General features: G+C 31.8%; 1 protein-coding gene across 1 annotated transcript; it reads right to left on the bottom strand.

The window, feature by feature from the left end:
• Nucleotides 1-4,742: 4,742 nt before the first annotated feature.
• LOC143066911 (CD109 antigen-like) lies at nucleotides 4,743-58,335 on the bottom strand. The gene is made up of 37 exons (XM_076239751.1): nucleotides 58,194-58,335; nucleotides 57,403-57,484; nucleotides 56,927-57,090; nucleotides 55,468-55,493; nucleotides 54,867-55,026; nucleotides 54,158-54,228; nucleotides 52,194-52,319; nucleotides 51,018-51,057; nucleotides 50,429-50,513; nucleotides 47,476-47,566; nucleotides 46,004-46,216; nucleotides 43,695-43,973; nucleotides 40,919-41,020; nucleotides 40,181-40,243; nucleotides 39,269-39,463; nucleotides 34,796-34,945; nucleotides 34,553-34,666; nucleotides 33,672-33,726; nucleotides 32,345-32,513; nucleotides 30,324-30,441; nucleotides 30,026-30,139; nucleotides 29,686-29,775; nucleotides 27,427-27,564; nucleotides 25,447-25,585; nucleotides 23,379-23,555; nucleotides 15,456-15,537; nucleotides 14,233-14,389; nucleotides 13,794-13,883; nucleotides 12,698-12,875; nucleotides 11,418-11,638; nucleotides 9,998-10,153; nucleotides 8,587-8,649; nucleotides 7,355-7,464; nucleotides 6,807-6,963; nucleotides 6,418-6,520; nucleotides 5,268-5,359; nucleotides 4,743-4,972 (listed from the first exon to the last, which is right to left on the bottom strand). The coding sequence occupies exons 2-37, from the start codon at nucleotides 57,459-57,461 to the stop codon at nucleotides 4,967-4,969; spliced, it is 4,353 nt and encodes a 1,450-aa protein (XP_076095866.1). The 5' UTR covers nucleotides 57,462-57,484; nucleotides 58,194-58,335; the 3' UTR covers nucleotides 4,743-4,966.
• Nucleotides 58,336-58,726: the final 391 nt, after the last annotated feature.

The raw sequence follows: 58,726 nt of genomic DNA, 5'->3' as shown, positions 1-58,726 counted from the left end.
TATGGAAACGTCTTCCCATTGGTACAATCTAAAATATATAATCATAGTAGATACACACAATCTGATGATACTTTACAAAAAACTTCGTTATGACTATATCGAGACTACACTTGTTAAAAATCAATGTTTAGATATGAAACATGTGACCGGGTTTAGTTCATTGAAAGTTTTGGAACAAATGTAATCTGATTTTTATCACTTTTGGGACAACTCAGGAAAGGAGCCATATATTGGCATCCGATTTAAATTCGATGGTCTCGTTGGCATTTTCTTGAGAACTCAACTTAAATGAGCAATACCATCATAGTTTATTCAAGTTGAGTTACTTTAATGTGCAAAAGCGTGTGAAACAATACTTTGATAATACTGAATTAAGTATTCTATCTTACAATTGCGAAATTCCAAGAGGCGATACTGTTACATGATATTTTAGATTTGTCAAAGATCAAATTGTTATTAATCATCCAGTGTCTCTTGTCAAATTTACTGGAAAGAATGTCGTTACGCAATTGGTGAAAAAAACGTTATACCAAAATTGATTTACACAAATATTTCAAGGGTATTATAATAATATAAAACAAATAAATCAATGTGGTAAAAAGTAAAATCACAAAAATACTGAACTCCGAGGAAATTTCAAAACGGAAAGTCCCTAATGAAATGGCAAAATCTTCAGCTCAAACACACTTAAGGAACGAATAACAACTAACATATTCCTGACTTGGTACAGACATTTTCTTATGTAAATATTTATTTCATAGAATTAAGAGATTCCATGTCTTCATACAAGCTTAACCGACCAGATAATAACGTAAAATTCAGAAGGAACCAATAGGTCCACTTATGTGATGTAGTTGTGTGTAAAGACCAGTTTTTGCAAATCATAATTCTTGGTCAGATTTGTTATAAGCTTTGCTGATTCAGATTGCATTATACAAGTAATTCATTGATGTAACACATTTTAATGAATCTATGGTAAACTCACCTGAAATTAACGTTTCACAGTTGGTACCTGCATAACCATCTAGACATATACATGTATTGTTTTGATCTAACCGCCCGCCATTTATACAGGTGCCCTCATCATCCTGTTCAAATCAAAGTAGCAACGTTTCATTCTTAACATATGTTTAATAAAAAAACTTTAAACAACATGTATATTTATTGTTCTCTTTCCATGAAATAACTTTATTGTTATTTATTGTGAACGGACAAGGTGGCTATTACATTATCGTTTGATTTTAATAGGCTTAATTAGTATACTTAAATAACAAATTTAACGAACGTATTGAAATAAATTATTTAAGTATACTTGTAATTAGCAGTTAAATGTGCAACTTTTAATATAAGTTTTAAATACAAATCAGACAAACTATTGTTACCTTAGAGTATAAAACTGCGCCGATTTCCTCTTCACAAATGATACAAAATGAATTCCATCCTCTGTAACAGAGTCTGCATTCTCCGTTAGAACCGTAACTAAAGCTCCAACACTTACTGTTAGATGTACATTTCTGAGCACATTGAATCTTAGAATCTGTGTTTAGAAGTAAAAACGTACTGTTAAGGTTAACAACCCTATTTGCCGTTGCGAAGTTGAATATTGTAATGGTAATTTCCTCAGCTAAAACAACAACGACAAAACTACACAGTAAATGTAAAGTTGTTACCATTTTCTTTCGTCTTCAAAAGTATAGTACATCTTAATCGGATCCACCATATACACACTACGATAGAAAGGTTATCGCAATGAGACTATTGATATATAAATTAATCAAATAGAATTATTCTATAAGATTTTAATGGTATTCAAAAGTAAGAAAGTATGCTGTTCAGATCGAAACAATCTTTAAAATCTAATCGAATTAAAGCAAAACTATGATCATTGTTTGTGAACAGATGCTGTCATTTAGCGTTTTCGTGTTTTTCCTGAATTTCTGTCTTTTCTATGTTAAACTCAATGCATTACTATTTTATTATTTAAACTGAAAAATGCTATGAAATGGAAATGATTATCATATTTTTGTTTGTTGATACTTAGTCAGTTATGATTAATTTTTAGTGGCCACAAGATCCATAAAGTGTGTGAAACTAATGTACATTACTTATTAATTGACACTATGAAATCAATGTATTGAAGTTACAGTTGTATTTTACTGTCTATTTTAAGTTACATATATCCAATGAGCCTTGGGAATATTATTCAACAAGGGGGAAGTCTCTTCAACCTGACAACACGAAATGTTCGACTATGTCAACTAACGGTACAAAGAGAAAGCAACTGCCATATTTTATAACACCATATTGACAATATTGCGAGCCACCAAATCAGACATAAATGGGATCCAACAGCCAACATTGTGCAAACTTAAACAATCCAAACAACGTACAATCAAATATAACAAAGATGCCAACTACTTAAAGGAAACACTGCAAAGTTCATGAGATGGTACAGAACGTCAACTCATATAATCTGTTACTCAAGATGATCATGTATTATTAGTAAAGTTTGACACTGAATATCTATTTATTAGGGCTCAGAATTTTGCAATGAATTTTTTTAGAACGTTGATGATTGACTGTTTTGCTCAGACACCGATGTGTTCGAATATCGTATGAGTTAAAAAATGTATACTCCATACGTATGTGAAGATTATTGCATATAACGAGCTTATCAGTCTCTGAAAGTATCAACATATTCCTATTTACTCGATATCCTAATCCTATTTGATAGAGTGAGTTTTGATGACAATAGATAAACATGATGCATTTTGTACTCACCTTTTGCATGAATACTTTAATATCATGAAATGTACTACAATGTGATGTATACGTTTAGAGTAAATATATATGTGTGGATCTCAGGACATGATACTTCAATATGAAACAGAAAGTTCAATATGCTTTATAAATTGCGAAGAGTTAGTGAACTTATTTGTAAAGGAAACCCCTTTGTCTATCAACATTTTCAGAAAAGTACTTCTGTTGAATTATTGTCTTAACTGCGAGTTTTCTTGTTATAATTTCGGCCACTGCACAGCGAAAGTACAATAGAAAAACACGATGAAAGAGAATAAATTGAGTTAAGCTAATAGCTACTGATTTTTAGAACTTGTTTTTATGTTGTGTTGTAATACCACTGTTCCAGGTTAAGGAAGGACTAAGCACTCATACTAGACATGTTTAACCACATCACATTATGTATATATGCGCCTGTCTAAATGGAAGAACCTGTAGTTCAGTGGTTGTTGTTGGTTCATGTCTATCATATATGTTTTTCGTAAAGTTTTCCTTGTACAGTAGGAGTTGTTAATTTTCCAGGAAGTGACTGCACTGTAGATTCGATACTTGCGTACTAGCGACAACTCAACATTGTTAAGCTGCAGATCAAATGTAAGTTTTTGAGTTTCATAGAAATCAATACCAGTTTGACGAAAAGTTTCGTTATGCAATGAGTGTTTTAAATTTCAAACTATAACAATTGATAAACTGGAAATGAGTAAAAATAGCAAAAGTACCGAACTTGAAAGAAAATTGAAAACGAAAACTCCTTTAAATGTCAAAATCAAGAGGTGAAACACTTAAAACGAATGTAAGTGCCTACACGGCTGATGTAAATACTGTTAACTTGCAACAAATTAATATTTTAAAGCTTCAGACTAAATATATAGTCGTTCACTTCCACTAAAGCTTAGATATTTGACGAAAGAGTTTTTTACCCAAAGTGTTTCGGACGGACAGATAGATAGGAGTGGTTTTTAAACTAGCAGATGAAAATACAAAAAAATTACAGAATGACTGGGTACTAATTGAAGAGTGTCCATTTTCGTCCTTTCTACCAAAATAAAAGTTAGATAACAAAAGAAAACAAATTTAAAGGAAAATTAAAATCGGAAGTCACATTATTTGGTTTGAAAATTAAATTGTGAATCAGCGACGATTTTTGAATATTTTTGTCAAATAAACTGAGGAAAGAATTGTTTCTGTCTTAAACATATTGAAGATAGAAAATTGAAAAATTAATACCCGAATTGAACACAACATACGATAACTAACAAATGAAGTAAATGTTTCAGTAAATTATATTTCGCATTGTAATCAAGGAAACAAATATTATTTATATACATAGGTCTATTTTTGTTGCCTTAAATCAAATTTGGTTGAAACTTGATATCGTCCGGGTTGACTCTTCAAACGAATGACTTGGTCCTCAGTGCTCTTCAACTTCGTACTTCATTTGGCCTTTTAAACATTTTTTGATTCGAGCGTCACTGATAAGTCTTTTGTAGACGAAACGCGCGTCTGGCGTAAGTGTAAAATTTTATTTCTGGTATCTATGATGAATCTATTTACAACCTCTGGGTCGATGTCACTGCTGGTGGAGATTTATATCCCCGAAGGTAACATCAGCCCAGTAGTCAGCACTTCTGTGTTGACTTGATTTTACATTGATATGTTCATAATAATAAATTAACTGTTAACAAAACTTTAAATGTTTGAAATACTAAGGCTTTTCTATCCCAGGAATAGATTACCTTAGCTGTATTTGGCAAAACTTTTTGGAAATTTTGGTCCTCAATGCCCTTCAACTTTTTACTTTATTTGACCTTTTAAACAATTTTTTGGTTCGAGCATCACTGATGAGTCTTTTGTAGACAAAACGCGCGTCTGGCGGAAGTTCTAATTTTTTTTCCTGGTATCTATGATGAGTTTATTTATCTTTCTCAAAGAAAATAACTCTGTTATTTTGCTTATGTTTATTGCAACAACGATATAAAGGCAAATATGTTATACATAGAAATATATTTTAAAAATATATAGTGCATTTAAAAAAAACCTCACTAAAAATACACATACAAGAAACGAAAAATACATTTTTTTATCGGTCTTCGGTATTTACATAAAGTATAAAAAAAAATATGGATACTAGGAGTTCCTCTTGAAACCAAGTCTTGTCAATTCATCATCACTTCTGAAAAACATAATTGTGAACAGAATCGTAATAATAATGTCAAATCCACTTTGTAAATCATATTGTTATAATAACGATTGAATTTAGTTCTTATGATTTAAACAAATTTAAAGCATTATAAGGTATAGATAAATCCCACAAAACATAATTTGAATATAACTACAAAATCTCTTCCGATCATTTGAGAAGTTGATTTTTCTATTTAATTTTGGTCTTTTTGATTAATTGATTGTTATCTTGGCTTGTACATACTTGTCAGGCCCACATACTTCTATGATGATGGCACTAGACTTACCTTGACTTGCACACAATTGTCAGGACCGCATACTTCTATGATGGTGGCGCCAGACAGTGCTTTGGATTCGTAAGTCTTTATGACCTCATTACCTAAATGCAAGTGTATGATTAGTGATATGTCCATGTCATTTCAAAAAACACTTACAAAGAGTCGTATGTCATTTTTGTCGTGTGAAGTTGAGCAAGCAATGCTCATCCATGATACACCATCTACAATTTCTGAGATAGTCAGATATGTTGCATCCCTCATTATTTCCACCTATCCGGCTAAAGAAAATATTCCGTTTAAACATTTTGCTTTTCTAACAAAACATGATGTTTGTAATAAAAAAGATAAGAAGATGTTGTAAGATGGTCAATAAGTCAGCTCTCCACAACAGACCAAACGACACAAAATTCATCAACTGATGGCTACCGTACGGTCTTCAACAATGGGTTAAACCGAAACCACAAAGTCAGCTATAAAAGTCCTTTTAATAAGAAAGAAAAACAATTCGAGCAAAGAAAATGCGGCTTACAATCATAGAATTTTTTTTGCTGTGCTTATCACATTGTTATGTGGTAAATCCTTTTTATAATTAATTAAAAGTAAAATGACCAGTATTTTACCCACTGCAAATTCATGTGCTTGTCCAAGTCTAAAAACGCTGTCAGTTTGTCATTGAATTATCTTTTTTTTTATTTTCGTTGTTTATTTTTATTGGTATTGATTACATATTTCAAATAAACTGACCAATTATATCACACTTTTCTGTACTCGAGGTGATGAAGAACATATAAAAGTAATGAATGCTCTATCATCTAGATGTTACAGGGGTTTGCTTTAGAAAGGGTCTTTCTTATTACCCATTCCCTAGTCCTTTTATTTGCATATATATAAATAGCTGCGGTCTGATTTTGTGTCTACATTAGTATTAAGATAACTTGATGGTTGAACACGTAATAGTTATAAAAGGAAGTGAAACCTACGTTGTTTGGCATACACAAAGGTCTTTATTGAAGATTTAGAGTATTTGAAGCAAATAAACTGAGATAGAAGTGTTTGAGAACGTAAGAAATCTTTAGTGATGCTTGCAATTTGAAAATTAAGATTTGTAGACACTGTACTGTTTGTTGTTATTCATGTTTGGTTTTTAGCTTGAACTTACTTGGTTCATTAACTTCCCACAGTTTGATAGGTACAGCTTTGTGTCGTGCAACTAAGGCAACTCTCTTGATATCTACAGCAATACACATTTGTGTGGACAGAATCTGTTGAAATGAAATTTATATATGATTTTTACTATTTAAAGTGTAACTAGAACAATCAAAATCATGTTGATATTATACATAAATGAGTTCTAGATATCTTTTGAGAAATAATTGAATAAATTATATATATATTGTGGCTACGCTAACGAATCGTCAATCCGTTCATTACCTACACATGTTTAAGGACCGTCTAGAAATTATGCATGAACATTTACGAATGGTTGGTAAACAGTTTGCAATTTAATAAGATTGAAACGAAAGTTTTTCATAAATGAAGACTTATTACCGTGTCAAAGTATAAGTTGATTGAACGAAAGCCTTTTTCCACTTTTTTATATTGTCCTCCGGTATTGGTAGTATCGATTGTTTCTAAGTCAGCTTCAGTCCCAGACGGCAAAGTTATTTCAAGTATTCCCATAGTACTCTGTCCTACCTTCAACCACCTGTGAACATTAATTATTTTTCTATTTGAGCAATATGAAAGTAATCAGTAATTCTATGTTGGCATATCATTGATATGGATAATATTATGAAATAGCTGTTCACAAAATTATGAATTTTCAAAATACTAAGGATTCTCTACCTCAGGAATAGAGTACCTTAACTTTATATGTTCATTACATTTTTCATTGAAACAATACTTAAAAGTTTGTTGAAGACGTAAAACGCGTCTGGCGTACAAAATCATGGTTTCTGTGGTAAATTCATATATATGTAGAGTAGTAAGTGATGTTTTACTTAAATAAGTAAGTATTTGAAAACGTTATCATAATAAACGTTTAACTTATGTTGGTAGGGAAACGACATTCATACAAAAGACAAAAAATGTATTACCTGAAGCAAGCTTTGAGTTTGAAGCCTTTTGTTGAATCATTAAGTATCGATGTTGTCAAGTAGAATGCAGGGTCTCTTAATTGTTCATTTACATTGAATGAAACTACAGCCTGCAGATATAAGAGATTATTTTGTAGGTTGCATTAACGAATAATTTTAGTTATATATAGGTTTCAACATCTACGAGTGAAAATAAAAGATATTGACATTATAATAACTAGCAGATATTGAGACGAAACACGAAATAATTAGCTATATGAGCAACAAGACGGGTGCCACAGTAGAGCACCTGAGATCACCCCTAGTTTTTGGTGGGGTTCGTGTTGCTTATTCTTTAGTTTTTCTATGTTGTGTTGTGTACTATTGTTTTTCTGTTTGTCTTTTTCATTTTTAGCCATGGCGTTGTCAATATAAAAAAGAAGATGAGGTATGATTGACAATGAGACACATATCCACAAGAGACCAAAATGACACAGACAACAATAAGAAAAACTAATACCGCATAGTCAGTTATAAAAGGCCCGAATATGACAATGTGAAACAATTCAAACGAGAAACTAACGTCCTTATTTATATAAAAAATGAACGAAAAACAAATATGTAACACATAAAGAAACGAGCACCACTGAATTACAGGCTCTTACATAAATAATGTTGCGGGGTACAACATAAGAAAAAACTATAAAGAATCAGTTGAAAAAGGCTTAACTCATCAGATGGACAAAAATACAAGTGTACATCCCGACAACAAAAAGACACTAGGAACAGATCTGAGAGTACTCGCAGTTATCTGACAGCTAGTTCAAAGCCACTAACAACTAATCAAATAATCATGCCTCTAAGACTAAACAGTTATTTCATTTTATTTTCGTTTTATGAGTTTGACTGTCCCTCTAGCTGGTATCTTTCGTCCCTCTTCTGTACAAATATAAAAGGCACATACTACATGCGATCTTACAAAACAATTTAAATTGAAGCATTTATCCCTTTACACACAATCTATCACAAACTATTAACATTAACTGGCATACTAACTCCTACCATACACAATACTTTAATATTATTATTTTTTAAAATTCATTTATGAATTATGAACACCAGTAACTATTTTTGCCTTTATTTACCTCCAACATACACAATCCCGTACAATTTACCTTTATCATACACAATCCTGTTCAATTTACCTCCATCATACACAATCCTGTACAATTGACCCAAACTAGCACACTTACCTCTACCATACACCATCCGCTGCCACTAGCAGTCACTGTTACACTTTTCACAGTGTTGGGAATCTGAAAAAGAAAAAGGAATAAGATAAACATAATTACCTAACTAATTAGACACTAACAGGGGTGGACAGCTAATACAGAATTGACCAGAGGAGGGTAAGCCATTTTATGCTTTTCATGCTTAGATACTTTCTCAATTTGTTCTTTGTTTCAAAAAGCACTGACCAAATTTTATATTATTTTGGGTTGCCTGTCCAATTTTGTCAATATTTAACTAAAACCAACTGATATACACGTGGGAGTTGTTGCCAGCTATAAAACAAAGTTTTACCTACTATTGTCGTCATAAATAAACTCATCATAGATACCAGGATTTAAATTTTATGCCAGACGCACGTTTTGTCTTCAAAAGGCTCAACAGTGAATCTCGAATCACAAAATATTGAAAGGATCAAATAAAGAACAAAGTTGAAGAGCATTGAGGACCAAAAAATTCTAAAACATTTTGCTAAATACAACTAAGGTGATCTATTCCAGAGTTAGAATAGCCATAGTATTTCAAATTGTTAACAGTTAATTTTTAATTATAAACATATCAATGATAACTCAAGTCAACCCAGAAGTGCTGACTACTGGGCTAGTGACACCCTCCGGGAATTATAACTCCACCAGCAGTGGCATCGAATCAGTGGTTGTAAATGAACTCATCATAGATACAAGGATTGCAATTTTATATTTACGCCAGACGCGCGTTACGTCTACAAAAGACTCATCAGTGACGAAATTAAGAATATGGTACTTGTTACCATTTGTTCTGTTAGTTGATAAATTAGATTCTAAGCCCGGTATGAGTTTACGTAGGGATTCATTGGTTTTTATAATTGTTTCTATATATGTTGCATTGTCGTTTGTTTTTTGTTGCACTTATTCTGTTGTTTTGTTGTTTTCCTATTATAGTTGATGTGTTTTCCTCTGTTTTAGTTTGTAACCCGGATATGTTTTCTATCAATCGATTTATGACTTTTGAACAGCGATATACTTCTGTTGCCTTTATTTTCCATCTGAGTACAATGCATAGAACAGGGAGCTCATACATCATCTTCTTATTTTTAATCAGATATCTAAGAATTTGTATGCGAATTTTTTTTTATTGAAATTACCATTTGATAATTTTTCACGGAATTAAAATTAAAAATTATGAATACCAACTAATTCAAGCAAAACTGACCATTGGCAGTTTGTCGGTTGCCTTAAAACCATATAATCCTTCAATCTGTTAAACTTTGCAGAAGTATGGCTTTGAAAACATTTGTATAAACACATGAATGAACATTATAAACACATGAATGAACATTCGTATAAACACATGAATGAATATTTGTACACAACAAAAAAATCCATTATAACTTACATCTTTATTCTGTAACACCAGAGCATTTTGGTTGTTCACATTGAACTTGGCACCTGCAGGCCAGGTCCCACCTTTTGTATTTACAGTCATTTGAAAATTAGGGGCGTAAAGCTTTCCTCCAAGTCCTGACAATGCCTGGACGGCTATCACTGTATCCTGTAAGACATACAGAATTATAATAATGCACCACTTTTGAACAAATGATATACACAAGTTTTTTTTGTAAACTGTTGTTTGTCTTCTCGTTTTTCTCTCGTTAATTTGCCATTTGGTTGTCAGTATGTTGTAAATTGACCAAAGGTAATGATAAATGGTATAATAAAATTATATATTACTTCAATAAATATTACGCTAAGTACATTTGTTATTCATTTTAAATCATGACAAGTCTAAAGAAAATGAGCATAAAAATGAAGAAACAAAAATAACAGCTACAATACCTTTTAGTTTAATTTAAACATATTTATTTATAGTGGATTGGGAAACATGTTTTGCAACTTATATTAATCCCTTTCCACTTTACGGGTGCGAGTGCTGCCTTGTAGCGGCATTAGCCTGCTCTTTTTTGAAATCTACAAGAGTGTCTTTAACGTGCAAGAGATGTGGCTCTCTCTTAACACGGGTAAGTCATTTATAGTCCCCTTCCGACGGACTATCATCGTTTCCTCAATACTATACTCGCAAATGGTAATTCCTTTTGCATCTGTAGGTGAATTACTAAGGCTTTTCTACCTCAGGCATAGATCACCTTAGCTGTATTTGGCAAAACTTTTAGGAATTTTGATTCTCAATGCTCTTCAATAAAAGAGGGAGGTTTGGCATGCCACCAAACCAGGTTCAACCTACCATTTTTTCCTTTAAAAATGTCCTGTACCAAGTCAGGAATATGGCCATTGTTATATTATAGTTCGTTTCTGTGTGTGTTACATTTTAACGTTGTGTTTCCGTTGTGTCGTTTGTTTTCTCTTATTTTTGAGTGTGAATTCACATACTAAAGACGTGTCACGGTTCTTATCTATCCCAAATTCGTGTATTTGGTTTCGATGTTATATTTGTTATTCTCAAAGGATTTTGTCTAATGCTTAGTCCGGTTCTGTGTTTGTGTATGTGTGTGTGTGTTACATTTTAATGTTGTGTCGTTGTTCTCTTATATTTAATGTGTTTCCCTCAGTTTTAGTTTGTTATCCCGATTTTGTTTTTTGTCCATGGATTTATGAGTTTTGAACAGCGGTATACTACTGTTGCCTTTATTCAACTTCGTACTTTATTTGGCCTTTTTAACTTTTTTGGATTCGAGCGTCACTGATGAGTCTTTTGTAAACGAAACGCGCGTCTGGCGTATATACTAAATTTAGTCCTGGTATCTATGATGAGTTTATTGATATATTTGCATAAGTATGATTATATCACAATAGATTACCTGTGTAGAAATAAATCCACCACTTGGATTTCTTTGTCTAGCCAACCATTTTAACACACGAATGCCATTAGTTGTATCATCCCTCAGGTTGTAACCTAACAGTACGTATGACGTAAGTTCTACATCTAAAGCTCTGACGTTATTACGTGGTGACCTCCATGATTTCCAAGGTTGTATCCTATCTGATTGGGTGTCAGGTAATATCCAATATTTTTCACCATCTTAAAATTAATAAATAATGTATAAATAATAAGGTAACTCCATTAATTATACATATGAAAGAATTATAAAAAATATAGACATATTCACAATATCTGACAAACTTGATACTCAACCTTTTACCTTTTCACTTTACTTGTTTTGTCGATTACTTCCAGCGATTAGAAATGTTCTGTTAAATCACTGTTGGTTTGGTATTTTACACCCTGTTCACCCAAAGTCAGAGTGACTTGTTATAAGTCTCTACAAATTGTATGTATACGGTGTCGAATACAATTTGAGTTTGGATAATACATATTCTACTAGGTTTGTAAAAGATAGATGAAACTTTGCAACATCTTTCGAAGATACCGCTGATGTAATTTTTAACGGCAAACGTTCTCTTTCTATCTGAAGTTATACTTTTCATGTGGCTTTTTGGCTATTCACTTCATCGACCGACTTTTCAAATCCTATATATTGGATTGATTTTAATTTGCTTTCTTTTCTGAAATTGATTGTAACGGTGACAATTTGACTTTAATCAAACAACAGTCAGCACAATCATAAACATAATTATATCTCAAAAAAGTATTTAGATACTTCAGTTATTTCAATTTGTCCTAAATGATGTGGCTTTAAGCAATTTTTTGGTCTTCAAACGGACTTAATAAAAGAGTTAAATCAATAACATTAGTCAGCTATTAAAGACACAAAATGAACAGATATAAAACTATTAAAACAAATAAAATTCAACGTCATAATTTATGACAAGACAATACACTTAGAACAAACACAAGAGACACCCATCAATGACAACCACAGAATTACAGAAGTTCACATTGTCATTATGTAATAAACAGAATTTGTTAAGAATGTGAAAGCAATATAAACAATATCTACATTGCTTAATTATTTTAAAAATAACATACACAAATAGAGGAATGAGAATGTTTCAAGTATTTGAACATTTATATCAACATCCTAATTTTCATGAAAATTTAAATACGTTTAAAAACCAACACATTAGGATATTGCAATGAATTACAGTTCATAAAACTGTACAATATAATACTCATTACCAGTGGTGTTTGATTTCTTCTCAATTTCTCTTAGAATGGCATCAGTTGAAGAATGCTTAACCAATGACAAGGCGTAAAATGATATAGCAAGTTCGTACAAGTTATCCATTGACACAGGTGCTCCCTTTGCAGTATAATCTGTTGCTTTCTGGATAGCAGTAGTAACTTGTTGCTTAATCTGAAATCCCAATGAATGATTAGTCGTATAAATTTATTAAAATATTTTTCTTTCTTTCTTTTTGTATATTTTCTTCTCCAACAACTTGAAATATCCTAGAAACAAATTAGTCATCTTTGGTCGAAATCAGATCACTTACCCTTATTTAAAATTATCCAATGTACTAGACAAACATACATAGAAGTACATCCTATAATATATATATATATATTTATTTATGATATTAAAATAACGAGGCCAAATGTGTTAGCCGGCAAGGGGTGAACACGACGAATGAAATAATTCACCTTTATTTATGATGAATATAGGACAATGGTGTTGATTAAATAAATACACTATTTCAGGCATCTTTGTTTTTCCCCATTATAAACATTACCAATAATAACTAATTTCCGGGTCGAATCCGATACCGATACGAATAGTATGTTGCCTGTTACATGTGTTACCTATTATATAATTTGTACCTTCCACATCTGTCAGGCGCACCACCAACCTGTGTATTTGAGATTAACTATAGCCACTGGTCATAATCACACCTAAATTTCCATATAATTGATATTACCAAAAATTAATAAGTAACAGGTCGACGGGTTCAAACAGAACAATTTTGAAAGCAGAAAAACACGTGCATCTTATAATCAGCATGACTTTATCAGATTACAACACAAATTCTAAAAATTCAGGGTAAAAATAGGGTTTATACATAATTAGATACTATAATTCAGTAACCGACCAGCTATGTCGCTGATATGTTCTAATTCATACATAAGACAATATATATAAAAAAGATAATAACGGACTCAATTCATCTCATTTACAAGCGCTTTCACTGCATTTATAGATCTTCAGGCAATCTGAGTCAAATTTAAGGGACTTTTACTGTATTGTGAATTTGGGTTATAATGAGGGGTAACTAACCTGTGGAGATACTTGATCATTAGCTCTTGCTTCGTGTAGTGCGATCAGTACAAATGCTGTAAGGCTTCTTTTACTGGAAACGGAACCTCCCTGAAATATCAACACACAAATAAATTCTGTGTGACGTAACATTCTATCAAACACGCGACTCTCCACTCGAGTTGATGTGAATATTTCATTTTTTTTTTATCGGTTACTTATTATAGGTTGCTGTTGACGATGTCGTCTTAATTGGTTGTTGCCACATTCGCCCTAAAATTAACGAATTATTTTTATGTAAAACCTATTCTTTTTCTAACGTCCCCTTTTGTAATTTAAGCATTTGGATGGAGAGTTGTCTCCTTGGCACTCATACCACATCTTCCTATATCTATTGTAATCAGTTTAATATTTTTCAAATATATGCTTTGACAATGAGCAAGTACAGAATGATACTGACCTGCATTTCCTTATGAATAACAATCCCCAGTTCATTGAATGCCCCTGATGGATCCTGTTGTCTTATAAGCCATTGGATAGCCTTTGTCATCACGTTAATGTCGATAAAAGTCAAGCCTGATGCTTGAGCAAAGGATTTGACTACAAATGCGGTTAACCTGGAAACAAAAGGACGTCAATTGTATTACAAAAATAAGCTGTAATTAAACTTCTGTTGTTGGTCGGTTTTACATGTGGCAAAATGACATGAAATCATCATGGCATAAGTTTAACTGTCAACATCACGAATGGGTTAAATACGATGTACGTGTTCCAAGACGATAGCTATGTGTTTCCGGGGTCTTAGAAAAAAAAACAAGACTATAATTGAGACTGAGTATGGATTTGAGATGCAAAACCAAAGACGACCACCCTAGTCATGTCCCATTTGGAGTTCCCCTTAGTTTTTTGTAAAAGGTTTGCTGTTTGCAAGGATGTCCTTTTTCCCTTAAATGGAACCTATCTAATTACACTTATCATTGGATTTGTACTTGCATGACTAACACGACGGATGTCACGTGTTGATCTGCTACGGAGAACTTTTGGTTTTGATGGGGTTCGTATAACTCAGTCTTTATTTTTTTCTGTTGTGTTTTTTATACTGTGTTTTTTTTTGGTCTTTTCCTTATTTGCCATGGCGTTGTCAGTTTATTTTTGATTTATGAACTCAAAGCTCCTTTTGTTATCTTTCGCTTTCCTTTATCATAACATTTTCTTTGTAATCGAATAATAGTTACATGTGGGTTGACCATTTCGAAAGTTCTTGATTTTATTTACAATTAATCTACAATTTTCATTTTCTCATTATGATTTTTATGACAAAAAACCTTAAATATCCTCTCATTTCAATATAACACGGAAATACAAATAGTTCGGAGATCTTTTTTAAAAGTCTTGATTGGAAAACTATATATCTTATCAGCTCATGGAGCAGCAGTTATATTGATGTATGTCTATGACGTTGAACTGTTTAACAATATTATGTCATATGACAAAACCATATAATATTGAGGAGTTGTGGAAAACGTTCGAGAGGAGAAACCTAATAAAACCAGAATCGAAGAGTCGTCCAAGAGTTTTCTGTGTCAAACCTATTATAAAACATAATGATATCGAGGAGTTATCATATTGTCTGAAAATACAACCCCCCCCCCAAAAGAAAAGAAAGATAAAATTAAACCTTACCAGGTAGATCCACTCTTATCGTTTGTTCCAAACGCACTGAAAGAACCATCGTTATGTACAAATGAAAGTTCCCTTTGATAACCTAAAAAAGTTCTTTATATTCAATTGAAATTGTAAATGATTAAATGAAATACATGGTTGATTCAAAGAGGCTGTATAGAATGTAAAATAATATTATTTGATTCGACCTATCATGATTTTTTTTTATGACACTTGTATGAAAACAACTCTTAATTTCCGAAGTGTCTAACCATCTGACTGAAAAACATATTTGGTAGTTAAAAATATTTTTGAGTAAAAGTTTGAAAATCAAACTCATCATACTTTTCACAAGTATTATAAACTGAGAATCGGTTCAATTTAGTTTCATAAATGAATGGCCAACGTAGATAAAAATATCTCGATTTTTATGATTATACCATATCTTGTAAAAACACCACTCGGATTTAAATCAAATAATTTCTGAACCTGACATTATCACTATGCTTGATTGACAATATAAATGTATTTGTTACGTTTGGCAGACTTGTTTGTTTTCTATCTCCATTGGAACTAATTGTTTTCCTTCTTCCTAACGTACTTGTTCTTTTACTCGTTTGAGACAGAGAGTGGCTGTCGTTCATTAATGGCTTTCATATGTGTTTCTCATTAATCGTTTTGTAACAAATAAGGCCGTTAGTTTTCTTGATTGAATTATTTCAGATTTTTTCAATTCTGGATCTTTTATTGCCGATAACTGTATTGTTGTTTCTCATTTTTGAAGGCAGTATTGTTGCCTATAACTACTAACAATCACTTCATTTGAACTTTGGTGAATAGTTGTCCCATTTTATTTTTGTTTTTATACAGGAGCTTCTTACGGAGAATGATAAGTTAGTACTATTTTTTGTCTTTACTCTAAGTAGATGAAGTATGATTCAAAGTTTGGTGACTATGTTGAACGCATCTGTTCTATCGAACTTGAAATCTAGGTAACCACATAAACAGTTAAGTCATCCCCTAATATAGGATTGTAGACATTTGTAATGGCAGTCGATTGAGAACTATATTTTACGACTAAAAGGTTGAGGTCAGCTTTCCAAATGAGGAAGTTTTATTTTCTCTGAAGCAACACTCCACCAGCACCAGCATAAGACACATATAGAAGTATATAGACTCAAGTTAAAACGTATGTTTCAATGATTATTTCCCTCCCTGATTGAAGGTATCTGCATACAAGGAAGATATAAAACCAAGAGATCCGAGTGGAAATTTTGTTTTGGATTTTCAAGTACTTTAGCCTCTTGTTATGGTATTGTAATTATTATGTTTATTTATGTTGGCCTAATTTGTGTTGTATGGCCTGATAGTTGTTTACCAAATAATCTTATAACTGTGCAGTTTAGGAATCACTGGAACAATCACAGAATGATTGGAACTTTCTAGAATGATCCTTATAAAAGATGCGTAATTTAAACTTCTACGTTATTCCAGAAACTTCCGTTGTAACTTTCCAGGATTTTCCACAATGTTCCATTATAGAGTGTTCCAGAATTTTCCATGACAACACTATATATACAGACACTAAAGTTAAACTCTAATAATTAAACTTGGACATAGACATTGATAGACATTAGTATTCACAGCATTTGGATTGACACTTTTATTCTACAAACAACATCATACTGGATTGTGACATTAGTAGTGAACGTAATATTCAAATTGGATTCCGAAAGATTTCTGGATACAGATAAAGATAACAGATTGGACTCATATTTTGACAGTTAAGTTAACAGTAATATTTGTGTAATACCTTTTGTAAACTTTTGTATATTAAATATTGTTAAATTTTACTATTGATTTGTGTCTTTTGTTGGCTACAATTTAAAGGCGATTTCTGGCCGTAACAGAAATTGGGGGCTCGTCCGGGAGACTGAATTGTCTTATTCAAAATTTGTTTAGTAATTTTTATTATAATTAGCCAACAAAATTCTACAAAATGGCATTTGATGCCGGTAAATTTTTGAAAACGCCAGACCTGGAGGGGTTTGATAATTTAAAGAAAGAGGAATTAGTGTTGCTTGCTAAACATCTGAAATTAATTTTAAAGTATCTATGAGAAAACAAATTATAAAAAATTTGGTTATAGACAAATTAGTTGACGCAGAAATTTTAGGTGAAGAGGCTCTTGAACTTAAGGTCGAAAATGTAGATGCCTTTAAATTAAAACAGCTTGAATTAGAACATGAACTTAAATTAAAAGAACTGGAAATGAAGGAGATGGAGAAAATAAAAGTAAAAGAACTTGAAATGAAGGAAAGATTGGAAATGGATAAAAAGGAAAAAGAAGATGAATTTAAATTAAAAGAACTTGAAATGAAGTTAAAAGAACTTGAAATGAAGGAAAGGCTAGAGATGGAGAAAATGAAAATTGAAATGGTCAAGGAAGAAAGCAACACTAAAGTCCAGTCGAAATCAGATTATTTTGATGCAGCAAAAAATATACGTTTGGTTCCGAAATTTTGTGAAAAAACAGTTGATAAATATTTTCCACAGTTTGAGAAAATTGCAAATAATTTGAAATGGCCGAAACCATATTGGACTACGATGCTGCAAAGTGTTTTTGAGGGTAAGGCAGCTGAAATATACTCCGCACTTCCATCAGAAAAAAGTTCTGATTATGATATGGTAAAACAGGAGGTTTTGAAAGCTTATGAACTAGTACCAGAAGCATATAGACAGAAATTTAGATCTTATAAAAAGTTTGATTCACAAACATATGTGGAATTTGCTCGGGAAAAAGAAGATCTATTTGATAAATGGCTTACTTCAAAGAAAACAGATAACAATTTTGATAACCTAAGACAATTGATTTTATTAGAAGAGTTCAAACAATGTGTTCATTTAGACTTAAAAACACATTTAGACGACAAAACTGTTGGGACAATACATGATGCAGCTGTAATTTCAGATAATTATACCCTTTCACATAAAAGAAGTTTCAAGGGTCAAAATGTTAATACTCCAAGTGGAAATTACAAAAACCAAAGCACTGAGCGTACTGATAGTAAGCCTGTTCCACAGAATAAGAGTCAGTCCAGTTATAATATGTCTAGTCCAAAATTTGATACTTTTGAGAAGAAGTCACTGACTTGTGCTTATTGCAAGAAGATTGGTCACCTGATGGCTGATTGTTTTAGACTCCAGAAGAAGAATGAACGAGATAATAAGCCGAAGACCAGTGCTTGTACGACACCTTATATTACCAGTACATTGGAATGCCCTGCGCGTCAGGCTTTTAAGTCCAGTTTTTGTGATTATATGGAGGAATATAAACCCTTTATGTCTGATGGGTTTGTTGCTATTGTTGATGATACCACTCTTCAGCCTATTAAGATTTTACGGGACACTGGAGCTTCTCAGTCTTTATTGTTAGAAGGTGTGTTGCCTTTGTCCGAGAAGACTTCTGTTGGTGCCTCCGTTTTGTTACAAGGTGTAGAGTTAGGTTGTATAGATGTTCCTCTCCATCGTATTTATCTGAAGTCAGATTTAATAACTGGACCAGTTGTTGTAGGTGTTCGTCCTAATCTCCCTGTAGAGGGTGTTACATTATTGCTAGGAAATGATCTAGCTAGGAACAAAGTGGTTGCTGAACCAATTGTTACCAGTGAACCAGTGGTGGATGTTAAATCACCTGAAGATGATGCTGAATTGTATCCAGCTTGTGTTGTTACTAGGGCGATGGCTAGAAAACAACAAAATGAGAATTTGCAAGAAGACAAGTTTGATTACATGGACCTTTCTGACACTTTTATAGCTGATATTGAAGATCCTGGTAACTCAGAAAAGGCTATTATAAAACCACCTAGTGTTAACAAAAATGTTATTATGCCATGGCCAGATGTAAACAGCCATTCATTAGACCGAAATAATTTACTCGAAGAACAACATAAAGACCCTGAGGTTCTTCAGCTCAACCAGCGGGCTCAAACACAGGAGGAAGCAGACAAAGTGGCCGAATGCTTTTACCATCAGGACGGCATTTTAATGAGGAAGTGGAGGCCTCCTGATGCTACCCCAGAGGAGGAATGGAGAGTGGTGTACCAAGTGGTGGTGCCTAAAGTTTATAGGCAAGAAATTATTGGTCTTGCCCATGACACCCCCTTGGCTGGACACTTAGGTATAAGGAAGACTTGCCTTAAGATCTTGCAGCACTTCTACTGGCCCAGACTTCGAAATGATGTCGCAGAATACTGCAAATCATGCCATATATGCCAGGTTGTTGGTAAGCCTAACCAGAAAATACCACCAGCACCACTTCTGCCTATTCCAGCCTTTGACGAACCTTTCAGCAGAATTCTAATTGACTGCGTTGGACCTTTACCAAAGACCAAAACTGGAAATGCGTATTTATTGACAATCATGTGTACATCCACACGCTTTCCTGAGGCTATTCCGTTAAGAAATATCAAGACACCTACTATTGTCAAAGCTCTTATCAAATTTTTCACGTTAGTAGGACTTCCTAAGTCTATACAGTCCGACCAGGGATCAAATTTCATGTCAGGTCTATTTCAGCAAGTCGTGTACCAGTTAGGGATTGCTCAGTATAGATCAAGTGCGTACCATCCAGAATCTCAAGGTGCCTTAGAACGTTTTCATCAAACATTGAAGAACATGATTAGAACTTTTTGTCTTCAATTTGACAGAGACTGGGATGATGGAGTTCACTTTCTACTTTTTGCAGTTCGAGAGGCTGTTCAAGAATCCCTTGGATTTAGTCCCTTTGAATTGGTATTTGGCCATACTGTAAGGGGACCGTTAAAATTGATTAAGGAAAAATGGCTAACTGAACATACTGACTTGAATCTTTTAGACTATGTATCTAGATTTAAAGAAAAATTGTATACTGCTTGTCAAATTGCTCAGAAAAACTTAAAAAATGTACAGAACAAGATGAAAATATGGTATGATAAAGATGTCAGGGACAGAGTTTTTGAGCCTGGTGATAGGGTACTTGTATTTTTGCCAGTTCCTGGACATCCTTTACAGGCTAAATATTGTGGTCCTTATACAATAGAGAGTAAAATCAATGATTTGAATTATATTGTAAAAACTCCAGGTCGGCGTAAACAAAACAGAGTGTGTCATATTAATATGTTAAAACCATATTTTGAGCGTACTAATGAATGTGATAGTAAACCAGTTGCCACTTTAGGCATGGTTAAATTTGAGAACAATCATGACAAACCAGATGTAATTGAACCACCTTTTAGTTCTAAAACTATGGAAGAGACAGTTAGATTGAAAAATTCTGAAATTTTATCAAATTTAGACTTAAAACTTGCACATCTGTCTTTTGATCGTAGAGAAGAAATAAAAACTTTGGTATTTTCTTTTAAAAATCTTTTTCCAGATGTGCCAAACAAAACCACTGCTGTTTGTCATGATGTTGATGTAGGAGATGCTTCTCCAATTAAGCAACATCCTTACAGGCTTAATCCACTCAAACTTGAAGCTATGAGAAAAGAAATTAAATATATGCTTGACAATGATATTATTGAGCCGAGTAACAGTGAATGGAGCTCTCCTTGTCTCCTTGTGCCAAAACCAGATAAAACCTTTCGTTTCGTGACTGATTTCAGAAAAGTAAATTCAGTCTCAAAATCTGATTCCTATCCGATTCCAAGGATAGACGATTGTATTGACAACATTGGTCAAGCAAAATTTGTGAGCAAATTTGATTTGTTGAAAGGTTATTGGCAAGTTCCACTGACACAGAGAGCTCGTGAAATATCAGCTTTTGTTACACCAGATGGCTTATTTCAATATACTGTAATGCCATTTGGCATGAAAAGTGCTCCAGCTACATTTCAAAGAATGATCAATAATGTTATAAAAGATTTAGACTGTTGTTATGCTTATATTGATGATCTTATTGTATGTAGTGATAGCTGGGAACAACATTTAACACATTTGTATGATACTTTTGATAGATTGTCACATTCAAATTTGACTGTTAATCTTGGTAAAAGTGAATTTTGTCAGGCCACTGTTGATTATTTAGGGCATACAGTTGGCCAAGGTCAAGTAAAACCTATTATGGCTAAAGTGGAAGCTATTTCCAAATTTCCACCTCCTACAAATAGAAAACAACTTATGAGATATTTAGGCATGATTGGATTTTACAGAAAATTTTGTTCAAATTTTGCTACTGTGGTTCAACCATTGACTCATCTTTTACGAAAAGATTCTAAATTTATCTGGAGTGAAAATTGTCAAGACGCTTTTGAAAATAGCAAATCACTTTTAATTAATAGTCCAGTTCTGATTACTCCAGACTTTGAAAAACAATTTAAACTTGCCGTTGATGCAAGCGATGTAGGAATTGGAGCTGTTTTATATCAAGAGACAGATGATAATGTTGAAAAACCTATATCATATTTTTCTAAGAAATTAGATAAACATCAGAAAAATTATTCAACTATTGAAAAAGAGTGTTTTGCAATGTTGTCAGCACTTCAACATTTTGATGTATATTTGAATCCCACTGTATATCCTATTCTTGTTTATACTGATCATAATCCTCTCACCTTCATGCATAAAATGAGAAACAAGAATCAGAGGTTGACTAGGTGGAGTTTATTGTTACAGGAATATGATGTAATTGTAAAACATATTAAGGGTAAAGATAATGTAATAGCTGATGCTTTATCTAGAGCTTATTAAATCACTTTGTATATATTATGTATTTTTGTTCATATTATTCATGATAAGTTTTTGTTACACTAAAACTTCTTTTAAGGGGGGAGGTGTTATGGTATTGTAATTATTATGTTTATTTATGTTGGCCTAATTTGTGTTGTATGGCCTGATAGTTGTTTACCAAATAATCTTATAACTGTGCAGTTTAGGAATCACTGGAACAATCACAGAATGATTGGAACTTTCTAGAATGATCCTTATAAAAGATGCGTAATTTAAACTTCTACGTTATTCCAGAAACTTCCGTTGTAACTTTCCAGGATTTTCCACAATGTTCCATTATAGAGTGTTCCAGAATTTTCCATGACAACACTATATATACAGACACTAAAGTTAAACTCTAATAATTAAACTTGGACATAGACATTGATAGACATTAGTATTCACAGCATTTGGATTGACACTTTTATTCTACAAACAACATCATACTGGATTGTGACATTAGTAGTGAACGTAATATTCAAATTGGATTCCGAAAGATTTCTGGATACAGATAAACATAACAGATTGGACTCATATTTTGACAGTTAAGTTAACAGTAATATTTGTGTAATACCTTTTGTAAACTTTTGTATATTAAATATTGTTAAATTTTACTATTGATTTGTGTCTTTTGTTGGCTACAATTTAAAGGCGATTTCTGGCCGTAACACTCTAGCACCTGAAGATACATTATTTGTCAATCGGAGCGTCAACCTTTGTAACGTTAATATTCTTTTAGTCATCCTTTTGAAAATTTCAAAGATGCCTTTATATTGACCGTTATGGTATATTTATTTCATAGATAGCGACAGATATATTAATTAGGTCGTAATCATAATCCATCCCTTTCAGTACATGAGAAATAACCTTTATCAGACTTATCACCAAATGTGAACGTCATCAAGACGACGGATACAACATGTGAATAGGATCTGAGATAACTTCCAATTTTTTTTATAGGATTCATGTCATCAGTCTGATGTTTTCTTATTATGCTTTGTAGAATGTTGTCTGTCGTTTGGTGGAGTTCTTTGTAGAATGTTGTCTGTCGTTTGGTGATGTTTTTATATCACGTATTCTGATGAGTTTGAATATCCGTTAGCTATCTTCCACCTGTTTAATAATTATCTGCATATCATCAAAAGTTTTTTTTATAAAAGTATACACAATGACCGATGATTAGAAACGTTATACTACCTCCTTCTAGAAATTTAGCTGTCTTCTTCTTTATTTCTTCTGTAAGTCGGCCAGTTGCTTTCAGATAAGCACTAACGTAAACATTTGGTGTAAAACTTATCATATTTTGTTCTCCACTTCCTGATGAAGTCTGAAGGAGATCTCCCAATCCTGCCAATGTTGCCCCCAGTAAATCTCCTGACAAAATAAGAGTGAACGTCATTATCATACTTAATATAGTGATACAACAATTAATAAACAAAAAAGACTACATTTGTTTTGTCAACAGGTGGTAGCTTGTACAGTTTACATCTGTGTCCTAAAGTTGCATGATTAATGGGCAGTCTTACCAAATCTTCTCATTCTAATGTAGAGTAAATCAAATTTGAAAGATAAAAAAAATGTCTTTCTCAATATATTTACTGATGCCGCGTTCTCCTTGCTGAACTGTGATGTCGATAGACAACTCCATGAGTGCGTGACTATTAACATTACAAATATATTCAGAAACTAGGAGAACAATTAGAAAAAAATCTTACTTATATTTTTCTATTACCTACCATAACCGTGTTTATTCTGTTATTTAGAAACCTGTTTTACAGCTTATAGATATAGGAATATGTAGTATGAGTGTCAATGAGACAATTTCGATCTAAGTCACACTTTATCTAATAGATAGTTGAAATACAATTATTACGTCATAGTACAATGGAACAATTTTTCCTTAGTTGATAACTTTGTTAAATCAATTGGCTCTTTAAATGATATGGTTTCAGTTATTCTTCCTTTCAGAAAATTAAATTTGAAATTACAGTAAATGTCAAATTAAACAACACTTACAATTATCTTGATGATATTTTTTAAAGATTTTTTTTAAAGATACTGCCGAAATTTACCCAAAAGAAATTTACTTAAATCAAGTGAAAGCGATAATACCTGTCCTTTTCTAGATTAAGATATTTAAGTTTTGCACTTTAAACTCCACACTACAAATTTACGACAAAAGAGACGATTTTTCGTTTCCTATTGTTAATTTTCCTTTTTTTGGGATATAGATGTTCCTTTGGCACCATCATAAGATGTTTATATTTCACGAGTCGTTCGCTGTGCCCGTGTCTCTTGTGACGTTTTAGATTTAAAAGAACGTTATCTATGAATTACTGGAAAATTATCAATTCAGGCATCACAAATTACTTAACACCTTTACTAATTTCTTCAATAGATTAAAAGATTCGGTTTTGAAGCATGGTTGTACTTGTACAAATCGTATTCTAAACGGGAAAGCACTTTCTCATTTTTACGGAGATGTTGATTACCGTTCACCATGCGATATGGGCTTTGCTCATTGTTGAAGGTCGTACAATGACATGCGGTTGTTAATTTCGGTGTCCTTCATAATCACATAAACACATCTTCTTTTTCATATACAAAAAAGTTAAATCACGTCGAACGATATGGTATAGATATATATATAACTATGTACAAAGTAAAGAAATATACATTAATAATTATAATCCTGGTACCTTTGATAACTATAAATAACGTATTATAATCCTGGTACCTTTGATAACTATTAATAACGTATCATAATCCTGGTACCTTTGATAACTATTAATAACGTATTATAATCCTGGTACCTTTGATAACTATTAATAACGTATTATAATCCTGGTACCTTTGATAACTATTAATAACGTATTATAATCCTGGTACCTCTGATAACTATTAATAACATATTATAATCCTGGTACCTTTGATAACTATTAATAACGTATTATAATCCTGGTACCTTTGATAACTATCAATAACGTTTTATAATCCTGGTACTTTTGATAACTATAAATAACGTATTATAATCCTGGTACCTTTGATAACTATTAATAGCGTATCATAATCCTGGTACCTTTGATAACTATTAATAACGTATTATAATCCTGGTACCTTTGATAACTATTAATAACGTATTATAATCCTGGTACCTTTGATAACTATCAATAACGTATTATAATCCTGGTACCTTTGATAACTATAAATAACGTATTATAATCCTGGTACCTTTGATAACTATTAATAACGTATTCAAACTCACCGATAACTTGTATCTTAATAAACTCTGAATCGTTCACAAGATTTGGAGGGAATGACAGAGGTATGTTATCTGTAAAACTTCTTTTTTGTCGAAGGTCAATAAGTAATAATACGTTATAGCTTTGTTTTGAACCTTCTGCCTACAATATATTTGAAAGAAAATTTTCAATTGACATGCTCTGTCTATTTAAATTCATATCATTAATGTGTATATCTTAACACAAACTCCCATATATTGACGCTTCAGAGAAAGTAAAGAAGAGGGGAACTATGAAAATACAATACGAAATATCGAAAGATACTACCTTCAACAATAATACAATATAGTAAAAAGTAAAATCACAAAAATACTGAACTCAGAAGAAAATCAAATCGGAAAGTCTTTTATCATGGCAAAATTCAAATGACAAAACACATGAAAAACTAATGGACAACAACTGTCGTATTCCTGACTTGGTACAGGCATTTTCAAACTTAGAAAATAGTGGATTAGTAATGTACCTGACATTAAAATCTGAAACAATTCAAACTAGAAAACCAACGGCCTTATTAATAACAAATAAATGTGCCTGGCATTAAAACCTGAAACAATTCAAACTAGAAAACCAACGGCCTTATTAATAACAAATAAATGTGCCTGGCATTAAAACCTGAAACAATTCAAACTAGAAAACCAAAGGCCTTATTGATAACAAATAAATGTAAGACAAGTAGTTATGACAGATATGAAACAATGACAACAACTGAACTACAGGCTCCTGACTTGGGACAGGAACATAGACAATGTGATTTGACATCTTTGTGCACGATAACCCTCGCATAAGCCTGGAATTGTGTTGCAGCTCTTGAAACACTGTTTAAAGCTCATGACAACTTATCAGATAAATCAGTATCTCCCGGAATAAAGCATCAATCAATTCTCTACCAAGATGTTAAGTGTAAATACGTCATAAAAATAGTATAATTCTTATTGGAGTTTTAAAGTGGTGTTTAGTGTTATTAATATCGCATACCAAACAGGCCCATAATGTCATAGAAGGTTGTTAAATTCACGCAAATCAAATTTGTGTTTTGTTTATCGTATGTCAGTATATGAGACTACCAATACAACTTAAATTCATCATTTGAAAATTATTATTTCAATTGAGAAACGATGTATTTGGAAAGTTTTCTTTTTTATTTGCCTATCTGTAGTTTTCTTTATTATATTTATTAATAAGGTTAAATGTGCACATTAAGATATCTTTTTATGAAGTGTTAACAAGGCCGTCTTCTAAATAAAAATTAAAATTGAGTCAAAAGTGTGTCGTCATAATTAAAATTGTAACTTCAAGAGAGGGACGAAAGATACCATAGGGGCAGTCAAACTTATAAATGGAAAATAAAATGACAACGAAAAGCTTTTGAGACAAAAATTAAAATTACTCCTTGTGTTGCTCACTATGAAATTAATAAAACCATATAAAAATAATATGTTTCAGTTCTTGTATAAATCTTGAAACAGATGGATTTATAGAACGTTCATGTTTCATGAAATCAAATCCGCTGAAATTTTTAACGTGTCTTCATAAGTCCGCTTCGAACGAAGTTTTTTCTTAAAATGTACTGTACCAAGTCAGGAATATGGCAGTTGATATCAAGTACTAAGTTTCTATGTATGCTGGCGGTTTGTTTTGTAGAATTTAAGTGTTTTTGTTATTCCGTTGTTTTCCTATATAAATAATGTCTTTTCCTCGGTTTCGGTTTGAGACACGGATTTGTTTTTGCTTAATCGATTTATGACTATTTTGAAACAGTATATAGTGTTTATTCCTAGTGCTCAGTGAAAAAGGTTGACAAATATAAGGCATACTGTATGATTAAATGAGTATACAGCAAAGCATGAAAAAGTTATTTCTGAAATATATCTTAATCAAACCCGGAATAGGGAAAACCAAATTGTAAACAATCCGACATAAAAATGTTAAACGGGCAAACTTACCTCAATGAGAAATTCCCGTTCAACAGCATCTGAACCTTGTGTAGATCTAGCAGTTCCCTTCAGTAATATTTTTCCAAGAGAAGTTGGTTTGATAGGAAAATACACAGAATTAACACTGTCTTTCTTTACAAGCACCGGCTGACAAAAAAAACCCAGACATATTGTATTTTCGGAATAAAGGAACAAAGCATCAATATTTCTTATATAACACGATGTAACATTATTATGAACATCATGTGCATGACATGCGAAGCTTTATATGTTGTGTCTAAATAATGTTTAAAGCATTAGCTGGTTGAAATAATAATTCAAATATTTTTTCTTTCAATTGTTTTATCGTTAAGGATAGGAATTGAATCCGGTGGTTATAGTATGAAAATGAAACGTGTTTTCAAGGTAACGGATGCACTATTTAATTACTTTATTAATTCATGTATGCGTCATTTCCTATGTAAATATCTAATACAACTTTTTAAGACACCCAATTTCAAGGCATTTACTGCTGTTTTTGCCTTCCATCAAATTGTAACTTGTGCTTTAAGGATGTACTTATGTGTTAATAAATGAATTAATAATCTAAAATTGATACTTTAAGCCGGTAGAGCATTGGTTAAGGTGGTACCCAACACTTTCAATAACATTTATTTGGCTCGTTTAATTTTCATAAAATTTTGTCAAAGTATTTATTTTGACCCTTTAACGAAAATATAAAAATTTCAAAAATTTTGAACCAACCGTTTTGTCAGAAAAATTACACTGGTTATATAGCAGTTTGACAAACACCAATTTTGATCATTGAGAAGCTTAATATGCCTTTCACAACACAACGTAATTAAAACGTTTAGCTGACTATACAGAGTTATCTCCCTGTAGTGTTAGGTACCACCTTAAGGAAAAAAAAAATCCCCAAGGGCGACTGGGGTATAGAAATATGGTCACTTGGTCTTCTCCCGACCGGCAGTAAAACGCTTGCCGAAGTGGGGCGTCCGTTTGGCTGTGCGGGATGTATCAAGTTCGCAGTCACGTCCGGTCAGAAGGGGGACGTTAAATCCGATGCCTCGTGTAAAGAGAGTGCCACGCTCTTTGCACGTTAAGAACCCTTGCAACAACTCTTTGAGGGGTCCGTAGGTGGCCTGTTGCAAGGCAAAATTTCTGTCCCTATCCAATATACCCTCATTTTCCAGTTGCAGTCCAAATTTCCCCAACCATCATTCCAGATGGCCTCTATTGTATCAACCTACCTATTGTATTATTTGTGAACTTGTTCTCGTCCTGAATATGCATGAAATATTTGCCACTGGACGTTAAGCAACCAACAATCAATCAATCAACCTTAAGGAAAAAAATTAGCTAAAAATATTGATAGGTCATGGAACTCCTTTTCGAGATATTTGAGATATAAAATATGGCGGGAAAAGGCTGACTCGGACTTTTACCATATATTTGCATTGGTATTATTTGGGTCTAAAATCAAAATAAAGAAAATCACGAATCTTCTAAAATTTTGTTAAATGACCTTTTATGAACTACTAAGTCTTATATGAAAAAATAAATGGGGAAAAATATTTATCTTTGTATTGTATGGAAAAACACCAAGAAGTCCGAACATTTAACACAAATTCCAAAACCTCACCTTAGTATATCCTTAAGAGAAATGAAAAATCAAAATAAATCGCTGCCGTTCTCATTGTCATAGTTTTGGATTGGAACTACTCAATTTTTGCTGTATGTTTATTGTGCGTGTTCCCTTTTTAACGCTTACGATGGTGCTCTTGGTATTTACCAGACTATTGTCTTTTAATGCTACCATTTAATCAATAATAATAATAATAATAATCATAATAATAATACTAATAATAATAATAATGTTTAAAGGTAATACAATGTTGATTTCATAATTGAAAATCAATTGATTTTCAGTCTATTGAAAGGTCAACTTTGTATACAGTTAACTCACAAGAACTACACATTTGTTCAATATCGCAAGGTTCTATCAGAACACACACACGATTTTATAAGCCTGAGATCGTTGCCATCGTTACGGAATATCGGTTCACAGATGTCATCGGATATGTTCCAGATGTCGTAACTAAAATACTTTTGTCGTTTACAAAATTCAAAAGGTGAAAAATATTTATCTTTTTATTATATGTAAAGGTTAAGTATTTAAAATTGTTTGTCGTTGACAAGTATTTTCTTTCCTGCACCGCTTTTATGTATTCTGTCAAGGCTGTGTAGTTTTATCTACATTTTATTTACCTTAGTCAATCCATCAACACCTGGATTTAAACTGTTTCCATTAGCATCAACAAAACTGAAGTCAGCATTGTTTGACAGCTTCACAGATACCTGAGGAATAAAGTTATGTGATCTTATTGAATACAGAAATGAAATTGGGTAAAAGCTTTATCGAAGTAACAAGCTTAGATTAAATGATGAGGATTTCATAACAAGTTAAGTTTTATAAAACTCTTATCTTAACTTTTAATTTAACTAAGGTTTCAACTTTCTCAAGATAGCTTAGATAACTAAGATTGTCGTAAACATATTTTGTGTATGCATCTTTATTAACATTACTATTTCATGAAAACCATTTTACCTGTTGATCCTGGTCTAAGTAATTAAAGACAGTGGCTTGAACTATTATAACTTCACCTCTTATTGCAGAAAAGGGAAGCTCAAAGCGCATGAAAAATGTCTGAAATGTCGTCAACTAAAAAGAAAAAAAAATAATACATATATCGTTTAAAGCATTTTCATACTGAAGATCATAAATTTGAAGTTTGAAGTTTTGCAAGCAATGATTGTCACAAAAGAAATAACACAATTCATTTTTACAAATAGGCAACAAAATTGAACAATATAGTATATGAACCAGTGAATAAATAGATACTTACATTTGCCGTTTGTGCAGCCACACCAAGACCCGAAACAGGATTAACAGCGAACGCTGACGCCACCCATTCTGTAATTGTATCAGGTGCTGTAGTCTTGATGATAGCTGTTCCATCAGCGCTAAAAGTTCAGAACCAACCAATGGTTAATAAGTTTCATAATACTCTATGGCGTCAGTATAATGTATATTACGGTTTTTATGTTGCTACGTAATATAATAAAAGAGGGACAACAGATACTATAGTAACATTTAAACTCATAAATCAAAAATAAACTGACAACGCTACGGCTGAAAAGAAATAGATAAACATACAAACAACAGTACACAAAACGCAACATAGGAAAGAGACTAAGAAACACAAACCACATCAAAACTTGGGGTTATCTAAGGTGCTTATAGGTTTTACGGTATGGTTTTTGAATATAGTATATGTAATCTTCCTGTTTTTATTTGGGAACGGAAACTGAGAGAGTTATCATATCTGATCTCTTACGCATTTAAAAGAATAACATTGTAAATTCATTCACCAATTTGTTTTAATATTCATTATAATGACAATATGAGTCATATTTCGTCTTACAAAGGAAAAAATGGCAAAAACAAACGCTCAAACTAATCAAAAGAATGAATAACAACTGTCATATTCCTTAATTGGTATAGGCATTTTCTCATGTTGAAAATAGTGGATTGAACATGGTTTTATAGCTAGCTAAACCACCTGTTGTCCATTCATTTGATGTGTTTTATCATTTGATTTTGCCATTTGATTAGGGACTTTCCGTTTTGAATTTTCCTGGGAGTTCGGTATTTTAGTGATTTTACTTTTTGTATTACTGTGAAATCATGACTATTCGTTGGATACTAATTTTCGTGGATTTCGTTGGAAATGGGGAACCACGAAGTAAATGTTCAACGAATAATACATTTTCTAAAGAAATGTGTGCAGACTTTGCCAGAACCACGAATTTAAATATGATATCCACGAGTATGTAAATTTTCCTCAGTCCACGAAACTGGGTACCCAAGATAATAAACGAATCCACAGTATAGTATATCTACTGGCTAAATATATAGCTGAATTTACCGAAGAAATTTTAAAGTGATCAATACAATAGAAAATGTATTTTTGTTTTATATATCTAACCAAAAGTTTGTACCTAAAATTTATGAAAAGGCAATAAAAAAAAAACAAAAAAAAAACAATCAAACAATACAACCACAGATATAAAGTAACTTCTTTACAAGTAACAGTAGCATATAACAGAATACAGTAAAATCTAAAGTGTATACGTCAATGATACTAAGTAGCTAAACTTTTTAACAAATGTCAATAATATCTTTTTTTGGGGTATTCCCACGACAATAATTATTCAAATATATCTTGATAACGAGCTAATGATCATTTTCATTGAGTGTTAAAAGTGGAACAACGAAATTCAAATTTCAAGATTGTTTTGACACTGGGCTTGAGAAAGCTATTGACAGCTGGTTTTTGTTGGAAACTATAGTTCGACGCATTTTTGGTATGTGCTAGTTTTACTGATCTGTGATTGTATAAACACTATATCCTTGGGTTCATCTAAATTGTTTAGAATATAGATAAGTGAACTTTCATACATTATCAAAAATTACAACAGCAAAAAGTTCACAACAGAAAAACATCAATTTCATGTTACGTAATATTATGAACCAACAGTTTTATGTGTTAAGTAGTTGAAAACTACTTTAGAGAAATAAGTAATTCGTTATAACATAACAGCTCCTCCCATCTTTTCAGTATTAATTGCAACAGAATTATTCAAACTAAAAAGTTCCAAAAATTTATAAATAAAATCATCATAGATACCAGGACTTTTTTTTATTACAGAAATTTTGTTTATACGCCAGACGCGCGTTTCGGCTACAAAAGACTCATCAGTGACGCTCGAATCAAAAAAAGTTAAAAAGGCCAAATAAAGTACGAAGTTAAAAAAAGTGAAGAGCATTGAAGACCAAAATTTCGAAAAAAAACTATAATCTCACCCTGTATTTTTGTCAACCCAAAGCCATGTCTCGGGGAAATTTTTTCTTGTTCGTGTGGGAGACATCAGTCCACCTCCGCCACCAGCCAAAGCACCATTACCACTAAAGCCAGCAGAATCATCCATACGTTTTGATGAAGCCGACATCAACCTGGTACTCTGAAAACTTCCTTAAAATAATTGATGAAAATATTATATGTTTGTTTTCCTGTAATTTAAATGAAAAACGCATGAAATACACATTATTTAAGATTCCTGCGTCCAAAGCTATTTTCTGTATTCATACCTTTACCAGAAGCGTTTAAACATAGACATTGGAAGGGATGTGTAAATACGTTGCAATGTTTGGAGCTGTATGACAAAAAAAAAACAATCAAAGAAAAAAAAAACATAAATAAAATAAACAAAACAGAATACCTTAATTAATCTAAGGTCAACTTTGCTTGAGGACTTTAGAACCTTAGCTTTCAAGTAGTTAATTAATGTATGACCGACGGTTAATTGGATATGTTTTATAAAACATGTATTCGGAGAAACACTGACTACTAAGCTGATGATAACATCGGAGACTTTTTAACACAAATCGGTAATGACCTAGTGCTATTCAATAAAATAAACACTACACATTTTGTGAGTCCGAAGCGTTTTTCTAGATTAAGCTTTATAAGAACTTTGTACATTTGGATAATAATGAAAAACCGCGCTAAACATTCGATTAACAAGATAGTCTAAAGCATAATATATGATGTTTCATCTCACGATATAGGATATTCACATGAAGTCATATTACACATTTTAAGAAGCTCTGTTCTGCAGTTCATTAAAGAATGTGACAATAATTGAAAAGATTATTTGTAAATTATTCGTTACACAGGAAGCTTATGATGAATCGTGTAAACCTTTTAATGCTTGGATATCATCAACCATAAGCGGCAACAACCCAGTAATGGTAAGATTTATGTGGCCATAGTGTAATATATCAGTATCGACCTATATTTGTGTTTGTCAAATGATTTATGATGTTTGAAATATGATAATGTCAAATGTACATGACATTTTTTCATTGCATACTCATGAAATTTATTCATTCATAATATCAAATAATTGTTGATTTTTTTTGGTTATATCTTTCCACAAGGATTTCTCTGTTAATATTATCGTTTGGTTCAAAATCTAATGTAAAACACAGACAAATGAGATAAACAAGGTTTTTGGTAAAGGTTATAGAACATTTGGAATTTCGTAAACACTTGTTAACAAAGATCATAGCATACTTAAGAATAATGATAATGAGTTATGCAGATATTACATCACATACAATTACTTACTCGGAGGTGTATATTGAAACAATACTGCATCAGTCAAAACATAAACACCTGCTTCCTACAAAATATCAGAGAAAACATAAACACGTTCTTCTTATAGAATATTAGTTTAACATAAACACCTACTGTCTATAAAATATCAGTGGAAACATAAACACCTGATTCCTCTCAAATATCAGCTAAAACAAGTTTTAATTCAAGGCAGAAACAATTTTTGATAGAAACGTTCAGAATCCTGTAATTCAGAAGTTGTAATTGTTGCTGTTCTTCATATCTTCTTGTGGTTTGTTGTTTAGGAGTAAGGTAACTGTGTTATGGTAAAGCTGAACAATAAAAGCCGATCGTGATCTAAAATTGCTCATACAGTACAACATTATTCAGGCTCTGGTGGATCATGTGGATAGTTATTGTTTAAAAATCAGACATCATTTACGTATTCCCTTAAATAACAGATTTTCCACACATGCACAACACTTAGTCGTTTTAAGAAGGCATATTTATTTGATGATTAATTGTATGAAAGTTCTCATACGTGACAGTTGTGATTATTTTCATATGATGAAAGTTTCATAACTAAATTCCGAAGTCGTGCAAATGCAGTTGGTCTTTTTTAAGGATGGCATTGTCATTCTTTCGACTTCTGAGTTTAAATGCCCGTTTACTTCTCTTTGGATTATGTAATAGCCGTGAATTTTAAAATTGAACAAAAACCAAACAATACGTTACCAGTGTCAATTAATTAAATTTGTACAGGATTTAGAATCGGCAAGCAGTTGAATACCATGCAAGGTTCACTGGTGATAAGTAACCAACCCCCATCCTTTTCTGAATGTGTGTGAATTTATTTTTGAACTCGAGCCATTTTGTCAATAGTGCAGTCTCACCTGGAAAACAGAAAATGCATCCCTGTCGTTTACAGGAGTAGGCTTCCAGGAGTCCCATCCACCAATTCTTGGGAAATTACCAAAGTTGTTATATCTTTGAAGCTCATTAAAAACCTTCAATAAGAAAAAATAAGGATGAATATGTAATATTGGTGATATCATATATAGCTTAATGAAAGTAGTAGTCGAAAAACAATTTAAAAACTACATACATCATATATATTGTAACTTCATACAACTTACATCTTGTGTTGTGATGTCGTTTCCTGATTTCAGTAAAAGAACGCTCTTATCAACAGCCAGAACGGACACTAGGGAGTTTCGATCAGCCGTCAATTGTAGACTTACTTCTTCTCCTGGTGTTGCTCTTTTCTTGTTAAACGTCAAAGACACCTAAAAATATCAAAGTAAAGAGAATGTACTGAGTTTTCTATAATTTTTGTATTGCTCTTCAATTTTACTTATATTTATTTAAGTATAAAGTAATATCACAAAAATTGTCATATTCCTGACTTGGTATAGGCATTTTCAAATGTAGAAAATGGTGGATTTAACCTGGTTTTATAGCGCTTAACCTCTCACTTGTATGACAGGTTCATCAAATTCCATTATATTTACAACGATGCGTGAACAAAAGACATAATAAATAAAATAGTCAAAATATGGGTACAGCAGTCATCACTGTGTTACTGTCTTAAAACAAACATTTTTACAAAAAAGCACAAAAGCATCTATCAAATTATAAACACATTCATTTCTTTGCGTGTCTGAAATAAGAAAATTTATACGTCACATAGGAAGAAGTTTTGTCATTAAAGCAATAGTCGAGTTCATGAAATCTTAACTTTGCCCGAGGGAGGTGAATCTTAGTTTTTTAAAATAATATATAAGTTTGTCAATGAAAGGTTTCAGAAACACATATAATTAATCCTGTAAGTTACAACATATAGTATTCCTGTCAAATATGATAAAATGATTGAACCAAATAAATCTTTATATATTTAAATAATATTTAATATGCATATTTTTGAGGCGAAGCTTGAAGAGTAAAGGCGAGCGATTATAATTTTTTTTTTGTAAACATAAAATAGTAGGTTTTGACAATATTAAAACTTGATTTATCACTTGTACTTTGACATTTCTTTAATTTATGAAGTATTTTTTCCTGTTCACCAAGAAATAATTGAATATTTAAATCTGGTCTATGTATGTGTGACTGACAATGGGAAATTCTCATCCAAGTCATATTCAGGTTTGGAACAACCCCTTAATGTTATGAATATCCCTTTTATGAGAGGTCAATATAAGTTATAGTATACAAAAGGGCTCATGCTTTCCCAAAAGAACTATATATCTATCTGGTATTAAATGGTCAAGACATGTCCAAGAATTTTGTAATATTCCTGGACTTTAACCATGTTAACACATATACTTTAACAGTTTAGCATTCAAAATAAGTGGACCCCTCTTTTAGAAAAGTTGTTTAAAATATGATGTATTTCTCCTCTTTTTCAGTAAAAATAGCACTATACAAATCCTTGGTATTTCTATTTTCTTTTCTACAACAGTAAAATGACCCCTTGTCTGCGGGAGGGTTGTTCCCAACCTGATAATAACACACACACGTCAAAGTACGGCCTTTTACTCAGGGCTTTGATCCAGACCAAACAGCAAGCTATAAGGGACCCCAAAATTATGAGTGTACACAATTTGAACAGGAAAACCAACGATCTAATTCATATATCCAAAGGGGAAAACGCCAATGAACCACATCAACAAACGATAACTGCTGAACGACAGGCCCCGCATGGCTCAATAAGGACAGGTGCATAAACTTGCAGCGGCTATGGATAGTTTTGTTTCGTCAGCATACAATATAATTGCAGTTGAAGGCAAATCCTTCAGAAGTTCTTTGTACTTTATTCTAACAACGAACATTTTTTGAAAGGGAACATAAGGTAGCACTCCACAGTTAGGTGTATAGTTTCGCATTTTGGCCCCTGTGGATTTTTCAAATATGGGAGCTAGTATGCAATAAAATTAATTTTTAGACAGCTGAGTATTAAAATAGCCTTTGTATTGGGTTTATTTGAACATCAAGATTATGTAATGTATGTAATATAGGCTGTTTTCTGTATGACATTCCGTATTTGCATGTCCTTACCATACATTGGTCCGGCAATTATTGTAATGTTTTTTTCCAACTTTTTATCGCACGAACTTTATGATTAGATTTTACGAAAAAATGAGGCGAAAGACACCCATTTTTTATTTGATCATTAGGAAGATGTATGAAAACAGTTTCTAAAAAGGTATCCCTCAAAGGCATTGAAATTCTAGTTTGATCCAAATTTTCGGGGGATATGTGACATGTCCACCCCCCTTTTTGCAATATTTCATGGTAAATAAATGCAGAATGTTGCCATGAATACACATAAAAGGAATTAATTTTCACTCTTTTAACTTTTAAAAATCAAATCTATGGAATATACTGATTACGTACATATGCACATGTACAGCACAAACAGTTAGGTTAATGTATTAGAAATCCAGGAATAGGAGATGATAAAACATTTTGTGGCTCATTTTTTATTTTATTTTCTAACTGTGGAGTGCTACCTAAGTAAGGGGGAAAGAAACCAATGTTTTGTTCTGTACAGGTATTTCCGCTGTTATATATTTATATCGGAGCACTCCCACTTTGGATACATTGGTTTCATGCTAAAACAAATATTCTCACAGATATGTATACGTGTACATGGGTTTAAAATCGTTGTATACAGGTTAGAATGTGATTTTAAAAACAAATGTTTATATCCTTTTTACTAAAAACGGTGCGGGGAATGGACATTATTACATTTCCGGATGCGGGAATATAAAAAAAATAAAAAAATTCTGTTTTGAAAAAAATAGGTGCGGGCGGGTCCGTCGAACAAGGAATTAAATTGGTGTGGCCTAAACAACATATTTACCGAAACAAAAACAAGTAATTGTTTTATTTCATATTCTGAGAAAGTACTGAGATAAATGTATGTAATTTCAATTATTTACTAAAACTAATTTACATGAACAGATTTTGACATTATATACACGTAAACGCACGCGACGTTTTGCGCGGTGAATATACGTTTTCAAAAGGTGGATATTCTTGTTTATTTAAAATCCAATTCACATAAAAAATCCTATTAAATTTCTATTAATATTGAATATAAAGAGGTATTGTTTGGAAATACTTTTCCATTTGGAATGTTGTTCTGATGGAAACTGTTTTATAAACAAACTTTTCTATTAATTTGAATAAATGATTCAATTTTGTAAAGAAATGTATTAAAGACAGAACACATGATTTCTGTTATGCATTAAATTTTAACCCCAACGTTTTGAAGCTATAAGTCCTTTGAATAGAACTTTCTTCGTGAATTTATTTCATCCAGTCTATGTTGATTCAGAGAAGTTCAATAAAATATCTTTCAGAAAACATATCAGTCAACTGTGTTTTGTTTTATTTCAGTTTCAACAATTTTTTTTCAATTATCTTCAAATATCTTATATTGTTATTACGAATACCTATTGAAAGCAGTTCAATGGCCCACAATTTTAAGCAAAATAAGAGAAGGGATATTTCTGTCTAACTACTGCCAAATGGTAATGGACTAGAACTTAATTCATTATAAGTAACGACAACAGCAGTAGAACATACTCCTAATTCGATTAAGTAAAACAAATCTGGATAAAAAACTCAAACAGAGGACAACTCAATAATATTAAAAGTAAACGTCAATACTCGTAGACACGAATTGTAGATAACAACGTTCATATTCCTGCTTTGGAACAAAACATTTTTAAAAAACACGATAGGTTCTAAAGACCTGACAACACTACTACATATTCGGAATAAATTAAAAACACACGCACGATAAATATACTAACACACTAGATAAGTTTGAGAACAAAGGTACAATTCATTAAAACAAACCTACAACTTTTGAACCATTACTATTATCATTTTCAAAACTGCTAGTAAAATAAGACTCTGCTAGTTCTGTTATGTAGTCACCAATATGATATCAGCAATGAATCGTAAATGTTACTATAACATGTATTATCTGAATCTGTCTGATCTATGGTTTGCATTAAAGAAGAAAAAGTTATATTCATTCAGCAATCACTGCGGCTAAAAATTTGCAAATCATAACTTATAGCGAAAGGAGACGCCAGTTTGACATGAGCGTTCTGCCCTTATTATGAATGAGATTAGATATGTCGATCAATTGAGGGATATATTATAACTATGAACTGCAGTTTGACGTTAACTTATGATGCATATACCTGTCCCCCCTAAAAAGCTTTGAGGAATTTACAACATAAAACATATTGTAATGCAATCCTTTTATCCTGTCAATCAAACACAAAACCAAAACCAAACAAGGAGTTGTAACAAATGATTTCCAACTTTGATTCGGTTTACCAGCTGTTTGATTTTAACGCCACTGGCATTTTTCTGGTTGAAGCAATGCATCCATGGAGTTCTAATTTACGAACTTAGTATATGTGATGACTTCTCCACTCACCGTTTATTTAGATAAAGAAGATTGGCTGTTAATCTGTTTATAGCTAAATATGGTTCTAAGAAGACAAAACTCTGTTTTCATACTAGATAAAAATTTACAATACGATTGCATTAATTGTGTATCAATCATAACTTAAAATACCCACTGTATTGTCAAATATGTCTTCAATAGGTATGGTGATAGCATCAGCTACAATTTCCCCATCTTGTCGTCTAGCATAATATACCAATAACTTAGCCTGAGGAACCATTCCATATGTTATATTCAATCTTTGGTTTCGCTGTTTTGATTGGTTCATGTTAAACCTACCCTGTACAACAAGTGATCCTTTCGAAAGTACCTGTCAACGAAAATAAATTCTGTTATTAATTTTACGCGTTTACGCGTTAAAACTACAGTAGAAATTGAAAATTGCACTCAAATGAGAATTGAGACAAAAAAAATAAAAAGGAGATGCGCATATAAAAATTGAGGTTGTTAGTGCATAAACATTTGTCTTCATTGAGGTTTATTCTGTTCCATACTAAATTCAACTAACAAATTACCCCTTCACGTGGAAAAAATGACAAATTATCACCTCACAATCTATCAAAGACACGATGTTTTCGTGTTTTGTTTTTACTGTTTGTCTTTTTGTATTTTTCCATAGCTTTGCCAGCTTGTTTTCGATTTATTTTAAGTATCCAGTTGGTATCTTTCGACCCTCAACTTAATATGATAGTGTGTAAACTTAAAATGAAAATATGTGGAATACTTTTCAATCAGACAACTAATAATCACAGACAAAATTAGGTAAATATCAACAGCTTCAGTTTGCGTTAAGATCCTCAAGAATAAGCAAACCAATACAGTATTTATTATTGCATATGAAACATTCTAGATTGTTTTAGCAAGATTATGCGGCGCTGAGATTTTGTTGAAACTTTGATTTGTATCTTCATAATAGACACCGAAAACATAGAGTGAAAGTGCTAGTTACTTGAACATCCAAACAACAAAAATTACATGTTCTGTTTTATTTCTTAAAATGTAATGTAATTGTCCCAGGAATACTTACTTTATAACTACAGTATCCAATTGATTCTGTTACTTTCACAAGTAGTGGTAAAAACTCCCCTGGCTAAACAAAAGCATATTTGTCAGCATAAACAATTTTCTGTGATATCATCACTAAAACATTAGTTTTTCATTTTAATGATCTGTTTGAATTTAACCAATAATTCAGGAACAACAACATTATCCAAAAAGGTATTAAAATAAGATCAAAAACATTAAATAAATTTATTTTGATTGGTTGTCAATTTATGTAACGAGAATTTCATTAAAAAATATTTAGTATCAAGAAATGTGTAAGACACTATTCAACTGAATTATCAAGTTATACATTCAATTTAAGACACAGATTGTATAACTATATTAATAACATATACCTAGTCATGTCAGATTGACAGCGAGTTAAATTGTTTTGTATTCTAATATAACATTTCAGTGTTAGTTGTTTTGTACAATGTACATAGTGTAAACACATTTTATTATCTCATTTATGAATTCATCACTAAGTCTTAGACGTCCTTCTAATCTATCAATACTTTAATATATAATAAAAATACAATGAAAATATATTAAACAACATTCGTTCACATGGAATACAAATTACTTGTGTTTAAAAACTTTTGAAAGTATACATCACAAGTCTAATAAGTCATTCAGGGATATTTTGAAACGTGTCTGGCAATATTTTTCAGAGTAAGATAAGGAAATACAAGCTTGAGGAGACTATTTGTGAAATACACACCTTTGCCGCTTTATTGTTTCTGACAGAAACCTGAATATAGTTTCTGCTAGGGGATTCCGCTCGGTTTACACTTTTATATGCACTGGCACCACGATAGAACGCCTGTAATTAAGGATTGAATTTGTAAATATGTGACTGCTGTTAAATAAATAAGAAATTAAGCAAAACAATGTTTACTCAAGACATACTTGATCTGGAGGGAAAGTTAGCAGAGGTTTTATTTTAGAAGTCTAATTGGATTGCCGAGTTTACAATATTAAAATCTTCCATCCCACAGGAATGGCGGCAAGTTCTAATTAAAGAAAACATTTTAAAGAGTAACAATTAGTTTTAATAAGGATTATTTGATATGGGGAAATAAACAAACACAATCAACAGATATCTATATGTTATATAATAGTCTAGTAGATAAAAAATATACACAGCCAATACAAAGATGTTATACCTCCAATTCCCCAGTTTTAAATTGTTGTAACTTTCTTTATAATGCTTGAAAATTTATAAAAGTGGTATTTATGGATAGCTTACAGATTACTCTTTCAAATTAATGCAATGTAAGTATTAGAAAACAATTATGTAATAATTTATAATGTTAACCATGTTAACTGTGATTACAAAATTTTACAAGAAATTTCCACTTTCAATTGAAATTAGCTTCTTCATGGATATTCCGAGAGGATTGATTTTATTATATGTTCCTAGAGCCATTATTTACAAAATTTTACACCTAATCAAATATAATCTACTTTTATGTGGTAAGGATGTTTACACTAATTAGAGATTTATGAGAGAATGGAATACGATAGGGATAATTTGAGACATCCTTGTTGTAGCTCCTGTTGTGTTGATGATGATTTTGTTAAAATTTCCTGTATTGTTATAGAGATGAAAGAGCTAAATTCATTCAAGGGAAGTAATCAAGATTCTGCTATTAATTGTATACTTATTAATTACATAATGATTGCAAAGCAAAAATATTGCATTCATTTGAAAGATTAATCTTTAATCTATCTAAATATACCTCTTTTATTAATTTATATGCATTCTTAAGAAAGTAACAGCATTTTAAATGTTGGAGATTGGAAGTCAAAATATTTGTATTGTGCTACCGTAAACATATAGCATTTGGATACAAAATATCAGATAAGGATTAATATGGTTTTAACTATTTATTGTTAGTTTTAAGTTTTTGCATTTTTAAGTCATACTATAATTCAAAGCAAACATTGAAATGCTTAAATGTGTATTAATTGTTTTAAAGGAATTAAGATGGGTTATGAATGAAACCAAACTCATTTCTCAAAATGTATTTCATGACGAAATTGATTTAATTGAAAAAAACGCATATATTGTAATAGTTTATGTAATATTGTTTATTTTATTCTGAGTATGTTCCTGGCAACTCGGTGTTTATTTCACAGGAATACTCCACTGGCACATAGACAGTGAAGTGTGATTGTAACAAGCAATCTTTAGAATAAAAAATACATTTGTTGTTAACCCCCCCCCCCCCCGCCCCGTTATTTTCGTTTTTGATATCGGAAAAAAGGTAAAGAAAAAATCGAAACGGCAGTTCCTTTAGCAAACAGCAAAAGTAAAAGCTTAAACACATCAAATAAATGGAAAACAATTGTTTGAAAAGAGCTCATTAATGTTTTAAAGAAAGTATTCTTACAATGTACAACCCAAGCGATGACATAAACCTTTGGTGCAGTTATTTCCTTTTGTAGAAAATTTTGGATTAAACCGGTTTTTATAGCAAGTTAATCCTCTCACTGTATAAAAGAGGGACGAAAGATACCAGAATTACAGTCAAATTCATTAATCGAGAATAAACTGACAACGCCATGGCTAAAAATGAAAAAGACAAATAGACAAACAATAGAACACTAGACAAACAAAAGAAAACATGACACAACATAGAAAACAAAAGAATTAGCAACACAAACCCCACCAAAAACTAGGGAAGATCTCAGGTGCTCTGGAAGGGTTAGCAGATCCTGTTCCACATGTGGCACCCGTCGTGTTGCTTGTGTTATAACAAATTCGGTAAATATAAGAGTCGCGTAAGATTCGTCGTCAACTGAGTATGTGAGTTTATGACATTGAAATTTTAGATCTCAGTTGTGACGATGGCAAATATCTGGACGCATCTAATAACATGATATCAATGTGACTATATGGCAAACAGCAAAATATGAAGCAGAGACTTTTATCGACGGAGACAAGCATAGTCAACAAAAACAGTCAAAAAAGTAGAATGATGCCACATTATTTAAGCAAAGGTTCAAATTACGTTATTGTCATCGTTAACGCTCATTTTGTTTTTAGTATTGGACCGTAAAAAGGTAACTTAGATATAAGAAGATGTGGTATGAGTGCCAATGATACAACTATATAGCCAAGTCACAATTTGTCTTACAAACACTTTGGAGTGTGAATTCACATTACTATAAGACGTGTCAAGGTACTTTTCTATCCAAAATTCATGTATTTGGTTTTGATGTTATATTTGTTATTCGTGATTTTGTCTAATGCTTAGTCCGTTTCTGTGTATGTTACATTTTAATGTTGTGTCGTTGTTCTCCTCTTATATTTAATGCGTTTCCCTCAGTTTTAGTTTGTTACCCCAATTTTGTTTTTGTCCATAGATTTACTAGTTTTGAACAGCGGTATACTACTGTTGCCTTTATTTTTCATGCAATATACACGTAACAGCTTTCTCTGGATTTAATTTACTTATAGGTATATTCCATCTCTTAAATTTTTAAATTACCCTCATGTTTCCGTTTTTCGCCGCTCTCGGAAAGGTTACTGATAAGCTAATTATTCCTGATTCAGGTATTCGTATCTGCCTTGTCAACAATACTTTTTCTTCATCACGAGTTTGAGGTTGAGGCATTTGTCCAAAAGGCATGACTTGACCACCACTACCAGATGATGGAGGTCTAACATTTTGGTTTCCCGTGATCACGGGTACATTATAGGTCACTGTGATGTTGACCATACCTAACGGTGGCTTGATAGGACTATCATCGTGTTGTGTTGCCCGTAACTAAAATCATGTTCATAGAATGACATATAATTTTAACCAATTTAAAGACTTCATGAAAGACTATTAATAAAAGAACATGACGAAATAACGCCAATGTGAAAGCAATTCTACAAATTATAGACACAAATCTATAGATATTTGGATCCTTTATTTGAGGATAAGATAAATCACTATGATTATAGGTTGCACTCTGTAAATACAGTTGTTTCACATACAACGTCTCTTTAATTGGAGATATAAAATAATTCATAGATGTTTTGATTTGTTAATGTATTTATTACCAGATATGATCTTTATGTTTCATCTCATAGAGACATAGATTGAAAATGTTACCACTATTAATGCACTTGATAGCGGTAAAATTAAATTCTGAGTAAGCTTAAGTATATTTGAAACTCTTTGAAATTCGGGACAACTAAATGTTGTAAATATGCCCCACAGACCTATGAATAAAATAGAAGTGTGTATCAACTTTCCATTCTAGGATATATTTTTTAACGACACTTCAAAGTAAGAGTGGCACACATTCTTTTTAATTTAATTTTTCAATACTGCTTGTATTTATTCTTCGAAATAATTAAAACTCATAGATGTTTGATGATTTTTTGTTGTTGGGGTATTTATGTCATGTCGATAACCCAAAATTAAGCCTTAACACCTGAAAATGTTGTTTTTGACCGCTGCATAACAACCTAGCCATACAAAAAAATGTCAAAGTTCTATCCTAAATATGTACCAATAACCAGCAGCATTATTGTGCAAATTTGAGTCCAGGGGAAACAAAACATGGATAAATGCCTACCCCTTCGTCATATAAAAGATCATTCAATCTGTAAATGCTATGATTTTATTATTTTAAAAGGTTTTTCATACAGAAATCCATTACTGGAAGTTATGTAATAATCTGATGATAGCAGTCACTTCTATCAAATTTTTAGCGGAGTAATCGATATACCAGACTGGTTACTCATTTATATAACTTTATCTAATAAGGCTTGATTTGAACACTTCTAGTTAATTAATAAGCTAAGTTATGTTAGATACATGGTTAGAGATAATGTTTTTGTGACAAAATTTAAACACCGACAACTTGAGACAGACATTGTGAAAATCTAATGATAAAAAGGCAAACAGTAAGGTGTAGATTGGAGACAGAGGTAAGATTGCATACTTTAAATAATCTTAAATTTTGGAATAATTTAAAAAACAAAATTCTATTTTTTCCGTATTTTACTTATAAATGAACTTAGTTTTTGTGCCGGGAAACATTATAAATAAAAAAGAAAGAATTTATTTTATACAAATGAATGTAATCAGTGAATCTGTAAAATAGATCTTAATTATTTCAAGGATTTTGTCAAATCACTAGTCAAAATCAAGGATTTTATAAAATTACTAATCAGTTCAGTGATTTTACAAATTCCCTGAAATTTCAGTGATTTTACAAATTCCCTGAAATTTCAGTGATTTTACAAAATCCCTGATTTTACAAATTCCTTCTAACATATACACTGATTTCTTTAAATCTATGAGTCAAATAAATAAGAATTGTTTTGTTAAAAAGTATTTCATGAGTTTTCTATTTGAATGAATCTAAGTATAACATTTATATGAAGAGAAAAAAGAAAAGAAAAGGTACAGGAGCCTCTGGCCTTTGTTAGTCTTGTATTCTTTTTAATTTTAGTTTCTTGTGTACAATTTGGAGTTTAGTATGGCGTTCATTAGCACTGAACTAGTAAATATAATTGTTTGGGGGCCGACTGAAGGACGCCTCCGGGTGCGGGAATTTCTCACTGCAATGAAGACCTATTGGTGACCTTCTGCTGTTGTCTGCTCTATGGTCGGGGTTTTGTCTTTTTGACACATTCCCCATTTCCATTCTCAATTTTAAACTAAAATGATCACAACATGAAAATATTTTCAAGGAATGTTAGGGTTGTGCCTCAATAATTGTATTTAATTAATTGTATTAAAAAAATATGTTAGATTGTTTCACACCTGATTACGTTTCTATTACAATAAGTACTTACAATTATGGCATATTCCATATTCGGTTTGAATACAGAAGGCATCCTGGGAGAGAAAGTGAGTTTTTCTGGTGTATCATAAATTCTAACAGAGCCTTTGTCCTCTGCCGAAAAACCAGTAATGGATTCCTTTACTTTAGCTATGACTTCTATGGAAGTTCCAAGCGTAGGAGCCACCTCACTCATTAAAACCCGGATCGTTGCCTTCCCTTTTATCTACAAAGTAACGTTTATTTAACATTTATTTCTGAATGACAGGTGTGAAAATGATTGATGCTAAATAATGATAATAAAAAAACACTTTTATATATATATGGGGAGTCCGCACTTGATTTGTGGTTTTATATTCAACAAATATGCTCCACAAAGAGAAATCCAAAGATAAATATCAAGATTTATCAAGAGCTAAATAACCAAACTTGAATTTATAATAACAACCAAATCTAACAATAAGATTTAAAAATAAACATCAACGTTGAAAAACTTCGAGTTAAAACATCAACACCAACACCATAAAACACCGATATAACTGTATCTTTTTCACTGTTGAATGCTGAATTCATTAAAATGTTTTATTGTCTATAATCAAATCAACAATGTATTGCTTTCTAATCATTCCGATCTATAGATGCCCCTCGTCTTACCTGTAAATAAACTCATCATAGATACCAGGATTGAAATTTTATATTTACGTCAGAAGCGCGTTTCGTCTACAAAAGACTCATCAGTGACGCTCGAATCAAAAATATTAAAACGGCCAAATATAGTACGAAGTTGAAGATCATTGAGAACCAAAAATTCCTAAAAGCTTTGCCAAATACAGCTAATATTCAGTTGCAGCTCATTTCCTTATATCCTTGAAATTCTATATTATATGAATAATGTTATCCCAGGCATAGATTACCTTAGCCGTATTTGGCACAACTTTTTGGAATTTTGGATCCTCAATGCTCTTCAACTTTGTACTTGTTTGGCTTTATAAATATTTTGATATGAGCGTCTTGAGATGAGTCTTATGTAGACGAAACGCTCGTCTGGCGTACTAAATTATAATCCTGGTACCTTTAATAACTATTTACACCACTGGGTCGATGCCACTGCTGGTGGACGTTTCGTCCCCGAGGGTATCACCAGCCCAGTAGTCAACATTTCGGTGTTGACATGGATATCAATAATGCGGTCATTTTTATAAATTTCCTGTTTACAAAGCTTAAAATTTTTCGAAAAACTAAGGATTTTCTTATCCCAGGCATAGATTACCTTAGCCGTATTTGGCACAACTTTTTGGAACTTTGTACTTGTTTGGCTTTATAAATATTTTGATATGAGCGTCACTGATGAGTCTTATGTAGACGAAACTTGCGTCTGGCGTACTAAATTATAATCCTGGTACCTTTGATAACTATTTGAGTATAACGATAAATCTAACGTTATCAACAGTGTACTAATTACAAAAATATATTGCGATAATGAACCTTAAATTTCTTCACAATCTGTTTATCAGTCGTCCAACTTCGTTTAAATGTCACTTCTGCGTCCCCTTCGACTGGCTTTCCAAACGTATACCTAAACAGTTAAAAAAATAGACAAAAATTGTTACAAACGTGTATCTCAACAGTTATTATTCAATTATAGCAATTGTATGTATTTAAAATAATGCAATATAGTGGAACATACATGCTACTTATGAGCACACACGAGCATACAATATAGTGGAACATACATGCTACTTATGAGCACACACGAGCTATGTTTACAGTGTTGATTTCTAAATGTAAAGTATATTTAAGTATTTAGGCAAATATCCGTTATAAGTCATTAGAATTATATACATTTGGCTTCAAAGAGACACATAGCTCACTAAGTGGAATAAATTAATGTTGAAGTAGAGGAGAAAAAAATAAAAATAAAACTAAATAATATAAAATTAAGTTAATTTAAAAAAAAAAACTTTGAGTGTCATTGATATATTTCTGAACAGATTTAAAAATAGCAATATTTATATCACATGAAAATAAGTAATAATTTAATATGTATGTCAACATTATCAACAATGGTGTAAATGAAATCAAGTAGGATATCTATCTTGCATCATTGTAAATAAAAATGAAATGTTGGTTATCCTCAACATGGTGATTACAGTTTGCACAAAAGTGATTTCGGATAAGAACTGATTAAACAGATGAGGTTTTAGGGTGCTAGCATGTAAGTGTGTATGTATAATTAAATAAACTCATCATAGATACCAGGACTAAATTTTGTATAAACGCCAGACGCGCGTTTCGACTACAAAAGACTAATCAGTGACGCTCGAATCCAAAAAAAGTTAAAAAAAAAAGCCAAAAAAAGTAGGAAGTTGAAGAGCATTGAGGACCAAAATTCCTAAAATTTTTGCCAAATACAGCTAAGGTAATCTATACATGAGGTAGAAAAGCCTAAGTATTTCAAAAAATTCAAAATTTTGTTATAAGTTAACTTATAAATATAACCATATCAATGATAATGCAGTCAGCACAAAAAGTGCTGACTACTGGGATGTTGATACCCTCGAGGAAATAAATCTCCACCAGCAGTGGCATCGACCCAGCGCGGTAGTAAATAAACTCATTATAGATACTAGGACTAAATCTTGTATATACGCCAGACGCGCGTTTCGTCTACAAAAGACTCATCAGTGACGCTCGATTCCAAAAAAGTTAAAAAGGCCAAATAAAGTACGAAGTTGAAGAGCATTGAGGACCAAAATTCCTAAAAGTTTTGCCAAATAAAGCTAAGGTACTATATGCCTGAGGTAGAAAAGCCTTAGTATTTCAAAAAATTCAAAATTTTGTAAACAGTTAATTTAGAAATATAACCATATCAATGTACGTATATCCCTCCGTTTACGGAACACCCCTCGAGAGCTGCGAGATTATAGTTGAATCAGTGTACACTCCCTATCGGGATAATGGAGGTGTATCAATAACGTATTTACATAAGACTCACCAGGAAGCATCATTTATGAGTTGACAATAATTTATATTAAGTTTCCTTATCCAATAGTTGAAAGGTTTAAATATTTCATCAGTCCTATACAACTTGTCCAGTCCATTTCTCAATATACCCAAACTTGGGAATTTTTGTTAACTCAATAGAAGACTATTCCAAAGTCTTATAGTGGAAGGAATGAAACTATTAAAATATGTGCTAGTTCTAGCAAGAGGCCGGTGAAAGGTGTTTTTTTCATTCCTCAAAGTTTATGGGGTTTGTCTGGGAAGATATGAACTTAATGATATAGATGTCACAGTACGATATTAAACAATGTGTAAAACCAATACAGCCTAGTCAGATACAAAAGGCCCAAGAATGACCATGTAAAACATTAAATATTAAGGTTGTCATGCTTAAAATTTTATACGACAGGCATGTGTTTCGTCTACATAAGACTCACTGGTGACGCTCAGTTCCGAAAGCTAAATAAATATTAAGCTGAAGAGCATTGAGTACCCAAAATTCAAAACCGATGATGCCAAATACAACTAAGGTTATCTATGCTTTGGACAAACAAATCTGTAGTATTTCGAATAATTCATTCTTTCCAAACAGTAAAGTTATAACAATGACCATATAATTGATATTAATGTCAACACCGAAGTACTAGCTACAGTACTGGTGATACCCTTGGGGACAATAAACAAAACGAAAACAATTACCAACCTACTTTATGTAAAAACCAATAAATGACCTACAAATATGATTTACAACAAACGACAACCACTGAATTACAGGCTCATGACTTAGCTTCACGCACACCAGCACTGAGGCGGGGGGATATGTTAGCATGCGCCTCACCCTTTCCCTTATCCAAGTGGTGAAACAGTACTCCATATGAACAAACTATAACAATCAGTGAAAGTATACTTAACTCATCACATCGATACGAAGCAGGAAAACATGTAATAAAACACAGACTGAACTGTAGCAGGATATGCATAATACAACTAAAACTACACTAAGTACAAATGTGAGAGTACTTGAATTTACTGACAGAAGCCATGCTCCTTTTACGGATTTTTTTCGTTGTGTTGAAGACCCATTGATGGCATTGAACTGTCTTCTGCTGATTGAACGGGTTTTTGTCTCTTTGACACATACACCGTTTCTTTTCTTTATTGTATTTGAAAATAGAACATATGTCAACCAAGACTGTGAATTGCAATACCACTCATATTGATACACATATGTACTTTTAGATAACTCCACAAATGTATTTCTCGCATAATATATTGATAATGTTATTCATGCAATCTGAATAAAGCTCGAGTGAATTTTTATTGCAACTGCTTTGCCTGAAATTTGTCAGTACACATCAATGCTGACAACCATTAATAGCCAATAATTGTAAATTACAAAGTCGTGTTAATTATCATTTTCATTAGATATACTCACATTGTATTAATTGTAACTGTGAAGAATTGATCGGTTTTCAGTTCAAATGAGGGCAATACAACATTGACCTCAAATTTAGGTAAAACTAAAACATAAAACATAACATGCTATTTGATCGTGGGATTTTTTTTTATATATATAAAAGTCTTATTACTAACAAAGCTTAGAGTCTATAACAAACTTGTTTCTATAAATACAGAACAACTTTACATTCTCAAGAAGTTTGATATTTTTTTTGCATTTGTATTTAAGAATCAGAAACAGTTAGAATGTGATGCCTTAACAAATTTGTATATAAAAATACAAACGTCTTACTACTTGACATATACCATGACTATATTCATAACAAGCACGTTATAAGAGGTGTGTTAACTTAGTTGGAGTAGATTAAAAGCAACTATTTTCTTTGCATCCCCAACAGAAAAATTATTATGTGGAAGGAACGATACATTAATTTACCTTTAACGCATTTATTCATTGACAGTTTTCACTTCTTTATAAATCAGATAGAATGAAAAAATTGTCATATTACTATAAAGGAAGGTTTTATTATTTGCACTACTTGATAAAAAAAAAAAGATGTACTCACCAACTCTTTCTACGTCAAAGGTTTTTGAAGTTTCCCCTGTCTGAAATAATACAATGTAAACTATAATAATTTCATTTAAATGATGCGTAAAATGATAATGAATGAGTGTATCTTCCTAAGAATTAGTCTACCAAACACAAACTGTAAACCACGACAGCGCTAATGATACTTCGTTAAATTCACAGGAACCTGTTTGACCTCTTCATCGTAAACAATGAAATAATCAAATTCTGCTCCAAAAGAATTAGTTTAACCAGAATAGCTAAAACCGCATTACCTCAATAAATGTATATAAACACTAAGTAAATAAAACGCATAAGCGTCTGTTCGTAAAAAAGATACAAGTACCCACGAGGGAGAATGCCATATGCCTTTATAATCTATTGTGTCATTTAATTAAGCTATAATTATAACGTCTTTCCAAAGTAACGGTTATTTTATGGACATGATCTTTTTATCATTAGATTCCAATGACCTCGAAATCGTATTGAATGATACACTGCCAGAATATTTCTACAAAATATTTATTAAATGCTTTGGAATCTAAAACTCGTCTGTAATTAATGAATTAAGCAATATTTGAACTCATTCAAAATATTAATAATAATTGCATGTATGTAAAACATAATTTTTTCTGATAATTTTGTACAGCATATCTGTGACTTATAATGTTGTACAAAATACGTTGGACTGATAATACTGTAAAACATATTTTGAACTTATAATGCTGTACCCTAATAATTTTACTTATAATGCTGTACCCTAATAATTTTACTTATAATGTTGTACCCTAATAATTTTACTTATAATGCTGTACCCTAATAATTTTACTTATAATGCTGTACCCTAATAATTTTACTTATAATGCTGTACCCTAATAATTTTACTTATAATGCTGTACCCTAATAATTTTACTTATAATGCTGTACCCTAATAATTTTACTTATAATGCTGTACCCTAATAATTTTACTTATAATGTGGTACACCATATTTTTGACTGATTATTTTTTCACAATGTCTGAAACTAACAGTGTTGTACAATATAAAATTTGTACAAGATACCTTCCACTTACAAGTTGAACAATATACTTGTTTCTTATAAATTTCTAGAGCATACTTAAAATATTGTACAACATACTTTTAAATTATAGTTTTACTGATAATGTTAAACATACCCTTTGTTCTGCTTTGATTGTCCATGTTCCTAGATTTGTTAATGTTGAAAGTTGAAATGATCCAGTAAAAACACCCAGAACAGGTTTTACTTTAAGATGCTGCTTTACTCTGTTATTTTTGGGATCCTGAAATGACACATGTTTCGTTGATACTTCAATTTATATATAAATAGGAATCCATATTCATTTTTACCACTTTGTTAGTATGATAACTATTCCTTAGTCCAAAAAATCATAATTTCTTTCATTGATAACTACAAGTGTCGAAATTATGAAAGTAACATTCAGTTATAAAACATTCTGAATATTTTTAGTTACAAAGTGTGCTAGTGACCTTATACGAAATGTATGGGGTCAGTAAATTCCATATCGAATGAAAGTAAAGGTCGAATCCCCATATGTAATTTACTGGTCCAATACATATCGTATTAGGTCACTTAGATATAACGAGTTCATCTTGCCGACTATCTTTACATGTTATATTTAGACTAGTAGCCTGTCAAAGTGATCAAATCCTCAATATCATTAGTATAAGTAGTCTGCCTTCATTGGTCAATACAAAAACAAATGCGAACAATCAGTCACCTTTCTTGTACTTTGTTTTGGAATCTAACATTATCAAGAAATATTATTTAACTTATCTCCTATACATTTCTAGGAAATGAATAGTTAAAAGCAACCGCGTGGAAACCGTGTATATTTCGTATGGAGTTAGTAGATGTGGCTTATTTCAATACACGATAAATAGTGGTGTTACGTCACTTTATAAAAACAGCACGGCGTTGAGGAAAAGTTTGAAAGAGTGTTGTTAGAATCATAAAAAACAATAACAATGATACAGATAAACATAATAAAGATTAGAAGGAGTTGTTATTGTAGAAAAAAAAAATGCAAATATCATTTATACAATATTCAGTAACCCAGGAAAACAAAATGTCAGTAATATCTTTATAAACTATGTAGGTTTCATTTAAAAACACATATTATTGCGAACGTCTTTACACTAAATCCATTGGATGTTGGATGTGTACGGATTGATAGTTTAGTCTAAGATGAATGATTTTTTTATTAGTTGTTAGTGGCTTTGAACTAGCTGTCCGATAACTGCGAGTACTCTCAGATCTGTTCATTGCGTCTGTTTGTGTCGGGATGTATAAGTACCCGGCCACGTCCACTTGTATTTTTGTCCATCTGATGAGTTAAGCCTTTTTCAACTGATTTTTATAGTTCGTTCTTATGTTGTACTGTTATTCCACTGCCCCAGGTTAGGGGGAGGGTTGGGATCCCGCTAACATGTTTAACCCCGCCACATTATTTATGTATGTGCCTGTCCCAAGTCAGGAGCCTGTAATTCAGTGGTTGTCGTTTGTTTATTTGTTACATATTTGTTTTTCGTTCATTTTTTTTTTACATAAATAAAGCCGTTAGTTTTCTCGTTTGAATTGTTTTACATTGTCTTATCGGGGCCTATTATAGCTGACTATGCGGTATGGGCTTTGATCATTGTTGAAGGCCGTACGGTGACCTATAGTTGTTAATGTCTGTGTCATTTTGGTCTTTTGTGGATAGTTGTCTCATTGGCAATCATACCATTCTTTTTTATAATAATAGCTGGTTATCTTTAAATGTGTTGTATGAATTCATTTCAATCGTGCATCCTAATTTTCAACATCTAATGAAACCTTTCAAACTTTTCCTCAACGCAGTGCTGTTTTTATAAAGGGACGTAACACCACTATTTATCGTGTATTGAAATAAGCCACATCTACTAACTCCATACGAAATATACATGGTTTCCACGCGGTTGCTTTTAACTAACCATTTCCAAGAAATGTATAGGAGGTAAGTTAAATAATATTTCTTGTTAATGTTAGATTCCAAAACAAAGTACGAAAAAGGTGACTGATTACCCCAGTTAGAAAATATGAACAAACCAAACATCAAATTAACTATAGGTATCTTACCTGTATGAAAATATTAAGTGGATCATTTCGGACTTTAAGACTAGGGTCAGTACCGAATACTCTAAACTGAACTGTGGTAAATAAAAATGAGTGTTGTTAGAATCATAAAAAACAATAACAATGATACAGATAAACATAATAAAGATTAGAAGGAGTTGTTATTGTAGAAAAAAAAAAACAAGTGCAAATATCATTTATACAACATTCAGTAACCCAGGAAAACAAACTGTCTGTAATATCTTTATAAACTATGTAGGTTTCATTTAAAAACACATATTATCAAAAATATGTACATTGTGTTTTGTTTTTGTCAACTTAAAAAATAATAATTACTCGACATTCTGATTTTGCTTTCGGATTCGGCGTTTTCTTTAAAAAAAAATCTGGATTCGGCGTTCTCTAACATCTTTATTTTCGGATTCGGCATTATTTAAATTTTGTTTTCGGATTCGGCGTTTTCTAACATTTGCTTTTCGGTTCGGTGTTCACATACATTTTATTAAATATGATGTCCACCCTTGCGGGACAACAACTCATTTCTAGTGTGTTTTTTTTATACGAAAAAAACAAATTAAATTTGAAATGATTATGATAGTTCGGTTTAAAAGCATAATTTCATTAATTAATGTTTCATGTGAAACATTACAGGCACATTTTATTGTTAATAAATCTATGACGAACTATCAAATTTTCATATTGAGAAATGTACCTAAGTCTCCAGGTTTATATATTGCTTTATCAGTTTGTATAAAGATAGAGCTCGCCTTTCTAGTTGCCTGTATTCTTGTTACTGTTTTGTCAAACGACAATCCTCCAGAAACTTTGACTCTCATCTTGTAATCATATCCTTGTGGGATTGTTATCGGTACCTTCAGTAAAAGAAACATTCCAATAAGTATATATAAACATCTCAATACACAAACTAATAGTGCTTGTTGTTTGCTGTGATTTGTATTTCATTTGAAGAAGATTTCTCTGATCCTTTGAGTTAACAAAAATATTTTTGTGCATTTGTGTCTCATAATTAGTGAAACAATCCATTTTGTAGGAGTCGTTTTAACTTTAAGGACGACAAATGACGTCATTTGTGTCGAAAAAAAGAATAAAGGAATATTTAGACAAATTGTCACTTTTCGTCACAGGTGAAAATCGACCACGGTTCTTATCTTTGTAATTTGAATAATGTGAATAATATTTCAGGGTATACCACTAGTGCATTTATATTTTACTGAAACAAACAAAGCAACATTTAATTCTTATTCGTTATTTAAGTCATTATCAAACCTTAAAAATGCTAAGAATAAACTCACGTCTAATTTGACCACCGCAGGTTGTCCTGAAATTTAAATCACAAGACCTTAATCAGGAATCAAGTTCTCGTATTGTGTAAATTAAAACAATATGCATAAATGACCAATGAAACTGTCAGTTCTTGAACATAATATTTATTTAAGGAAAAATGAAATTCAGAACAGATAATATGAGGTAACATGAGTCAACAATTTATATATTAAGTTTCGCTTAATTCCTGTACTTAGTCAGTAATATGACAGTTGTGTTCATTGATTTCTTTTGTTGATTTAGGTTAACGTTCGATTTTTTTTACCGAGGGCTTGGATATCATATGTCGCTATATATTTTCCTATCTCTAGGAGGAAACATGTCTAATCGTAAGACATCCATACATCTGATTGCGCCATAGGTGATAGTACATTATCACAACCACCGGAATTCCGGCTTCCGGTTTGTGACAGTGCATACAGAATGTTGCAGCATTTAGGTAGCAATACACAGTTAGGAAAAAAACTTAAAATTGACACTCATAATTTTTAAACACCCTCTTTCCCTTCCTGTCTAAAAAAGAAGGCTTTATATGTGTGTTATGCATGTATATACTTATAGAAAGATAATCTGCCATAGATTTGATTTTTAATGGTCATAACGGTAAAATATAATCCCTTTTGGGTGTAACCATGGCAACAATTAGCATTTCTTAGATACACAATATAGCAAAAAAGGGGATTGAATATGTCACAAAGGTCTCCAAAATTTGGTCTAAAGGAAAATTTCCATCAATTACAGTGATACCTTTCCTGAATCCATAGGTTTATATCTATCAAGTGGTCCAAAAAAAAAATCATATGCATTTCTGCTAGTTTTTCCATAAGATTGAATTGAAAAGATCGAGCGCAAAATCTTTGTTGATAAACACTACAATGATTTATGGACCTATGAACGGTACGGATAGGAAAATACGAACTGTCAATCATATAAATGGCCTATAAAACATGTTAAAAACAATCTAAATGTTCATATAAACCCACTAAGATGGCTGTATTATTCTTCAATTATCTAAAAATCAATTTTATTGTTCAAAAACTTTCATATTTAAAATATTCACAGGGGCCATAATGCGAAACTAAACTTCTAACTGTGTTTTGCTACCTTAACATACTAATTTACGGCCATCCCTACCTTAATGTGGTATTTACCTTCATCAATAATTCTCCAACTTAAAATTTTGAATAGCGAAGGAAAACCAAATGATCTCGCACTACAAGTGCTTATATGAGACATTTTTGTTTATGAATAATTGTTTATCTAGATTCTTTTTCTCCTAATCCTTTAAATGTGTGTATGTTTGTAATTTTTTATGAACGGATTAAAGATAAAAGTTCAATTATCGTTAAAATAGCATTTTGTCCCGTCTGATGCACTTATTTATTATTATATGTTTAACGTTTTTTTTTTTTTATAATGTATACTCACGCAGTGAATAACTTGACTGTTGTTTACTTGCTAATGTGGTATTGTCTTTATCCAGAAGTGTAACCACTATATTGACATTTCGTTGAATTGGATTAAAAGGTGCTATATAGATATCAGCCTTTGCACCAGCTCGTATTTGACGTGGGACCGTCACAATATATGTACTAGAAAGTGAACACACATAAAAACAAAATAAGGCATTGCTTTCAGTCACTTTTCTTACAAACGGTGATGATTACCTAGTGTTTTTACGAAATGTTGTTTCTTTTTCAGGTTTTGTTTGTTTTATTTTCTCTTGTTTATTTATTTTACATTATTCTATTTCGTTTTTCTTTAATTTATTTTATTCAATGTTGCCTTAAATTTTTGTCTTTGGTATGCCATGGTAATCTATATCTAATGACTTCTGTCTGTCTATTCGTTCAACGGTTTAGAATATATCTTTGTCTGTTTTATGGTATAGTGCAATTACTCACTTTTTCGCCCATGTAGGATCAAGGACATATAACAGTAGACCGATTATAAGTCTCGTCATGACCTGAATTAATGTATTGTTATCTGAAAATTAGAATGTTAATCATATTTATTTTACATATTTATGTTTTATATCATATTATAAGACACATACATCTTATCAAGGTTGTATCTGCTGAAAAACACACAACTCTAGATCTAATATTCAATGTTAAGTCATTCATTACGAACGTATATAATGTGGATATAATTTCACTATCAGTTAAAACTTTTATATTAAGCATTGTAAATCAAGCATGATTTAAAAAGAAGATGGTAATACTCTAAAGACCACACAAAATGAAGGATGCCAATTCCTATCCTATGCAATTATTTCAATCTTCGACGGTATTCAAAAATGATATCTACAAAAATGGAGAGTTCACAGGTCATACTGATCTTATAAATCAAAAAGTCGACTGAGCAATCGTAAAAGTCATTAAAATCTCCTGCATATCATTCAATTAAAACCATTGTTAGTGCACTTTGCTTCAAAAATTTAAGATGCAAATGAAACTTATACAACAATGTCAAAATTCTAGCTCGCTTAGCTTTGTTCGAAGTAGAAATTAAAAAAGCATTTTTATTTAAAAACCATTTTTTTAATATTATTTAAAAAAAAAAAAAATACTTAAGCAGTTTTAGAAAGTTATCTATTTAAATATTACAACAATGAATTTAGTATGAAATTTATGTGAAAATTGTTTGAATTCAATCATGTTTTAAAAGCATTTATTTTCATATATTTTCTTACCTCTATAAAATCTTTTGACCAGTCTCCAATGCGATAATCTCGACTTTGCACTAATACTAAGCTTGATTGTAGAAGTAACACATTGTTTACGGACTTATTCTTATATAGACAATTGAAATATGTATTATGTCGTATGTGGTAACATATTTCATCGTTCAAGGTAAACCACCGGCTTTTTCTAGTCCTGAAGACAAATGTATTTATGTAAAACGTAAATAATTATTAAAACTTTCAAGGATTTAGAAAACATTGCACATGAGAACGTGATACTTAAAAGTCCGGTTTGACGTGTTTTTACAATTAAAGCTACTTTTCAATTGAAAATACATTTCAATGTTGTTTTATGACCTTATTTACATCATTGTTCTACATTGTTCATATTTATAATGTCATATATTATTAACATAGGATTTACCTACATTCTATACATTTCTTATTAAAGACTTCTCTTAGACGATGACTGGACTGTGAACTCAGATAAGTCTCGTAATCAATTACCACCTGGTAAAAGAGCATTTGCTTTGTATGATGTA

Source organism: Mytilus galloprovincialis, chromosome 3 (genome assembly GCF_965363235.1).
Source record: "Mytilus galloprovincialis chromosome 3, xbMytGall1.hap1.1, whole genome shotgun sequence".
Lineage (NCBI taxonomy): Eukaryota > Metazoa > Mollusca > Bivalvia > Mytilida > Mytilidae > Mytilus > Mytilus galloprovincialis.
Note: the sequence above shows the minus strand (reverse complement) of the source record. Positions and strands in the feature narration are given on the sequence as shown.

Coding starts and splice junctions, on each gene's coding strand:
- LOC143066911 (XM_076239751.1), bottom strand. CDS start 57,461: ATGACGAGACTTATAATCGGTCTACTGTTATATGTCCTTGATCCTACA. Junction 30,442..32,344: donor TGGGTTGACAAAAATACAGG/GTGAGATTATAG, acceptor CTGAACTTTTAG/CGCTGATGGAACAGCTATCA. Junction 6,521..6,806: donor TCAACTTATACTTTGACACG/GTAATAAGTCTT, acceptor TCATTTCAACAG/ATTCTGTCCACACAAATGTG.